At 34.1% G+C, this 72089-nt stretch overlaps 7 protein-coding genes across 12 annotated transcripts in view; 3 read left to right on the top strand and 4 right to left on the bottom strand.

The window, feature by feature from the left end:
* Positions 1-4465, top strand: part of LOC105176143 (rhomboid-like protein 14, mitochondrial) — a 5276-nt gene extending 811 nt beyond the window's left edge. The window contains exons 2-3 of one of the 2 annotated variants that reach the window (XR_002288227.1): positions 668-3547; positions 4181-4465. Coding sequence is in view for 1 of the 2 variants with exons in the window: in XM_011098857.2 (XP_011097159.1) it covers positions 668-1438 (771 nt within the window). In the remaining variant the exon portion in view is untranslated. Of the gene's footprint in view, positions 1-667 lie in introns of both variants that reach the window. The other variant, XM_011098857.2, reaches the window with a different exon arrangement.
* On the top strand, positions 9368-11077 carry LOC105176188 (zinc finger CCCH domain-containing protein 14-like). Of its 2 annotated transcripts, none has more exons than XM_020698660.1 (2): positions 9368-10119; positions 10423-11077. In XM_020698660.1, the coding sequence occupies exons 1-2, from the start codon at positions 9487-9489 to the stop codon at positions 10729-10731; spliced, it is 942 nt and encodes a 313-aa protein (XP_020554319.1). In that variant the 5' UTR covers positions 9368-9486; the 3' UTR covers positions 10732-11077. The 2 variants fall into 2 exon arrangements, with proteins under 2 accessions (XP_020554319.1, XP_011097220.1); XM_011098918.2 differs by having other exon boundaries at positions 9381-10119; positions 10426-11072.
* On the bottom strand, positions 32837-35967 carry LOC105176142 (protein DETOXIFICATION 1-like). The gene is made up of 7 exons (XM_011098855.2): positions 35395-35967; positions 34754-35298; positions 34542-34628; positions 34390-34446; positions 34054-34292; positions 33748-33953; positions 32837-33069 (listed from the first exon to the last, which is right to left on the bottom strand). The coding sequence occupies exons 1-7, from the start codon at positions 35638-35640 to the stop codon at positions 33013-33015; spliced, it is 1437 nt and encodes a 478-aa protein (XP_011097157.1). The 5' UTR covers positions 35641-35967; the 3' UTR covers positions 32837-33012.
* On the bottom strand, positions 38523-41767 carry LOC105176141 (protein DETOXIFICATION 1-like). Its single transcript, XM_011098854.2, is given in 8 exon segments — positions 38523-38705; positions 39655-39860; positions 39961-40199; positions 40298-40354; positions 40437-40523; positions 40650-40958; positions 40960-41189; positions 41286-41767. Coding segments are annotated over 8 exon segments (1431 nt in total). The 5' UTR covers positions 41532-41767; the 3' UTR covers positions 38523-38648.
* Positions 45949-60816, bottom strand: LOC105176186 (putative disease resistance protein RGA1). 4 transcript variants are annotated; one of them, XM_011098917.2, is made up of 2 exons: positions 57267-60816; positions 45949-46293 (listed from the first exon to the last, which is right to left on the bottom strand). In XM_011098917.2, exon 1 carries the CDS (start codon positions 60677-60679, stop codon positions 57281-57283), a length of 3399 nt encoding a protein of 1132 aa, XP_011097219.1. In that variant the 5' UTR covers positions 60680-60816; the 3' UTR covers positions 45949-46293; positions 57267-57280. The 4 variants fall into 4 exon arrangements, with proteins under 4 accessions (XP_011097219.1, XP_020554320.1, XP_020554321.1 ...); XM_020698661.1 differs by lacking the exon at positions 45949-46293 and adding an exon at positions 48672-50041; XM_020698662.1 differs by lacking the exon at positions 45949-46293 and adding an exon at positions 48672-50037.
* LOC105176140 (2-hydroxyacyl-CoA lyase) lies at positions 63371-67186 on the bottom strand. Its single transcript, XM_011098853.2, has 2 exons — positions 65441-67186; positions 63371-64129 (listed from the first exon to the last, which is right to left on the bottom strand). The coding sequence occupies exons 1-2, from the start codon at positions 66848-66850 to the stop codon at positions 63815-63817; spliced, it is 1725 nt and encodes a 574-aa protein (XP_011097155.1). The 5' UTR covers positions 66851-67186; the 3' UTR covers positions 63371-63814.
* LOC105176138 (probable serine/threonine-protein kinase DDB_G0271682) overlaps positions 71438-72089 on the top strand; it is an 8420-nt gene continuing 7768 nt past the window's right edge. The window contains exons 1-2 of the mRNA XM_011098851.2: positions 71438-71784; positions 72051-72089. The exon at positions 72051-72089 is cut by the window's right edge and continues 54 nt beyond it. Coding sequence (XP_011097153.1) covers positions 71533-71784; positions 72051-72089 — 291 coding nt within the window. The 5' untranslated portion in view covers positions 71438-71532. The remainder of the gene's footprint in view (positions 71785-72050) is intronic.

Below are 72089 nucleotides of genomic sequence, written 5' to 3'. Positions count from 1 at the left end.
TCCAGTAGCTCTTTCAAAATTGCCATAGTCTCTTCACACACTTTGTGTGTACTGTACTGTGACCCTCTATGTTACCTTCTGATGTGAAATCCTTTTCTGATCCCCTGTCAATCTGGTGTTGATTGAGATATGGCACAAATTACAAATATGCAAGAAGAGCATTATTCATAGCAGTGACTTAGTTGTAAAACGATGAGTTAGTGATTTCAAATTAAAATGCACAGCTTTTTAAAGTCCTTTCATGGTGCAAAGGTCAGTTGCCTGCACTAAGGCAAAAGTCAGCGCTTATGAGTATAGACCAAGCACATTGAGTGGCTATCTACTTGTTTCTTATAAGTTTCTGAACAGTTTGGAGATAAATATTTCTTCTATTTTAGAATGTGCTAATAAAAGCTCAATCTTGGGTTATTGGCAAAAGACAGAAGTTTCTTGTGGTAGGTTGTGTAAATAAGTTGCAGCAGTAATGGTGGAAAATGAATGCCTACATATGCATACAGATAGGCAGATAAACTGCACTTGAGCTTTTTGTTCTTGTTAGAAACATTGTCATCACTTACGATACTTGTGGATAGAAAGAGACTTGTAATGAAGTTAAGGATGAGATTTTATTTATTTGATTGTTCATGCTCTGCATATAATGACCTTGTTTTCCTCTTTGATGAAGCAGCACAAGGACCTGAAGCGTTTTATTTTATCAGCATTCTATCACATTGGTGAATCACATCTTGTCTACAATATGTTATCACTGTTATGGAAGGGGATACAATTGGAGAGTGCAATGGGAAGCATCGAATACGCCTCTATGGTTGCAGCTCTAGTAGGTATGTCTCAGGGTATCACGCTATTGCTAGCAAAAGTTCTTCTGCTCTTTGACTATGAGAGAGCTTATTACAATGAATATGCTGTGGGGTTTTCTGGTGTGCTTTTTGCCATGAAAGTAGTCCTCTATTCCCAGTCAGACAATTATGCATATGTGCAAGGATTTGTGGTGCCAGCACGTTATGCTGCCTGGGCTGAACTTATTCTCATTCAAATGTTTGTACCTGGTGTCTCATTTCTCGGTCATCTTGGGGGAATACTTGCTGGACTTTTGTATGTATATCTAAAAAGTTCGCATTCTGGTGCTAATCCGTTTACAAAGATAATTAGGGGACTTACGAGTTTGCTTGGTTGGCCTTTAAGATTTGCAAACCGAATGTTTCGACATTCAAGGAGCCGAGTTTTTGGTAGAGGTACTATTGGTGGGAGCGAGACAAGAAATCTATCTGGTGTGTGGAGATGTCGAGCATGTACATATGATAATATAGATTTGTTAAATGTTTGTGAAATGTGTGGGATGGACCAGAATGGCGATGCATTTTGGCCCTCTGATGGTGATACTGAGGCAATTCGCCTCCAGGAATTACGGCAGCGGAGAGTTCAGAGATTTGGCCAATGATATTTTGTGATATGCGAGTAAACAAGAAGAGTTGAAGGTTTGAAAAAGATTCTTGAAATGCTTCCGTTCCATTGGAGAGGATGAGAAGACCGGTGGCGTGTTGAAGTATTCTTGAAATGCATGAATTTTATAGCAAACTAAGTGATGAGCAGAAATCTCACCAGTGATCTGAAAGAACTGACATGTGCATGTATATTGATCTATGTTGAACTTTTAGGAGTCGATTTCAAGGTAATATATGTGCAGTCATGTGATTATGGTCTTCAACAAAATTGGCGGGCAACCCATATCAATCCGCCCACCCAAGCCACACCCCAATTGGCGAATTAAGAATGGGTTGGATCGGTCTTGGACTCCTAAAAAAAGATTGTATGGTTAATAACGGAGTTTGGTTTATATTTACGTAAATCATATAGATTGCGTTTGATCGCAATAATAATAAGAAGAAGAACACTAAAATGACCATACACTCACTGTCCGTAATCCTGGGAATGAGAATGTAGCTCAAGATACTAATATTTTTAACATTGTTGACGCCCCCAATTACAATCTCCAACCCATTCAACCTTGGACCTATTATCAACCAGTCCTCATAAACGAGCAGCAGCAGCATCACGAAGCTAACGAAAACCAAATTCTAAACTCCAACTTCCTGGTCTTGGTAAACGCAAGTTACCACCATCTTTCTATATGCTCTTCGAATTTGAGGAAGTTCAATTAAAGAGAACCACCAGGTTGACCTCGAACTTGATGGATGAAGATGTGAATGGGGATCTCTTAACGGCAGCGGCTGCCTCGCAGTCCCCCTGAGGATTATGACGTGCTTCATCTGGAATTACCAAGGTCTGGGGGGTCCATGAACAATTCGTCATTTAATGAGCTTGTGAAGCGCTATAACCCCCATTGGTCTTCCTTCTAGAAACTAAATGTCACAGTGAAAAGATCCGAATAGTAAAGAGACGTCTTGACATGTACGGTTTTGGAGAAGATTCAAGAGGGAAAGGCGGGGTCTCGCCCTATTGTGGAAAAAACGCATCTTCGTCAACTTATTGAGTTTTTGTGGTTCCCATATTGATGCTCGAATACAACAAGAGATGGCGAGGATTTTGGAGATTTCCGGGCTTCTATGGCGCGCCAGACACAAGCAACCGTTCAGCATCTTGGAATTTATTGAGACACTTGAGTAGGCTCTCTACACTATCGTGGGTTTGTGCCGGGGATTTCAACGCTATTCTAATGGATGCGAAAAGAGAATGGGTTGTCCCTACACCACAATGGCAGCTTCAAGCATTTCGGGAAGCTCTCAATGACAGTGAACTCTCTGATGTTAGCTTTGTAGGATTTTCGTTCACATGGGTTAATAATAGGGAAGCGCCTCATACAATTTGGAAGCGCCTGGATAGAGCCTGTATTAAAGCTGCTAGAAACTCAAAATGGCCGGACTCGTGAATCACAGCTTCAACGGGTTTACTTTGAATATTCGCCGATCCTCTTTGACCGCTATCCATCTGTCCGGAAGGGAAGGAAACAAGGTACACGGCCCTTACGTTTTGAAGTTTTATGGATTAAGTCCAAGACCTGTGAGCAAGTTATATCTAATCTATGGGGCAACTCCGAGGAAGAGGATCCAAATAAGTTTCTGATGAGAGAGCTCGAAAATTGTAAACTGGATCTTATTAATTGGAGCAGAACCGGGTTTGGAGAAGTCAGAGACAAGATTTCTAAGCTTGAAAAGGAAATTGATATTTTGCAAAAATTGAATGCTACGGATGTTGTTCGAACGCAATTGGCCTGGAGAATTATTTCGACTTCTGTCAGCAGAAGATGTTAAATAGAAATAAAGAGGAAAAGCGACTTGGTTAGCCGAAGGGGATAAAAACACAGCGTGTTTCCATGCTAAAGCCTCACAAAGAAAAAAGACTAACCAGAATGATCGGCTTAAAGATGAGAATGGGGTCTGGAGAGACGATGGTTTTGCCATCCAGGATATTATTCAATTTTTTACCTAGTCAAATCCTTCCGAAATTGAGATTAATAAAGTGATAAGGACTGTGTCACACTGTGTGACTGAAGAAATGAATCAGACTGGAGGATTACACTGCTGATGAGGTAAAACATTCCTTATCCCAAATGTTTCTTTTTAAATCCCTAGGCCCTGATGGCATGTCCCCCATTTTTTACCAGTGCTTTTGGAACATTGTGGGTCATGCTACGTTATCCTGTGTTCTCAACATGCTTAATAATCATAATGTTTCTCCTCAGTTAAACTTCACTCATATTGTTCTTATTCCGAAGTGTAAGAACCTAGGAACTGTCTCATAGTTTTGACCTATTAGCATGTGCAATATTGTCCTCAAGCTGGTCTCTGAAACAATCGCTAATAGGTTGAAACCGTTTCTTAACACTATCATATCCCCTTCTCAATCTGCATTCATACCCGGGCGACACATTACGGACAATGTGCTTTGTGGCTTTCGAGTTAAACCACTTTCTTAGAACTAGGAGAGGAGGTCGGGAAGGTCGTATAGCTATCAAATTAGATATAAAGGCATATGACAGAATTGAGGCGAAGGTCCTCGAGGGGGTGCTGGTTAAATTAGGATTTAATCATCTATTCATATCCTTAATTATGCTTTGTATGTCATCAGTTACCTATTCCTTTATGCTCAATGGATCACAGTTTGGCTATCTCCATCCAGAGAGGGGACCTTCTCTCCCCTTATTTATTTACTCTTTGTGCAGAGGCGCTTAGCTGTTTGTTTCAGAATAGAGAAGCTCGAGGGGGCATTCGGCGTGTGGCAGTGGCTCGAAATGCACCAAAGGTCTCCCATTTACTCTTTGCTGAAGACACCCTCATCTTCTGCCAAGCATCGATTGGGGCTATGAGAACAGTTCAAGATATACTCAAACTGTATGCAGTTGCTTCCGGCCAGCTGATTAATTTCGACAAATCGTCGGTCTTTTCCAGTCGTAACATTCCAGCTGAAGAGCGCAAAGAACTGACACATCTAGGAGTCCAAATTGACATAAGCCCTTCAAAATACCTTGGTTTCTATTTCTGGTGGGAAGAAATAAAAGGGATATCTTCAGTGGTAGCCTAGAAAGGATTTGGCAACGTGTGGGGGGTTGGAAGGAGAAACATTTGTCACAAGGAGGTAAGGATATTCTTGTTTAGTCTATTATTCAAGCTATCCCCTCCTATTGCATGAGCATGTTCAAGCTTCCAATTACTTTGTTGAAAGAGATTGAAAGTATATTGGCTAACTTCTTTTGGAATGATTCCAACAAGAATAAGATTCACTGGGTGGCTTGGGGAAAAATGAGTCAGAGTAAGAAGGATGGAGGAATGGGGTTTCCAGATCTCCAAGCGTTCAATGTAGTGATGCTAGCTAAACAAGATTGGAGGATTCTAAAACATCCAGACCTACCGATCAGCAAAATATTCCGAGCAAGGTACTTCCCATCGGGAGAGTTCTTGAGCGCGAGAAGGGTCTCCAATATGTTGTTCACATGGAGAAGCTTTCTTAAGTCTCGTGAAGTTATTAAGGCGGTGCGAGATGGATAAGGGTGCTGAGATAGGGGTCATTGCGCAGGATTACACAGGGAGATGTGTGGCCTGGCGAAAAGCTTTTCATGCAAACATTTTAGATCCAGAACACGGAGAGGGCTCTAGCTGCTCGTCTTTCAGTTTGGCTGGGGCTCTTGTATCGTGGAAGGAGACTGCCTATCGGTTATTCAAAAGATTTGTTCACTGGGAGCTGATTTTTCCATCATTAGTCCTATTATTCAAGATATCAAATCTATTATCCCTGTTTTGTGATTTGTTTCTTTTTCCTTTGTGCATAGGTCTACTAATGTGGCAGCTCACCACCTTGCACGACTTGAGTATTCTGTTCAGGAGAGAACTGATCCTCATCTGCTACTTGTTGAGACTTTGAGGGCTGATGCCCCACCGTGATTTATATATTTCTCTGATTCCCTTTCAAAAAAAAATGTTCTTGTAAAAAATTAGAAATATTGTTTGTTCTCAGTGAAATATTGCTGTACATTTTATAATTAATTAAGACAAAAAATATAATTTTAGTCCTGTAATTTAGGAGGGTGGCATTTTTGTCCTACATATTCGAAATCACATTCGATTACGTAATAAACTCACATTTAACCAGATAAGACATCTAATATAATCAATACTTTATATATATACCTCAAGCAAATAAATACTTCATCAAAATCTTGGTATAATATTTTTCACTATAACATATGAAAAATAGAAAAGTAGTGTTTCTAGTTATTACAATACTTAAGATATCCATTCAGTTACAGTTTAATATTCTTGTAAATATATAGTTAGAATTCGTGACTCAAAATGACACAACTAACCTATCTACAAGTCTGACAACTGGCTTACGTTCTAGCTAGATGAGTCATTGCGAGTTATCTCCTGAAAAAGTACGTAATAAAAAATGAGTTGACAACTCAGTAAATATAGCTAATTAGCCTACATATATATATATATATATATATATATACACACATATATGACACGTACAACAGAAGACTAATTTCAGGCAGTAACACCAATCAACCAATATTCATTTTGTAATTACAAAGTACTCAATGTCCATAGTCATGCAAAACCAATACGAGAATCGAACCTCAACCACGAAATAATATTTGATGTTACCGTTTATTTTCTGAGAACCCTAGTTAACCAAACTGGAATGCATCACCCAACGGTCTTTGCCGGCTATCATCATCATCATCTCAATCACAATACTTTTTTCTTTCTTTTTTTTTTTTTCCAATATCACAAAACATTATTCGTATTATATCCCATCACCAATCATATCACACAACACATAACTCATATAATATATCACATCATCTCCATTGATCAATGATAGCACACAGCTTGTCATTAACTATATCATCATAAGTCATTGCAGCATCATTAACTTCATCATTCCATTCCATTTAACAATTATTTTTCTCGTCAATAACTTTGTCATTTGATTTCATTCGCTAATCAATTATAAGGTCACATAATTATTTATCTAACTTCGCACAACAACACCACAGATAAATATATAATAGCAATTTCACAGATATCCAGATAATTTAGACAAATAGTCGATATACACGATCAAGTATATAAACAATCAATATATTATATCCATATATACATATATATGTAAACCCATCAATCAATATACTGCAATTTTAGTCCTTAAACTTGATTGGTTTGAGTTCAAAACAAATAAAACGTCAGATATGATATGATATACTCATCAGGAAGATGCATGTCTTAACAAACTAAAATTTGGTAGGAAAAGTTGTGCCAACAAATGAACAAACATGAAAAGGACTAATGAAAGGACAACAACGTACGTATATATATATATATATATATGCAAATTCATCAGACAACCATGCGAATGAATGTTTGTGTTTGCTACACCTAGGAATTAGTTAGAGTTGTAGTAATGAAGCAACTATATATATATATTATAAATATAATAGTCAACTAATTAATATTAATTATTAGAGAAAAGGACTTTGCTTGAAATTTGTTAAGAAAGCATATATATATATATATGGAGGGGGTGAATAGTAATTTATCTCTTATGATATTGAAAATAAGCACATCACACTTATGAAAAAAATATATATAGTAATTTATTTCCCTATACGTTTTAAAATAAAGCAATTTACCTCCTTATACAGAGAGATAAAATATTGCTTCATTTTAAAAATTATAGGAGGGGTAAATTATTGTATTTTGAAGAATATAAGAAATTAAATCGCTATTTGATTTTTCATAAAGGTATAACTTGCTTATTTGCAATATCACAAAAGAATTGCTTATATATTTCCCATATATATATCCACCTGATCTTATCATAATTTGGGATGACAGCACCCTCCTCACCTTACTACTCTTGCATGCTACGTTAATTTGCTCTTCTTCAACCGCTTTTATTTCATTTTTTTTATTATTATTGTGTCCGATTAAAATCCTTTCGATATGTTGTAAGCGTGTGCATAAAGTAATTGCATGTAATACGCATAATTTACGTAGTCTGCATAATTCTTTATATTAGGAATATATATAATTACAAGAGCACTCATTAATTTTTAATTTATATTAGAGCGCCCGTAAAATATAATTAAATTGTCATATATTATAAAGTTTCTACGTCTTATAAGATGTTTTAAAAGTTTAAAGATGTTAGTTATCTTGATTTAAAAGATAAGTTCTTAAAATGTTTGAATAAATAAAATGTTAAAATTTATCAGAAGTTAAGATGTTTGGCATAATGACTTCCTTATGTTGCAATAGTTACCGACAAAGCAACAAAACAATTAGAATTTTAAATCATTAGCTGCCGCTGCATATGGTCCCCGGGAGCATATAAAAAGTACGATGGTATGAGATGATAAGAAAAAAAAAATTAAAAAGAAACAATGGGTAATAAATATGGATAAATAGGGTGAGAGAGAAGCGTGAAATAGTGGGATGAGATGGGAAAAAATATAAATAATTATGAAATTATTAAAAAAATTTTAAAATTACAATTATGGCCATCTTTTTTTAAGGGGAAAAATGAATTAAAGGGTAAATTTGAGTATTTAGAAATTAACATAACAGACGATTTTCTTTTATAATAATAGAGATGTAAAAGTATTTCTACATCGGGCAAAAAGTACATCATCTCTACATGGACGGTAAAAATGAAATACTAATAAAATAGCAAGGGTGTTTGAAGCCGTTAGATATTAAAATCAAAGAACTTAAAATAACTTACAAGAAAATTAACCTATTATTAAAGAAATTACAAGATCTTTAATATCTTATTTTGGGATATGACAAACATTTCAGGAAAAAAAAATGACTAGACAATTTTACGTACAAAGCTTATAAGCTCTCAAACATCTTATAAGAGAATTTGAAAAGTTTATTATCTCAACCATACAACCTTATTATCTTTTCCAGAGTTGGTTTTGATAATAGCTAAAGAGTATCAGATACATAATAATTTAATTTGTTGAGTTAAGGAAAAGTTATCTATACTCATTTGAATTGAACTAAGTCAATTGCTAAAAGCAAAATAGTTCGTTGGGTTTAGAAAAGTGAGAAAGGGAGAGTATTAAAATAAAAAGTAAATTATAAAGGACTCTGTTTCAATTTATCACAGTTAAAAATATTTATTTTATTATTTGAAAAGGTTATAAATATTTTTTTTTTAAATTAACGATTGTCTAATGAATACCTCCTTACGATGGGCTGTTATTAGAGGATATTTGTTAACAACCATTACTTAGGAGGGTATTTATAATTTTTTTAAATAATAAAAAAATATTTATAATTATGATAAAAAAAATTTCCTTCGTCAGAATTTACCATCAAACGAGCCAACAATTACTTCACAATGTACAGAATCAAAACTTATGTGATTCGATTCCCAAAAGTTTTTTTTATGTTCACAATTGCTTAAAATTGATATTTCAGTAGAATAATAAAATTATATTAATTATAATAAGCGATCACCCGTCAATTACATTAGTATTTTAAATTATTATAAAAAATATAATTTTAAGATATAATATTCAGTGAAATTGTCAACACTGAAGTGTTGAATTTGAATGTATTAACAATTTGCTTGCACTGGATTTTTTTTCACAGTATATTACGATTTACAACTCACATGGACTGAATAACTGCAACTAACCGCATAGTTGGCACTGTAGGCGGGTCGCTGTCCCACCCTTTCTTGTTAGGCTTTTCTTTGTAACGGTTTCAGATCTAGTAGGCGGTCCCCCACCACTAGCATGTTTCTCCCGCGAAATATTAAAGGCCAAGCAATTCATACTGTTCCATCAATCACATCAGATCTGCCTATTCCCACCCTGATTAGCGGTTCGGATTGTTCTTAGTTGGTTGTCTGCTCTACACCCTGGGACACCCGATACTTCTTTCCCATTGTTTATATTCCTGTTGCCTGTTGTTTTATTGTTTTAGCACGCAGTTAGTGGTGTTCTTCAGTGAAATGCAGAAGGCGAATATTTCATGCGGCGGCCTCGACGCCACCTCCGCCTCCGCGGCGTCGCCGATGCATTTCTCTCATAGCAATCCATTTCTTTTCCCTACGTCGCCGACTTATGTGAACTCCGTTCCGTCTTTCTACTCCTCTCTCTTTCAGAACTACTCCTCGGACTCTCCCTCCGACACCGCGTCCTTCGACGGCGGAGACACCGATCGCCGCCTCCATGACGCGAGCTGCATCCTCGAGTACCAGCAGCTCTACAACCGTTACAAACTCTGCCTCGCTCAGCTCCACGATTCCATTGAGGAGCTTGACGCCCTCCGTCGTGAGAATGAATCTCTTCGCCTCTCCAACGCGGATCTCTCACACCGTGTCGCCTTACTGTACTCGCGCGATCGTCTTTTCTCTGAGTTCAACCGACTCAATGTTGCCAGTCCGTCAGCCGCCGCTTCGCGTGCCGCTTATCCGACTGCAACTCAGCCTCTTACTGAGCACAATCGCGTCGAGCGGAGGAGCGCCGAGCGGGTCCCCATTCCGAAGAGCATTTCTGTGCGCTCCAGTGGTTATCTGAAGATAACTCAACCCGGTAGGGATGCAACCTGTCATAAAGCAGTGTCTCAAACCCCTGCTGCATTGGTGAGTCAATTTGATCGCTGACAAATTGTTGAAACTAGTTGACGATATTTCTATTAATTGATAGAAATACTAAGTCGTTTTTAATGAATGAAAGATAAAATGCAGATTATATTCTCTAATTCAATTAGAATACTTTCATATACTAACTTCTTTATTAAAGGTCTAATTACCTTGACGTGATTATTGAATCCTAAAATCTGCTTATTTATTTCGTGGTTACTTTTACGCTTACGACTTACGTCCTAATTCTTGTTGCGTTTTGTCTGACTTCTGTACTGGCTTTTGATCATGTTAACACGGAAGCAGCAAAGAGTGTGTATACCAGGGTCCAAAAAGGAAGAAGAAGCACTGGAATTCGATGTCTACAACCAAGGAATGTTCAAAACTGAGCTCTGCAACAAGTGGGAGGAGACAGGGGCGTGTCCTTACGGGAAGAACTGCCAGTACGCACATGGAATCAAAGAACTACGGCCGGTGATCAGGCACCCACGCTATAAGACTGAGGTTTGCCGCATGGTTCTGGCCGGAGACATCTGCCCATATGGTCACCGCTGCCACTTCCGCCACTCTCTCACCGAGCAGGAGCGGCTCATGGCGGCGCCACCTCGTTGATAATTGATGATTCCGCGTTGGGGAGTAATAATTAGTATTCAGAGGTTTTTCCCTCTCTCTCCCTTCTTCCCCTTCTTTTTGCGCCCCTTTCTAGTCATTTTGGGGGAATTAAACTGAGTTTGTAAAGCAATTGATCCCAGTTATTGTTGCATGGTTTTTGACATGAATATAATTCGATATTGTTTAGTTCTATAGGGTAGTTAATAATGGATGTAAATGGGTGACCGTTAATGATGAGATAGTGATGTGGATGCAACACATAAAGTTTTCAATCCAAGGTAATAGGATTATACTAACCAATGCTTGTGCGACTCAAGATGGAGCTTGGGATTTAATGGACAAATTGTAGTGACGCAATTTAAATCATAGCATATTGGATTTTTATTTTGAGAGTTTACTATATATTATATCGACTATATAATTCTTTCTTAATTAAAATGAATGACATAATATTTAGAATAAATTATAATAAAAACTCATGATATTAAGTCTAAAATATGCAAACACTATCTAGTCTTTTAACAGTACAAGTATACCCCCTAAGGTGTATCACGATGGCATATCACCTCAAGTGTTAGTACTTGTAAAATTATATTCCTAAATATATAAGTAGTGTACCTATAAATATAATATACAACCTCAAAGGACATACTTATAATTCGAAAAAGATATCAGACGATTGTGTAAGTAGACTTAATTTTAAAAGTATTAATACAATTCATTATAGTATTTATACACACGGTGAGCATATATTGAATAAAATAAAAAAAATCTAATCCCAAATCATATTACAATTGAAGCGAGTTACAGTATTTGCTTCAAAAAGTATCTTGCGAGACGGACAAGATTAAGCAAATGTCAAGTGCTATTACATTTTACATGTTATTAATCATGTTTGTTTGTATGAATATAAATTACATTGCAAATATTATTTATTTATCATATAATTATGTAGATGCGACCAAACTCAACTCAAATCAGAATTTTCCTTTCTGATGCTGCTTCTTTAACATCATGTTAGCTGGTATTAGAAAATCTATTACAAAATAAAATTAAAAATAAGTTGTAATAAAGGAAAATTTTAGTCTGGACCTGATTTAGTCGAATTTAAATCAATCATATGAGAAGTATAATACATTTGTCATGTAATTGGTGTATAGTAACCAATTTGTAAATGGTTTAATTCGACGAAATCTAATTCGAGCTAAAATTTTCTACAATGAAAATATTAAATAAAATGTCAACTAAATAAATAAGATGTAATGACAGAATCTGTCTGAGACTATTTACGTGGAAAATTTTGAATTGGAAAGAATTTCAAAGGCCAAATATTATAAAATTCCCCTATGTTGTTTTTTTTTTTTAAAGGGACCCCTTTATGACTCAAAACTCACCTGTTTTTTTAAACATTGCTCATTTACCGCTTTTTATTTTTTTTAATTCAGATTTACCGCTCTCCGTTAATGTAACTAAAGGTCTTAATTTTTTGACGAAATAATCATTACGTCCTAATTTATTACATATTATTTTTTTATTTTAATGACTAGTGTTGGATTTTTTTAATGTATAAAATTATAAAATCTAATCAATTAAATTCAACGGTTAAATATTACATTCATTAAAAAATTAAGGATCTAACTTTAACTAATTTTAAATATATATTATATGTATAATTATAAAAATAAAATTAGTATTTACAACAATAAATTTAATAAAATTACCCCTCCACCCACCCCCAGCCTTCCCCACCATAACCCCTCCTCCTTCCTCCCTCCCCCAGCCGCCAACTTCCCGACGCCCCCTTGATCACCACCCAGCACGGTGCCCCAGCCTTGCCCTGGTAGACACAATTGTCATCCAAGGCAAATTTAGACAACTATTTCAAATATATTTGTATTTTTAACAAAATAAAAAAAAAGATTTTAAATTTTTAATGTAAAAATAATTAAAATAAATTTATATTTTATTTTTAATACTTTTAATATTTATTTAGATTTAAATATTATTTACAGTAAATAATGTATTTATTTAAATATATATAAACTACATAATATATAATTTAAATAATATAATGATTTAAATATATTTAAACTACATAATAAATTCAATAATATAATAATTATAATTGATTAACATTTATATTGATATAGATATTAAATCTGAAAAAATAAATTTTAGTAATTTAGTTTTTATATTGTGATATTTAAATAAATATATTTAGGAAGGATGAAAATGCAAAAAGGACCACTAAAACCAAGATTAAAACAAATAAATTTGAGCATGACTGCAAACATAATACAGGTGCATTTTATTAATTAAAGGAAAAAAGGAAAAAACAAGGAAAAAAAAATACTAAAAATGCACTATCCGTGCGTGTATTCCACCTTCCATTAATTTCTAACGGGAGGGGGTTTCCACAGCATCTATTTAAATAAGGAAAGCTTTTAGCCTGTTTTAAGAACACAAATAATTTTTTCACTATTTTGCAAAAACATGAGTAAAATGGAGATTAGGCAATTTCATTATGACGACTCTACATCGAAAAAATTTCTAATCACTCAATATCAAAAGTATTCGAATTCCACAAAGTATATATAAATATATATATTCTCCGACCATATCCTGCCATAAATTTTTGTAATATATTTTTTTTTGTCTTCTTAACTTTATACTTTCAATTTTTTACCCATTTTCTTTTATAAAAATACAATTACATTTCAAAAATATATATCTATTTTTACTTTCTCTCTTTATATACCCTAACTAAACATCATTTTTTATACATTTTTTTAATTTCTATTTTTCTTATGAAATAATTTTTCACCCATAATAAGCTCTCAGAAACTCTTCAAAATTATCCTAAGTGTTAATCTGACTGATCTAAATTAAATTTTTTATCTGATCTTTTCCCTTATTGGGTAAGATTTAAGTATGGTTTTGGTCAGCAGTTGTCGGCAACCACCGTTTGGTGTTTGTTATTACCCAACTCAATTTTTTCAAGCGCACGTCACAAAAGAGGCAGACTTGATGTCCATCATCCTATTCCTATGTACAAGGATAATACAAACATATCGTTCAAAGACAACTATTTTATTTAATTGGAGACTATATATGTTTTTATGTAATTAACTAGTTGTGACCCCATGGCTATGTACCATATGTTAGTCTAGATCAAACTATATTTGGGATTATTGGAAAGAATTAGGTGATTTAATTATATACAAGATATCTTATTATTTTTTTGTACGTATTTTACATTGATTGCGGAAGAAAAACTTATGTGGTTTATAGTCTTCATCAAGGCTTCCTCATTCTAAAAGGCGTATTTTCAAGAATAAATCAGTGAAACTCGTGAAGTTGGAGGAAATAACATGTTTCTCATTATGACGCATTGGTTAAGAAGTTTTTAACTAAAAGCACGATTAATATATCAATAATTTGATGTGTATCGAGGTCTAGTGGCACCACGATGGTCGAAGGATTTTTATGAAAATTTAAGATTTGTTTGAGGAATAACTTGCAAGATAACTATTAGCACTCTGATACTTAAGTTAGTAAATGATTTACAAGAAATAAAGTAGGAAAACTTGAATAAACGTGAGATAATGCTAAAATAACTGATGTAGAGTGCCTGAGCATGAAATTGGGAGTTGAAATGCAAGTGTATAGTGTTAAAGAACAACAGGGTGCTTGTTTCCTTGCAGTTCGAGAGAGAAAATGTGTTGAATGGAAATCAGTTACCCGTTGATTGATCTTAGGTCTCTATTTATAAGAAATTTGAAAGAGATCCCCAAGTTAGTTATGTGTAAATGGGATATCAACAGAATTCTTAAGATGTTAGCTTTAAAATGATAATACATGTCCATGATTTAGAGTTATCTCCTAGGGGACATGATTGTTTGAAAAAGTCGTGCCGGATCAGCGACGAATGTAAGAAAATTAGTTACTTGTTGTTTCCAACAATCCAGCTGAGCATGGGGTTCTAGCTAGCACCCTTTTAGTGTAATGTGGTCCTTGACGTGAAGAATTTAGTTGAACTAACGGTCTTATTATTTGGTGCTTGGCTTGTTGATTGAGCCTGATTTACGAACTCTGTCTCATTGGTATGGGCGTAAAAAAAAAACTAGTAGGCCTTATTGTCTGGAAGTGTATAGGCCAGGAGGATTTAAGCCTGTTGGACTGGATAAATGGGAGCCCAACTTCTTGGCTTGTGCTTGGGCCGCATTTGGATTATGAGTTTGAAAAAATTTGATGGGGGCATCAAATTTCATAACAAATAGAACAACAAAGACCATAAATCGCAAACTCCGACATAAGTAGATCATCATCGACATACGTGGGGCTCAAACGATCAAGCTTGAAGCATTTTTACAATGAAAAGTTTTGAAACCCTAACCTTACCATCCAAACAAAGGCCTCATTGAGCGATATAACTTAAGTGGTAACTACTTTGTTAAAAACCAATGAGATCTAACTCAATTGGTGAAGTTGAGGCTCCATGATTTTAGAAGTCATAGGTTCAAACCTCACTACGAGTTGTTGTCTACTGTAATAGTAGGTGTTATTGAGCAAAATATAATTATTTTAGTAATTTTTATTAGATAATGATGATCAATTTATTTAATTAATAATAGTTCATCGCTCTTATCTCAAAAACTACTTTATTAAAATAAACTTGAATTTCCTTGGATAAAAGTATCTAATCAAATCTAAAAATAAAACCTAAAATTTTAGATGAAAGAATTGATGTTAATTTTTTATACTTAAAAAGATTATCCAACTTTAAGCACGCAAGAATTAGATAGTACCTCCAAAAATATCCAATCCAATATAAATGAGCCCACTTGCACGAATAAAATTAAAACCCTATCGGCTCCAATATGACTGCAATTTTATAGCATGTAATTATTTCATGTCCATCAGACAAATTCTTTCATTTTGAGTAGTATTTGGGTGAATTTGTAAATTTTTTTAAATATTTTACGACATGTTTGAAAGCTTTTAAGCTTCAAAGAATCGTTTGACAGATTTTTTTAAAGAGCTTATAAGATAAATAAAAAAAGAATATTCTTATTATTTTATCTATAATCCATTGGTACTCTTTACATAATATTACTATTGATATTATATAGATTTAAAATATTATAAATTATTTGACTAAAAATAGTCAGTGCATTTAACAACGAAAGTATCAATGATATATCTATTTTGATATTCGTTATAAATGTATATGTATATCATTTTGAAACAAAAATTTAGGTAACAATTCGTCAATGTTTTCATTTTTGTAAAAGGATTATTTATTAATTTTTATTTGGAGTCAAACTAATATGTAATATTTATGAATTTTTTTTAAAAAAAATTTGGTACGAATTTTTTCAAGAAATAACTACTTGATCCTAATAGTATAATGTAATTGTTTTTTTTTCTTTATTATTATTTTACTAATATAAATAGCGTATTATTCCAAACATCCTAACGTCTTACATATAAGATGTGAAAATATTTTATAAGTTTGAATATTTATTTTATCTAAATGCTTATAAATTTATTTTAAAATAAGATTTAATATATGATGAACTCGTAAGACATTTTGTATATTCTTTGATCTTTATACAGTTTTCTATTCTTAATTTTTAGGAGTTTCTACAAACACTATACATAGCTAAATATTACTTTTTTGATTAAATTAAGGGATAAAGACTTCTTTTGTTATAATGTGAAGTTTTATACCAATCCAAAATTCGGTTTTAAGTATTTATTGTTTTTAATATTAATTGTATTTATGAACACATTATGAAAAAATTTAATTTGAACGATATATAACTTAAAAATCATGATAAATCAATACTATTAACAACAGTTAAATAAGCAAAAATTTAAATTTTACTACGAATCAATATTCGTCATGATTTTAGCCATAGCCAAAATATTTGTCGTGTTTTGACCATGGGGCTAGTGTTTTGACTATATTTGCAAAAACACCGGTCAATGGTTGTTACAAGATCATGATTGATTTGTATTTGTCATGATATTTTTTGTTAAAAATAATTAATCATAATAAAAAATTATATTTTTCTAATAATAATTAATATTGATACATCTGATAAATCGATTCAATAGTAATTATTTTATTACTAACCATGCATTCGGTAAGCCACGTATATATATAGTTGTAACAAATAGGTTAATTTATGTGGTCGCATGATTAATACGTGAAAAATAAAAAAGGGTAAATTACATTTTGTCATTTGAACTATGTTCGTTTTTATATTTTTGTCAATTTTTTTTTGTTAATTTATGACTGTTTCTTTGTTTATTTTTGTGTTCGAGAAACATTACATGTTGTGTAATGTAAAAAGTATCACATCGTACAACCTTTAAATATTACATCTGCACTGCATGTGATACTTTTTGTATAAAAATCTTGGTTGAAAAATAATTATAAATGACAAAATACAAAGAGAAAAAATAATTATAAATGATAAGTGTAAAATTTCGTAAAGTTGATATAAAAAAATAGATGTTAAAGATCATTTAAATGGTAAAATATAATTAATCCAATAAAAAATATATAAAAAAATTCGATTGAATAATTGCAGTTATCTTGATATCCATCACGTACAATGACCTTCACCATACTCTGGACAAAGATTCCATTTCTGACATTTTATCTGAAAGTTGTTATTATACTTTAACTCATATTCCAGTTGAAGAATTTGAAATTATCAATAATTTTTCTAAAAACAAATTGTTTGAATAATTTTATATACAAAAGATTTTAAATCTTTATCATATTTTAAACTATATCTTGTTGAATATTAATATATTTAAAATTTATTAGAGTTATTTAAAATCTTTTGTCGAAATCTTTCTCTCAAATTCAAATCCATGAATGTACACGTAACCTTAATAAATAATATTTCAACCAAATTAATAAGACGTGTTAGAGCTCAGTGACATGACAAATATTCTTAAAATATGTTCTCAAATAGGACAATTCAATAATTCGAGCACAAAATTTCTTTATGGGAGATTTCGTGTTAAAACGCTAGATTGTGCATGTGTGTTGAAAAACATGTCCGTTTGTATTTTCATTTTCAATTCCAGTTTCTGAAATATAATTAAAGTGAATATATATTTGTTGATAAAATACTTTCACTCAAAATATATTAATTTGGCACTATAATTTAATATAAAATACAATTTCATTGGAACATTCTTAAAATATATATATCTATATCAAGAAAGAAACAATGTTAAAATTTGATTCCCTTTGGGAAGATATGGTAATAAATAAGATTTGACAGTATATTGCAAGTACAGCGTAAGTCATAAGTGAGAGCTCGCGAAATACTTTTTTAGTTTCATAAAATAAGAATATAATTATTTCGATACTATAATTATGATAGGTATTGCTTTTAGTCCCATAAAAACTCATAATCATGTATTTTTAGTCCCAAAAAGTCATGTCCGTTGTGATTTTGCAACTAAAAAGACATTGTTTGAAACTAAAAAGGCGTTATAATTTTAAGACTAAAAAATTTAAAATCACATTTTTTAGAATTAAAAAGATAAAATTTTAAATTTTATGAGACTAAAAACGTTATATGTTATGGTTATGGTACCAAAAATAATTCTGCCTTTATTTTATTAGACCAACTGAACATTTTGCCCTGCTTATTATTGTCCAATCAAATGTCACCAGCACTTTTTAAGACCGGACAGGCTAAAGTACTTACATGGATTGGGTGTCCAAACATAAAGAAGATCAGCTGCTTTATTTGAGAACATGGGCTTACTTGTCGAAACTTAAATGTAACACGACCTCCCGTTGATGGTCCCTTTATTTTTCTTTCTCAATATTCTATTTTTAAAAATAGAGATTATTGCGCTGTATTTGTCTGAAAGTTTAATGTAATTATATCATAAATTTTTAATGAATTGGTAAATTAGTACTTTTAAGGTTTTTTATCGTCTAACAAATAGATCGGTCCTATAATTATAATTCACTAAATTTGATAATGTTAGGAAAATAAAATGAATAAAAATCTATATTTATCCGCGATTGACTTATGATTAATTTATTGCAGTTCAAATAAATCTTTTTTCTGACCAAAACTACAATTATAAAGGTGAAGATGTACTTGTTAGTATGGATTAGTGAGTGAAGATGTATAACAGTACTTTGCTCAGAAAAGAGTTTGTTTAAATTGTAATAAGTTATTAATAAGTCAATTCAGGGTGAAATATAAGTTTTTATTAATTTTTTTGCTAGTATTGGCAAAATTTAGCAAATTTTGACTAATAGATAGATCTATTTGTTAGACGAAAATATTTCTCAGATGCATTAGATATAGTTTCTCAAACTATAAAAGATTTATGCAAATTACACTAAATTTCAGGAGAAAATAGAATAATTATCTCTAAAAATATGACATTATGTTTGGTTTCGGTTTTGGTATGTTTGGCCTTCAATGTTTCGGCCATTTTTGTCTCATTTTTAGCTGTTTTGTAACGGTGAGTGGGGGATATGTTAAATATATAATATTTTCTTCGATGAGGTTTGTATTTAATTTTTAAATACAAATACATTTCATTTTAACCATTTAATATTTTGTACGTAATTTTTTTCTACATCATTGCAATAATTAGAAAATTAAAAAATACAAAATAATATATCAATTCTACGCGGTTATATATATTTTAACAACTAAATAAATTATATATATATATTCATACATATATATAAATATATATAAAAGAGACATGATTTGATAATAAATAGTACTTTTTGTCCCCACTAACCAACATCAAACATAACTGAAAATAAAAAATAAATTATAATAATTCATACAAAATTATATAAATATCCACACATCTAGTAAAAATTTAAATTGATGATCTCAAACTTGTTCATGAGATTTCAATTTTAACTGATAAGCTAAAATATATTTAGTAAGATTTAATATAAATATTATATATATTGTCAAGTTGCTGAGGTTCCTTCTTACGGGTAGCCTATGGTTGGTGAGTACTCTTGTCCAATAATTTCAGTCATCAATGACTGCAGATAAGCATATACTCTGATCCAAGAAAAGATATATGTTCAAAATAGTTATTCCTACCCTTTCAATATAAATAAAATAAATAGTTATTTCTACGTAAGCCCAATTAATAATTAAGAATAATATAAGCTACAAAGAATGTTTTTATCCTTATGCCCAAAATTCTTTCCGGACTTTTGGTCCTTCCGACTGAAATTACTGGGTATATATGTAACGATGTGTGTGTATCGTAACGTATATGTAATAATGTTTGTAAAAATAATACAAGCAATGTATAATATGTAATATCTAACTAATATATACCAAATATTTATTGTATTTCTATATATATATAGGATTAGTTATATCTAAACTTCCTCTGAAAAGTTATGCGGAATTATATTTTTTTTAAATTATTTTTTAAAATTACACTTACATCCCTTCTGAAAATTCACCGTTTATATATTACCCACTTTAATTTGTTATGATTTGGATGAAAATAATAATGTACTATTTAGTGTCCTTGTTCTAAAATCTTTTCAAAAGAGTACTTTCTTAAACATAGGCGTAACTATACATATTATATATTCATATGTGAGTGTATATATATATATATATATCGAAACATATCTACAGTAACATTAAAAGAAAAAAATACTTTTCACTCACCACAGTTGCGTGTGTCACCACTATACTTTTTTTTGGTCGATAATTTCTTTAAGTTGGTTTTTTTTCTTTTTTCTTTTAATTATATAATATGTTATATTGTATATTTATTCTTCTTCATAGTTTATACTAATATAAAATAAAAAGACACTTTCACTCACAAACGGGAATTTGTGACACTATTACATCATTTTCTTGTCATGCACTAATACCCTAAAATTAGAGTTTTTTTTTCCTGAAAATGTATATTCTAAACTATAAAAAATAATTTGTTATACATAAAGATGGCGTCCTACGACAATTAATATATTTTAAAATATATGAAATTATCTCGCAAATGACGTTCCCCTGTTTCAGAAAATTTGCAAGAGACTTGCTATATTTATTTCAGACATGAATTTGAATAAGTCGCAATCTGAATATGTGGATGTGTCCTGTCTTGTGCAGTGTGTAGGACAAACATAACCTGACATTTCCTTTTTATTGGGCAAAACAGTTGCAATTGTCCAAAAATGGAAAGTGATAAATGAAGCAATTAACTGTGCGTTAAAAATTGACAAGACACTTCGAAAACTACCCATTTTTCCCCAAAAGTGAAAAAAGAAAAACGCTAACTGTAGTAGTTTCAACATTTTATTGTAACAAAATTATCCTCAAGTTATTTTATCATAGGAAAAGTATTATTTTAGTTCATTAAGTATGCCTAATTTTAATTTTAGTCCGATAATTATGTCCATTTTTGTTTAGGTCTAGTAACTTACGAAATACTTACTTTTAGTCCTTTTCCAGATTTTCGGATAATTTTACCCCTATACAACTTTTGAAAGGCAGTTTTAGTCCATATGCACTTATATGGGTAAAATTGTCCAAAAATATACCAGAGGACTAAAAGTAAGCAATTTCGTAAGTTACTGGATTTAAAAAAAATGGTTATAGTTATCGAACTAAAATTAAAATTAGGCATATTTAACGGACTAAAATAATACTTTTCCCTTTCATTATTGATAATCGGATAGAATTCTTTTATTACAAATTATATTGCATCAATGATAAAATTTGATTGTAATAACATTAATGAATAGAGACTTATTGAAAAATAGACATCATTTAGTTAATTAAACATCAACACAATCTCAACATTAATATATGTGTTTATTCTCATACTTAACTGATCTTTTTAATAATAAATCAAAATTAGTTTATAAAATTCTTTCAAAAGAAGACTGTTTAAGAGTTTCAATACCTCAATGATAAGTGCATCCAACCAAAAAATAAATAAGCCAATCAAATTTCTACACAATTAATTTGTTACAAGATAATTTTAAATACTTTAAAAGTATTAATTTATTAGAGCACATTAAAATTTAAAATAAATAGCATCAGAATAATATATAAAACATCGTGCTAATATAAACTTCAAAACTAAATATATGTGTATATATGAAAGAATAAATATCACAAAATTTTAAATAATAAGAATATCAGGACTGGCCTCAACATGGATTAATATTTTTTATCCTTTTATGTGTTAATTTTTAAAATAAATTGTATATGATACGTACTAAAGAATAGATGAATAGAAATAAAAGTGTATAAAAGTTACTCTTATTTATTTTTTAAAAATATAATAGAGGTAAAATAATAAATAATATTTTAAGTATTTATAGTGGAGTTGGGAATTATAATATGTGGTAAGGTATATATATATACTTATGGTGTATTTTGGGTATCCAAATTACTTTTGTACCTATATAATAATTTGATTTATATTACAAGTGTGTATTCATGATATATCTGTATTTGTTGTCTTGCCAAATCATGAATAATAACTTGCATTAAAAATAATATTTGGGTATTTATAGTGGAGTTGAGAATTTTAGGGTGTAGAAAGGCATATATATTTATGGCATATTTTAGGTATAAAAATTATTTTTATATCCCTAATAATAATTTAACATTACAAGTATATGCATCATAGATGTGGCTGCGACTCGATCGGTGCCCCATTGTGCGAGTTATTGTTCGCTCAAACTTTGTATGGGCCTCACGATTTTATCCTAAAAAGGCATTGAAAAATTGCAATTTACATCCCATAACTTATCTCATTTGTGATTTTGTCCTATTATTTTACAACTTAATAAGTTTAGTCTCATAAGTCCCAAAAAATTACAATTTACCTCCTTTACCCATTTCTGTTAAATTGTTAATAGAAGGAGCATGTGCGTTGCACGTGCAGTGCTCATTCTGTTAACAATTTAATGAAAATAGGTAATAGGACGTAAATTGCAACTTTTTTTGACTTGTCGAACTAAATCTGTTGAGTCATAAAACAGATGAGTACGTTATGAGATGTAAATGGGCCTAAAATAGCAAATGAGTACGTTATCAGATGTAAATTGTAATTTTTTGCCTTTTGCCATTTACTTTCTCTTATATCTTAAATCTTTCTTTCTTTTAATCAACAAATCAGATCGATATGAATAATTACTCTAATCAACAAATAAAATCATAATGGAGGCTAATGGAATGAACTCGTTGTTAGATGAACGTTAAAAGAGGCATATTTATAAGTTTTTTAAATAATAAGAAGATATTTTTAATTAATAAATTTCAAGAGATGTGATTGTATTTTACCCTTTTTAATGGGCTAAAACAACTAACATCCTATTTAATTTAATACAAGTAACTTTTTTTATGGGTTAAACCAACTAACTCATTGCAACTATTTTAAAAAATAACGATATAAAAACATAAACAAACAAAAATAATTATTTTGTTAAAAACAAAATTTTATTTAGAGAGGGAAGAATAGAGACAACAAATATTTTGGTATGACTTAGGTGGACATGTACATTACTTGAAATTGACTCAACTTTTGAAACACTAATAAATCTTATGATTTGGAAGTAGGTAAGGAGGAGTACACGAACAACAACTAGCATGTGAAATTGGGTTCGCTTGGGCATGAGCCATATAAATATTTTGTGTACAAGGTCACAACTCCGTTTTCCATTTTTCATTTGTCATCTGTCGAAAATATTGCTACGTCCCATAAGTTATCCATTTGTGATTTTAGTCTTATTATTTTAAGACACAGCAAATTTTAGTCCAACAAGTTCAAAAAAATTATAATTTATATCCCATTATCAATTTCTGTTAAATTATTCATGGAAGGAGCATTGCACACGCTCTGCATGTGCTCCTTTCGTTAATAATTTAATAAAAATGGGTAATGTGACGTAAATTATAATTTTTTTTTGAATTTAGGGGACCAAAATTGACAAAGGGGTAAGTTATGGGACCTAAATTACAATTTTTCTGGTGGCTCGCAAAGGAGATGAGGCCTTTGGGATTATAAGCCACCCAAACTCTTCGTTTGCAATTAATATGGAACGCTAGCCTACATCCTCAGCTCCCCAGATGAGAAGCTTGGGAGGGACACATGATCTCGTTCTCATAGACGACGCCAAATGATGTGCTTGCGACTCGATTAGTACCCAATTTTGCGCTAGGTATTGTCAACTGGATTTCAATATATGAGCCTTATGATTTTATCCTAAAAATGCGCCTAACAAGAGACGAGGTCTTAGCTCAGCCAATCCCGTAGCGAGATATTGTTCGCTTTGGCTTGGTCCCGTAGGGAGAAACACCTTAGTGTATTAAAACGTCTTGCTAAAGAGAGGAGGCTTTGAGGCTTATGAAATACATAACACAAAGGGGCACCCATCAAGTCGCAAGACACATTATGTGGGGATGTCTGTTGGAATGTGGCCATGTGCTTATTTCAAGCCCCTCATCTGGGTGCTGATGATGTAGGCAAGCGCCCCATATTGATTGCAGACCAAAAACTTGAGTGACTTATAAGCCCCAAAACCTTATAATTTCTCTAGCAAGGCATTTTTTTTATGAAAAAATCGTGAAGCTCATATGAAGTTAGAACAAGTACCTCACACAACGGGGTACTGATCAAGTCACAAGCCACAAACTAATTTATTATGATACACCATCCCCCACAGACTAGGGCTGAAAAGATGACTAACATATAAGTTTTTGTTAAAAAACTCAAGTGGATCCATTGTATATTTCTTTTCAATGAATAGTTCATAGCTGAATTTTATGACCCATTCATTGGGTCTTAAGGCAATGCTCGTGTCCAACAGGTTCTAAACATGAGAAATTGTATTAGAGCTAATTGCCAAGTACAATCGAAAATTTAGTGTTATGGTGGACAAATTACTACATGTACAAGAGTCAACTCTTGAACCTATAGGAAAAAAAGTGATATATATGCGCGGGATCCACCTCTTGAACCTGTAGAAGCTACCTCTAGAATCCGATGACAATCAATCATGGGCTATGTCACGTTAAGACAAGGATGCCGCGTTACCCCATCTCATATGAATAACCTACATGAATTTCATAATTTCATTAGCAAAACAAATTCTTTGCAAAGTGAATGAAATTCATTGTTAATTAACGCTAGCAATAAATTTAGCAAGAAAATTAAATATTTAATAACGGAAATATTCCGTTAGTAAATTTTGGGGGAACTTCATATTCTTTCTAAAGCCAACTACGAAGTGTTGCAACATTAACATTGCTTTCTAGAAAACATTTTGTTTTCGATGGTAATTTTGAAATAATTATAAGAACTTAAAATTTTTATTCTTTGTTAAATTTGTTGCTACTCACCAACACGTCTACTACTCTTTATATAATTTTTTTAGCTATTGGCATAATTTTTTATAGTAATTCTTTTCTAATGAGTTATTTATATCCAAATTTCATGAGACACTCAATTAGTTCGGAGACAATTCTCCAGTTCTACGGACTCACGGGCCCGGGTCGTGACATTTATAACAAAAAATCTGAAGGTGATGATGACTATAGGATTTCCATTGGGGAACATTTGAATGGAATATAACTAACCTATAGCCCAATTACCATGAAATATTTAGATGATGGAATATTGCTATATACTTTGGAAAAGGAGTGATCCATTTTTTTGAGAATGTTGCTTTAATGTTGCATAGATTCCTAAAGCAGTAGATAAAACCCTAATGTAAATTTAGGGGGTGAAGACAGGTGGAGGATATGAGTGCCCACCGCCCCATTGTGTGGTAGTTTCGGGATAAAGCAACAGATATGAAAAATCCTTATTGATAAGGCATTTGCGATGGGGATTCTTCTTCTCCATGCTTCTGGGCCACTTGCAGTTTTCCCAATTATGCCTAATGTATCTAAATCCCATGCGTGCACCCAATCTCTCCTCATTCAATATTTTAATTAATTTCCATGTTCAGAAATTTCCAGCATATATACTGATTCCTTTTCCAGGTCCAAATCTGCCTGTTGTCACAATCATCCAGGTCCAAAATATCCACCCATGGAAGCTGCTGCTGCTACAAACAAAACAAAAACTATATAGAAATATATACATATATATGAGTATATAGGTCACATGAAAATGCCTTCTCAGACTAAAGCACGCAACCTATGAGTAGTGCATTAATGTAGATCTTTTGGCTCTTTTTCAGATTTGGAGATAGTTGTTGCATTTGCGACAGTTTTGAAATGGAATTTAATTAGAGTTATATTAGGACACGGATTTTGAGACGGTAATATACTTGCAATTTTAACACAGGAAGTTGAGAGAGAAGACAAGGCTGTTGCATACCATGATCAAACTCACAACAGATAACCCGTCCCAATGTTGTCGGAGTTTGTAATGGGTTCAAACATGTTTCCTACGGTTGCCAACCTCAAATGTCATCCGTCTCTAATTCATTTAAACTTGTCATAAATCTGTCGCGATTTGCAATTCCGACACAAACAAGATAAATATTACAGCGAGATAGTGACGGATTGCGACGGAACAATCTCCCACCAAATTTATGGCCATTTTGCTACAGGTTTGATCACAAGAAAAATATCATTTTTCATTGTAGTCAATTATTATGGTCAAAAGCAAGAAAATAAAAACATGGCGATGTAAATTAACAACTGCTTGCAACGATTGTTAGCCATTGTTTCTGTAAGTGGGATCGATGTATTAGCTATAGCTAAAACCATAACAAATATTTTGGTAAAAATCGTGACAAATTTGATCAACACTAGTAAAATTTTAAGTTTTCTCAATGATTAACACTAATAAAATTAACAAATAGTATTGATTTATCGTAATTTTTAAATTGTAGTTATTTATAATATAGTTTTTAAAATTATATTATAACATATCAAAATTATACTCACTATATATGTATATATATATAGAATTGTAATGATAATCTTAAAATTAAAATTTTAATACTTTGTCACTAATTTTATTTTCTTTTCTAACACCATTTTCTTGTAGATGTGTAGTTTAATTAATGAATAGCTAAAAGAACGAGGGTAAATACATTTTTTATCCCTATAGTTACCTACTTATTCTGTTTTTTATCCCCAAAATTTGACTCACGATTTTATTCCCCAATCTTCACATTTTTTTGTCGATTTTATTAATTTGGATGCTTAATTTGAGGAATAATTACACTCTCATCTCCTATGACTTGGCGTAATAATACGTAGATTTGTTGTGGTTTGAAAAAATTATATTTAGCTAGTATTTCTATAAGTTTGCATCCATATAGCAAATAGGTCCATCCGTTAATCAAAATTAACTGATTCTTTGATATTATAAAAAAATTAAATAAAAATTGATATTTATCTCAATTGATTTATTACTGACTTATTGAAAAGAAGAAGTTAGGGTTTTAGTGGTTCATCCTGTTAGCTTGCTCTCATATGAATCCAGTGTTTTGTCTCTCTTATTCTCTCTCAAAGATCTGCAATCTCCGACCTTAAATTCACATGACCCTCTACCAAATCATCCACCAAAATCCACATATTGCACACACCAGTTTCCAGAATTAATCGGAGAAATCTAGGGTTTAATTAGAAGTTCTAAGATTTTGAACGAAATTGTTGTGAATTGTTGAATTAGAAAGCGAGATCAAGAACCAAACATACCCTTGATTTCCCTGGAGCATGCGACAGGTAAGTGAGGTCTATTTGGGAGGGGAATTCTCTCGCTTTCCCACCTTATTGCTGACAATTAGCGTCTATATATGTCAAGTATGCCCTACTTCGGCCAAAATGTTTTTCTTAATCCCAAAAAATAAGAGCATAATTTTTTTTTGGCACCACAACTTTGGTAAGTGACGCTTTTAGCTTCGTAAAACTGAAAATTACCTTTTTTTAATCCCAAAAAAATATAATTCTGGATTTTTTAGTCACAAAATTATGCCTTTTTAGTCCCAAACAGCGCTCTTTTAGTCCCAAAATCACAGTGCGCACGAATTTTTGGGACTAAAAATGGGTGATTATGAGTTTTGTAGGACTAAAAGCAATACATGTCATAGTTATGGTATCAAAACATATTCTATCCTTATTTTATGGGATTAAAGAAATATTTTGCTCCCCATATTTCATCGTATTTTTTGACTGATTTTCAATGTGTTGATTGTGTTAGTGAAGAAAGCGGACTACAAATTGAATAAATGAGTGCAAGCTTCTATAAACAAAGTGTACAAAATGGAATTAATAACTTGGCAACGAGTTCAATTTTGGAGAGAACAATCAGCAGCTTGCCTTCCCTGCCAAAATTGATTACATACCTCTCACATGATTACTTTCCATCAAATATGACAACCAAACTTAATGGCTCTAAAAAAAAAATTACTATTGGCTACAATATTAGATTATGACTAAAAATTGTTGTAAAATAACTATTATTAACTACGGTAAATAAAATCGACGCAAAAAATCAGCATTTTCATTGTGAAAAAATAATTTACCAATGCAAACCAAGACCAACAACCATTGTGTGACCGTGATCAATAACTATTTGTTACGACTATTTGCTATTGACCATGACAATTAACTGTAATTAAATATTATAATTCTTTTAGTACGATAGGGCAAAAACTATTAAAAAATGTGAAGATTGAAAAGCTAAATTGGTGGGCAAGTTTTGGGAACTCGAAGCGAATAAGTGGCAAAATATAAAGACCAAAAGTACGTACGACAATTCCTAAAAAATCATTTGAACTAAATTATTAATAGTTTGATGAGGGGTAAAATGTAATGAAAGCTGTTAAACATTTGGAAGAGTGGAATATGTGGTCTTACCCATACATACGTCAATCTCAAAAATTACAAGCTTCCAGCTCCACAAATAATTAAGTTGATTCTGTCCCGCACCCAAATACTTGTAAGGTTCTTATTCTCAACTCTACTGCCGGGAATTTCAACCTTTTCTCTTGGATGCATACAGCAGATTCATGTATTATTATATTTGCCGCGCCCACAAATCTAATCTACCCATGTCTGTTTCAATGAGCGGATGCATCACCTTTTTCTTCCCATATCGTCAAAATTAACCCTTTTCATCATGTCAAATCTACCATACTTATAGAATTTTACAGCGCTAATAAAAGCCAAATTGCAGCTTCATTGGGGTTTGATTGATTCATACACATCCATTGCCAAAAAGAACAATGGGGGTGTAAGCTAAAAGCGCAGTTTTACACTATAAATAGAGGTGCTGCAAGAACCTCAACATCATACCAACTTATGCTCTCAAATCCTAGTTAGTTCTACTGTCTCCTCTCCTTTTCTACTATATCGTCTTCCGTTGATTTGCACCAAACAGTTGATCCAGTTGACCCGGTCCCGATTTCTGCAAAAGCTTCAGTTATTGTCACATACATGTTACTCAATTGTTTTCTGCTGATTACTGTTTGAGATTATTGTCTGAGTGGTGATTATAATAAACGTTTGTGTACGTGTGTTTCTCTCTGTGTGTATGTGTGGTATTCCTTGTCTTTGTTGTCTTATGTTGACTGAGATTATAGGGTGAGGTTGTACAGGTGATGGTTGACAGAAGAGAGAGAGCACAGATGATGAGTATACAAATTATCAGGAGTAGTGTGGACATGTATCTCAATCTTTGTGCTCTCTCTTCTTCTGTCATCACCTTGCTGCCCTTCATCCTATATATTCTCAGTTCCTGTCACCATCCGGACACATATATATCTTAGCCAAGAACAGCCATTGCATTGCTTAATTCTTTCTTTCGCCTGGAGTCGTTTTCTGCAAGTTTTGGATTTGCATTGATCTTCCGAATGTTACTTATTACACTCTTTTTCCATTTGAAATGATCCAAACTATTATAAGTACATATATAGATGACTGTTTAATTGTGTGTTAGGGGTGGAGAGTGGGGGGAGTGTTGTTGACAGAAGATAGAGAGCACAGATGATGAAGTGCCATCAAGTTTGCATCTCACTCCTTTGTGCTCTCTATTCTTCTGTCATCACTCCCTTTAAGTTGCTCCTAATTAATCCTAGAGTTCATCTTGTATTTGCAAAGACAACATTATATATATATAGTAGTAGAAGTGAGTTTGATAGAATGCAATTCAATCAAAGTACAATAAATTAAATAATAATTTGTTATGTAGTTTCTATATAATATATAGTAATAGGCAAAATAACAATCTTGGTCCTTTAACTTTAGTTTTTTATTACTTTCGGTTCTATAACTTACTCCATTTACATATTTTTTTTTACGAATTTAGTTCTGAACATCTTACATTTGTTTGTTTTTTACAAGTATAGTCTTGTATTGGCAAATTTGGTCCTCTTCATACAGTAATAGATCTCATTTATGGTCCTGTAACTATGAGTTGTCAGGATCAAAATTGTCAATACATGACTAAATTTGTCAAAAAAAGACCAAATGTGAAATGTCTAAAAAGAATAAGTCACAGGACCAAAAAATATACTAATAACCTAAAATTACAAGACGAAAAATATAATTTAACCTAATATATATTTTAAAGGTAATCAATCACATATATTGGATAGTTTGTGAAGTCTTCATATTCACAAGTGCTTTTGTGATCACCACCTCCCAAAATTGAAGCAGCGCCAAGGAAAAACAATTGTCTTATTGGTTTTTGTTATCTTCTTGTCTCCTGCAGATATGGTATTGTGCTTTGGCCCCTTGTGCCTGTTGGCTGCTTTATATTGCAACATGCAATTGCTTTTCCACATCTTTTTAAACCGGATGAATGGTGGAGGTTGTATGTTTTCTGTCTTTCTTGCCTCATCTACATAGCTGATCATATGTATTTTTCACCCGAAACACTTAATTTTTTCTGTAGAATATGGATAGGTTTATGTTTTCGTGCGGAAAGTAGATCATCTGTTACTAACATTTACAAATTTGTTGATAACAACAAAAAGTTGATTGGAAATTCACATCTATCATCTGATTGACCTATCGATTTATTGTAAGTCAAATAAATATTTTCGAACCAAACTATCTATATATATATAAGGTGAAGATGTTTGTACCTCTTCAGATGCATTAGGGTTTGGTCAGAAATTTAAGATTTATAAACAAATAAGTTACTTGGCACTATCAAAATTTAAAATTAATAGCATATGAGGAAGATGTAAGTACTATTTCAAACTTCAAAAATAAAAAAATAATAAAGAATAAATATTAAAAAATTTCAGATAAAAATTCTCAATTGTTATTCAATTAGAAGTCCTGTTGAAAATTTTAAAATGACTAACTTATGGTCCATTGAATTTATTATAATATTAATATCATATAATGGTTTTTATATTGTACTTTTACTCTCTTTTTTCTCTTTTTTTCATAATATAATGGAGGTTAAACAATACTAATAGTGCAATTTAAGTTTGAATTGCAATGACAATGTATGTTATCTAAAAAAAAAATAGTACTAATTTGATCAAAGTAAATAAATACTATGAGAAATAAATATACCATGTAAACACTGCCCTAAACAAATAATATCGTATATAAGAATGCATTTATACTACAAAAAGAAGAAAAGGGTATTGCCAGCTTTTTTAATTGGAACGATATTTGTAGCAACTTTGAAACAGAAAATAATTGTTGATGTCACGTTTTGCCAGAAAAAATTTGTAAGTTTGGAACGGCAAAATAGTTACAAAGACTGTTTCTAAATATACATATTCGTAAAGCCGTTACAAAAACTTGACCGTTACAATCTGGAATGGGTTTTGAAAATGTTATTAAAATTTGGAACGGATTCTCTTTTTTTGAAAGTTCACCGTTCCAAAATCTGGTTTAAAGGCCATTCCAAATATAATTCGTCGTGCCCATTGCAAACTCCGATATAAAATTTTTACTGCTACAAATTGGTTTTTGGAACGGCAGTTTTGACGTTGTAACGGTCACTGAAAAAATAGAACTTTCGTTCCAAGAATCGAATATAAAGCCGTTATAAAATATTATACATTTGAAAGGTCCACAAGCTGTTCCAATTATCTAATATTTTGTGAAATATTTAAATTTATAATATTTTATGAATAAGTTCTTAAAAAATAAAAATTAATATTTGAAACGGCAAAAATGTTTTTAAAAAAAAATATTATAAGAGCCGTTCCAAAATTTACAATATTTGGCGAATCTATTTTGGCAATGGCTCAAAATGTGGAGGAAAATTGAAATTTTGGAATGGCCGTTATATAAAGTCGTTCTAAATACCGCTCCTATTCGTTTTGCGAAAATTCTAAAAATTTTTTGGGGGAAATTAATTTTTTGGTGGGAATGTTAAATTTTGGAACAGTAGACAAATAAATTTTTATGTCCAATTGAATGGTGACAACTGTAAAATAATATATTAATTATTAATTATAATTTTTTTTCTATTTATATTTAGAATTTACTAAATTAATTCCAAGTTTAAATAGTTAATTTAATTGATATATTACATATATTTGGCCGTCAAACGAATGGCTGACAAGTGCCAAATTAAAGTGTTTCGACTAATCAAATCATGTTTCTTAGTCAAAGATTCAAGACAATCAGAAGGCTTTATGTGGAGCAACTGCATATGCTCTCCAATCAAATGAAGATAAATAATTTGATATTTATCTTTTTAAAAAATACGAATATTAAAGAGATTAAATTAACCAATCATGACTTGCCAAATATTTGATATATTTATCTCTTTAAATTAAATTATAAAAAGATAATATAAAAGGTCAAATGCATCACAATTCTACCTATTTGACACAGAGATAGAGAACGAAGACTGAAGTGAGCGAAAAAGGACAAATAATTCTCTTACACAGTTCCTCAAATTCGAGAATATTCAAAGACGTTCAAGGCGGAGATTGAGTTGTTCGTCGAAGGTGCGCCACAAATTACAGTTTTTAATTCGGGATTACAGGCGTTAAATCTTCAAATTAATGTCATAAATGTATATTTCAAATGTATTCTCAAAAAGATCCAAGTTGCAAATTCACTTCCAAATACTCAAATCCAAAGTCAAGATTATTGCATTTACTTCAAAATTATTGGCATAAGCCGTCGCATTAACGTTATAAAAATTTAAACCAAATGTATCAATCAAGTTATTTTTACAGGTTGAGAAAAGAAATAATAAAAATGGAGAACCTATTTCAGCTCCTATCATGGACCAGCCTATACCTTCCAACTTCTCTTAAATTTTTTTTCTTTAGTCATTTGCTTCGGATGATCCGCCCTCAGTTATCCTTTCCCTCGCTCTTGTTGCCTGCACAGATAAATAACAAAATCTCATCTTCAGTTTTATTAAAATTAGATTTGGTTGAACTCAAATATTATATAAAGGAAATTAGAATTGCTATTAGATTTGTTATAATTTGTTTGAAAACTAATAAATATTCTTGAAATAGAAAATAATTATGTAACTTTAGGCGGTGACATGAAAATTACTATTTTATTTATTTTTATTTCTTTTCTAAAAAAATATTTGAAAAATGTAGAAAAAAAATTCTAAAAAAACGTTTCAAAATTTTAGAAATTCTAAAAACGTTATAAAATTATAATTCATAATTCAAAAATGATATTTTTATCAGTCCATCATAAAAATTTGAGGAAAACCTAATGAATGATAACGGAATGAGCTCGTTGTTAGATGACGATTGTATTTCTAGTTTTCTAAACAACGAAAAAGTATTTATAATTTTGTCAAATTTTATGAAAGTGGCGGTAATTTACCTAATCATATAATGAACGTAATATACTTACCGTATAATCAATCATACTTCGAGGAAATATGATTAATTTGGTATAATTAAATCTGATTCGGATAAAATTAATTTGAGGAAAGAAATTATTGTGTTATTTTCTAATTACTTGAATTCTCACAAGATTGATAGTATTCTTTCACCCCTTTCATTAGCAAGTAATATCAGGCCAGGAAATGAACCTGCTTTTGCCAATCTGTGCAGCCTGTTATGACTGATAGAATGGCTGATTGTAAGATCGAACCAATAACTATTCCAATCCAAAATCCCTTTGCTTTTAAGTGCTCAACGAAGCCAAGCAGTAGAGCCACTGGAATTCCCACGAGGTAAAATGCCCCTAAGTTCACATAAGCACCAATATGTTGCCACCCACTCCCTCTTGCAACTCCTGTTGCACATCAGCAAAGCAAAACGCACACAATTTGCTCAAACAAAACTGAAAACTCGGCAGATGAAATAAGGCATGGAAACGCATGCGTTGAACGAACCGGAGATAGCTGCTTGTAGGCTGTCTGTGACCGTGGAGGCGCATATAAGAGGAGTCATTACAGCGACGTAATTCACGACTTGCTTCTCGTTGCTATAAGCCCGGCCCAATATGTGACGACAGGAGAACAGGACTATGCTTGTGCTGATAGTTTCTATGATGGAAAGAAAGATGACGGCCAAAACTGCCCTCCGGGCCTTGTGTGGGTTTCCAGCGCCTAGTTCGTTTGATACTCGAGTGCTGCACGTTAATGAAATGAGCCACGCATACGCGAGTGCCGCAAGAGGTATTAAAACAGTTATGTTGATTGTAAATTATGGAGAAGGGAAAAACAGACCTTGCTGCAGCTCCAAACCCATATGAAATAGTTAAGTGCAGTGTCGAAATTGTTAGGCTGATGAGTGAAAAATAAGGTTTAAGATCATATCTCTAGTTATAAAATCATTTTTAACAATGAAGCATATAGTTAAAATCAAGAATTTCGCATACCATATTGCTAGCACCGATGTTTCAAGTTCTGGATTTGGCAAAAGACCAGAGAGCAGAACAAGTATCTCTAGCGACCACCATTTAAGGCTACGGTCATAAACACATACCCGGAAATACAACTTTAGGGAGCATAATGACCATTAGAAAGGAAGAAAACAAACGAAAAGGAAAAAAATAAGGATAGAACGAGATCAAAGAAGTGAAAATACTACCAAACCATGACTGCAGATGGAAGCGCCAAGCGAAAGAACGGACGCATAGCACGGAAAGCATCAACCGAGAATACCAATCTTGTATATTTGCAAGATGTAGAGAATTTGATATATAACACCAGCACAATCACATATAACCAATTGGATATAGAAGTAGCTACGGCTGCACCGGTGCTTCCCATGTGCAACCTATATATGAGAGCCCAACTTGTTGGAACGTGGCAACATAGCACAACAAAGGAGCTCAGGAGCATAGGCAAAATCAAGCTCTGAGTCTGCAAGTATCGTATAAGAGGCTTCGAAATTGCACCCCCGAATAGTGCAGGAATGAGCCACAAAGAGTACTTTTGTGCTTCAAGGGCGACCAAAGGATCTTGTCTCATCAACACAAGCAGTTTCTCCATGAACAACCACAGAACACACACAGGGATGCAAACCAGAGCTAGTGAAAATATCGCGCTATATGTATAGATTCTGAGCTTGTCGTATTGCTTCGCTCCATAAGCCTGCCCACAAAGTGTTTCCAGGCCGCAAACCAGCCCTGACTATCAAAACCACAGAAGGAAACAGGGGAAAAGGTTATAGAAACAATAACACCAAATTCAGTTCTTTTTTATGAGCTAATGGCGAAAATGACTTACAAGAAGACTGAAGCCGGTGACGTTAGTTAAAGAAGTAGCGATGGCGACACTCGACAGCGTCAGCTGACCGAGGTGTCCCACCATAATTACTGATACAACTTGCAGCAGATACTGCAAAACTGAGACAGTTACCATTGGTGCTGCTATGTAACTCACCCTCTTCAGCTCTTGCACCAAATCACCCCATTTTGTGTTCCATGTTTCTGCTTCTCTCTCAGTCGACTCCCTTCCGAAATCTTCTTCCATTGTTATCAATCTACTCTACGCAGAATAGCAAGAAGCTTAGCTCATCTGGGCTGCAGTCTTTACTTATAAAACAGGTTGCTGAGAGAATTTAACTGGCAATTTGCTGCACAAAGTGGGCTACTAATATCTGATCAAGATTGTGCCTAATGCCTATGTATGGATTCGGTTTGCGTTAAGCGTCTATATTGTAAACACTCATTGAGGGCATGTGCTTACATTTACTCTATATTAAATACTTTTCGTGTTACTCATATATAAAGAAGTTTGAAGGAGTCAAGTTGGAGGAGATAAAAAAGAGAGGGAGAAGCAATAGATGTAGAGGAGGAAGAAAAAAGATGGCCAAGTTTTTTGTCATTTTTTGTATTACATGGGGTGAATGCGCAATTTACCCTCATCCGATATTGAAAACCAACGAATTACTTCCCATTAAAAAATAAATAGTAATTTATCCCCATGTGTTTAAGGTACATTGTTTCATTTTTTAAAACATAGGATAATAAATTGCTACATTTTTAAAAACACAGGACAGTAAATTGCTATATTATTTTTCATAAGGGATATTATTCTATTTTCCATAACACAAATAGATAATTTGCAATTTACCCTATTTTATATGGTTAATTTAGTCAATGTATTGTACTTTTGTCTTATATTTACGGATTAAATGCAACAGAAAGTATAATTGGTGAAAAAAAATTCTGAAAAAAAAACAAAAAACAAAAAAAATTACGACTTCTTCTAAAGTTTGGCATAATTACGAATACCCCTTGTTATTTAAAAAATTATAAATACCTCTGTTATGTTTGATGAAATTATGTAATTTTTATGTAGAAGTATAAAATTATCGACTTTGCCTTTGTATTTTTTTTTTAAAAAAATAAAAGTTTGTAAAATAAATCCAATGGGATGGATGAAAAAATTTGAAAAATTATAAAAAGAAAAATTCACTTAGTCTATAAAAATATTCAGAAAAGTTTTAAAAAATAAATAAAATTATAATTCTTAATCCACAAGGGTATTTTGGTCAGTTCACTATTAAAAATGAAAGGAAACCTAACAAAAATTAATGAATTGGGCTAATTGTTAGATAACTATTAAAATCAAGGGGTATTAACAATTTTTCAAACAACAAGAAATAATATAATTATGTCAAATTTCACGAGAGATCGTGTAATTTATAAAAAATGAAAAAAAAAAAGACAACACGATCTCTAAATTTAGAAAAGAAAACAAGAAAAGATATACTGATCCGAAGCAAGAGGCAATGGCTTCTTTTCCAAAAGTTTAGGGTTCAAGTTGTTATTTTTATTTATTTATTTCCTAAGAAAGTCTATGCCTATTAGTATTTTCACATATTTGGTCGTATATTTTGGTTACCAAAGAGTATATAATCCATCTTATCTTTCCTTTTCCTGAAGAACTCAACTATGTTTGTACTCTTCATTCACAGAGATTTGTATTTTTTGTCTGACCAACTCAGTCTGCTCATCAAGCTTTAAGTGCATCCCACAGATTATCTGATAATAATATATTGTATTATTATACAAATAAATCAAGAATTGAGCTAAACCATACAAATTATTAGTAATCTTGGAAGAACGTATCTTGCACAGTCTACGGGTTACCACAATTATGTTTTCACTTATGTGCTTGTTTCTTCTTCCTGTTGATAAGACAAAATCTAGTCAATTATGTCAGGCCCAACGCTGTTGGATGTCAGAATTTCTCCAGGTCCATCAAATTTATTTTAATATTTAACTATAGACGATTTATTGAAAAAGTATATTTGATAGATATTTGAATTGCCCGTTGTACTCTTTTTTTAATAACCATTGACTTTTAATTATTAAAAAGGAGTGGTATTAATTTCAAATAATTTAAAATATAATTTATTTATATATAATTATATATATACCATACATACATCATATAATATATATGTAGACGCAGGCAGACCGTCGCTTATATGGGCGGTAAATTAGACTTTATAAAATGATGTTAGAAAGTGTTAAAAAAAAAATGTACTCGTATTTTAGGCTTGTGACATGCACTCTTCATTATTTTTTAAAGAAAAGCGGGTATTTTGCTGTCTTTTTTAAAATACAAGGATGTTTGCCTATAAAAATAATATAAGGAGATTTCACGCTATTTTTACGAAACACATGTTGTGTTATGCAATTTATCCTAATTTTTAATTTCTAAACAATCTGTATTATTATTATTTTTTTTTTCTGTGTGTCGTCACACGAAGACTACATAAAATATCGTGCTTCTCATATTTCACAAAGGAAACAACGTGCGTCAACACTTTTCTGTTTAAGGTTCTTCTAAGACATGTCGGGAAAATGGTAATGCTTATAATTTCTATTCAGAATATTTGTGCCCGTGCTTTTAGTGCTGATCTCAACCATTTCAAGAAAACAGAATCTAATGAGGAAAAATTGGGTTCCGGAGAATTTTTTTTGTCCCCAAAAATCATGTTAATTTGTTCAAAAAATGTACCATCTATTCTAAATTCTTGATAGTGTAATTTGTCAAAAGATTAAAGATCATTATTCTCTCGCACACTTCAAATATGATGTATCAATAATTAATAGCGAAGCTAAGAACTGTCGAGCCTTACATATTGGCCGACAAGGATTGGACTTGGCCTATCATTAAAAAAAAAAGAAGTAAAACTCATCTTAATTTGTATACGAATAATTGCTCTTATTTATTATGAATTTATGTACTGCGATTTTGACCAATTTGCTTCTTTTGTTAGTTTGTAATTTATTTTCATTTATGAGATAAAATAAATTTTAGTTTCTTCGAATCAGTTTTTAATTATTTATTATATCATTATATGCACACAATGACAACGTATCACAACGGACAATAGAGACTGAAAAAAGCACACTACAATCAACATCAAATTATTTTTACAGGTCGAGAAAAGAAAAAGAGAAAAATGGAGGGCCTACTCTTAGACCATATCCTACCTTCAAGTTTTTTTAAATTGTTTTTCTTTAATCATTTGCTTCTGATGATCCGCCCCCAGATATCCTTTCCCTCGCTTTAATAGCCTGCACGAATAAATAATAACATCTCACCTTCTGACGGGTCGGGTCAAATTTAAACATGATGTGGTTGAGGTTTTTATAAAGGGATAAAACTGAAAATTTTACCTACTGTATAATTATACATCAGGCGAAACATAGTTTTCGAAGGAGATCTTTTTTGCAAGAAGAAATGGTCGCTATCAATGAATAGTGGTTGGCTTAAAAAATTAATATTTTTAATATTTATAGTAAGGTTCGAAGTTATATTGTGTGGTGGGTTGCATTTGTTTAACATGTGCCTCATATATGTTAAATTATTTTTTTATAAGCTCCTACATCTTAGAAAATATTTTAGGAGCTTGTAAGATTTTAGATATTATTTTAAAAATAAAATCCTAAAGTGTTTGGTAAAATAAAATATTAAAGCTTATAAAATGTTATGGTTGTTTGCCATAATAAGATGTTTTTTATTGGTAAAATAACCAAAATAAATGAAGATGGTACCATTAGAATCAAATAAGTTGTTAATTTTGACATATTTTGTATTTAAATATTTTTAAAATACTTTCATAATTGTAAACATTATATTAACTCCAAATAAAAATTTAATAGATAATCTTTTTAAAATAATAAACAATGACAAATTATTACATAAATTTTGAATAAAAATCATATATATATATATACATATACATTCATTCTAGTCGAATATGAATATAAATATATAATTGAATATTCTCATTGTTAGCGCAATAACTATTTTGAGTCATATAATTTATGATTTTTTAAATTTAAATTTTCTCAGTAAATAAAATATCCATAGCAATCTTATTTTTGTTTTACTGTAAACTTATAAGCTCACGAATATCTTATAAATTTAGATTAAAGAAGTTATTGTGTTGATCATCTCACAAGATTGGTAGTGTTATTGTACCCCTTCCATTAGCAAGTAATATCAAGCAAGGAAATGAACCTGCTTTTGCCAATCTGTGAAGCCTGTTATGACTGATAGAATGGCTGATTGCAAGATGGAACCAATCACTATTCCAATCCAAAATCCCTTTGCTTTTAAGTGAACAACGAAGCCAAGCAGTACAGCCACTGGAATTCCCACTAGGTAAAATGCCCCTAAGTTCACATAAGCACCAATATGTTGCCACCCACTCCCTCTTGCAATTCCTGATGCATATCAGCAAAGCAAAACACAAACACTTTGCTCAAACAAAACTGAAAATTCGGCAGATGAAATAAGGTAGGGAAACGTATGTGTTTTACGAACCGGAGATAGCTGCTTGTAGGCTGTCTGTGACCGTGGAGGCGCATATAAGAGGAGTCATTACAGCGACGTAATTCACGACTTGCTTCTCGTTGCTATAAGCCCGGCCCAAAATGTGACGACAGGAGAACAGGACTATGCTTGTGCTGATAAGTTCTGTGATTGAAAGAAACATGACGGCCAAAACTGCTGTCCGGGCCTTGTGTGGGTTTCCAGCGCCAAGTTCGTTTGATACCCGAGTGCTGCACGTTAACGAAATGAGCCACGTAGACATGAGTGCCCCGAGGGGTATTGAAATAGTTATTGCTGATTGTAAGTTATGGAGAAGGGAAAAACAGACCTTGCTGCAGCTCCGAGCCCGTATGAAATAGTAAAGTGCAGTGTGGAAATTGTTAGGCTGATGATTGACAAATAAGGTTCTGGTTATAAAATCATTTTTAATGATGAACTATATAGTTAAAATCAAGAACTTGGCATACCATATTGATAGCACTGATGTTTCAAGTTCTGGATTTGGTAAAAGACCAGAGAGCAGAACAAGTACCTCGAGCGACCACCATTTCAGGCTACCATCACAATACACATACACAGAAAGACAAATTTAGGGAGCATAACGGACCGGTAGAAAGCAAGAAGTAAGACTAAAAGGAAAAGATAAGGATGGAAAGTGATCAAAGAAGTGAAAAGACTACCAAACCATGACTGCAGATGGAAGCGCCAAGCGGAAGAACCGCCGCATAGCACGAAAAGCATCAACGGAGAATGCCAATCTTGTATGTTTGCAAGATGAAGAGAATTTGATATATAACGCCAGCACAATCACATATATCCAATTTGATATACAGGTAGCTATTGCTGCACCCTTGCTTCCCATGTGCGACATATATATGAGAGCCCAACTCGTCAGAACGTGGCAACATAGCACAACAAACGAGCTTACGAGCATAGGCAAAATCAAGCTCTGAGTCTGCAAGTATCGTACTAGAGGCTTTGAAATTGCAGAATAGTGCAGGAATGAGCCACAAAGAGTACTTTTGTGCTTCAAGCGCGACCGAAAGGTCTTGTCTCATCAACACAAGCAGTTTCTCCATGAACAGCCACAGAACACACACAGGGATGCAAACCAGAGCTAGTGAAAATATTGCGCTGTATGTATAGATTCCGAGCTTGTAGTATTGCTTCGCTCCATAAGCCTGCCCGCAAAGCGTTTCCAGGCCGCCAGCCAGCCCCGACTACCAAAACCACAGAAGGAAACAGGGGAAAAGGTTACAGAAACAATACCACCAAATTCAATTCTTTTTGATGAGCTAATGGCGAAAACGACTTACAAGAAGACTGAAGCCGGTGATGTTAGTTAAAGAAGTAGCAATGGCAACACTCGACAGGGTGAGCTGACCGAGGTGTCCCACCATAATTACTGATACAACTTGCAGCAGATACTGCAAAACTGAGACAGTTATCATCGGTGCTGCGATGTAACTCACCTTCTTCAGCTCTTGCACCAAATCAGGCAATTTTGTGTTCCATGTGGCTGCTTCTCTGTCCGTCAACTCCCTCCCGGGATCTTCTTGCATCGTTTTCTACCACTCTACAGAAAATAGCAAGCTTATCTTAATTGTGGTTGAATATCATCGACTGCGCTGGGCTGCAGCGTTTTTACTTATAAAACAGGTTGACGAGAAACTTTATCTGGAAATTCGCTGAACAAAGTGGGCTAGTAATATATCAAGATTGTGTAGATTATATAACCAATTGAGCCTATTAATGGCTACGAAAGGCTTCAATTTAAAGAACTCAATTACGTTCTTTTGTATTTGTTTGGCTGACCAGCTCATACCTACTTACCAAGATTATGTTCCATCCGACAGATTCTCCTGACAATAGACTTATCTATATATATATATATATACAGATCAATAGCAATAACAAAAGAAACTTTTCTTGGACAATGGGCCTCCCGTCCCTCGTAAAATAATAGTAATCTCAATCTTAATCTGCACTTGTGCTATAGTTAAGAAAAATTGGCGAAATTATAGAATAGGAGTTTCAATATATTTAGATTCATGTTTTATGTGATCTTTAAAATAATTTTAAAATTTGAAAATTCGACATATTTAGTCCAATATTTTACGAAATTCTTAAAATTATTTCAAAATTGAGAAAACCCAATAGATTTGGTCCCATAAATCTCATAAAGCAGGTAACCAAATTGTGTCGAGTTTTCTCAATTTTGGGACTATTTTAAAAATTTCAAAAAGTAGAACACTGGATTGTTTGTTTTTATTCTGAAACCCCAATTTCCAATTGTCAAACTATTTGAGATAGTAATCTTGTTTGTTTTGGCCATTGTGAATGGGAAATACAGTTCCAAACAATAGTGAAATGTCATTTTCAATATAATTATTCCTATTTTTGGTACCAATAAATTATGCCCCGTCCCACTTCCACATCGCATTTATTATTATGAATCCATAAAAGTGATCGAATAGCTTCTTCTTCTCTCTTATAACCCAAGTCCCAACTAGATGACCAAAGTCTTCCTATAGCTGTACGCTTTACTGAACTTATCCAAGTCAAAGAATTCACCCCGTCTGCGTTCGCCACCTGGAACTACTTTGCACCTCGGCGATGGTGGCGCCTCCTTCTCCGAGGACTTTTAAGGCTTGTTTATACTCATCTACAGAAATCTTTCCATGGACTCTGGCGTCAAATTTTTCAACAAGCAGGATTGTGTAAGATCTGCAAAAAGGGATTTCAGAGAGACCAAAATTGACAATTACACTAAAGAGGACACAATCTGCTATGAAAACTTAGGCAAAAGAGCAAATAGGAAGCTGTAAGAAAGAAAGAGTGAGAGAGAGATAGATTACGGGTGGGGGAGGGGCTGTCCTGTAATGAGAAGAGTAAATACATGACAAGATATTATATTTTTCATGGTAAGTCGGAACGAGGAGGAGAGAGAAAGTATAGGTAAGTCGGAGGGTGTTTTGTAATAAGAAGAGTAAGTGCATGACAAGACATAATGTATTGTCATGTGTACTTTTGAAGAAAAGAGTTACATATATATCTATATATATATATAGAGAGAGAGAGAGAGAGTAGGGGTAAGTTGGGGGATGTTTTGTAATGAGAAGAGTAAATACATGACAAGGCATTATGTCTTGTCATGTATATTTTTGAAAAAAATAATTTATTTTAAAATATAAATTTTAAAAAATTATATCTACACAATATCTATATATTTACTATTACAAAATTTAAATTCGAACAAATTCTAAATTCTCACGTCTATAAATCTGTGTTGAAGATATACAATCCAAACATATTTTTAATTTCTCACACAAAAATCAATAAAAAATTTATATCTCATTAAAAATGATGAAAAATAAAATATAAACAAACCCCAAACTCATGTGATCGAATTTACTTAATTTTAAGACTATTTTGAAAATTACGTAATCACAAAACTAAAAAGTATTGAATCGTCAATCTTATGGAACTAAAAGAATAACTTTACCTAACAAAATTAGTGTTCTTGTCCTTTGATATATGGTAAGCTTTTGGACAAACAGTTTACCATTTTACCACAATTATGATTTCCTTGGATGCTTCTTCCTTTTTCCCATTGATAAAGAAAGATCCCAAATATAGGTTTAATGCGTTATTTTGTTATTAGTATCTAATTTCTGACCTTATACCATTCTAATGTATAGATTATTTTCTATATTAGTCCTTTGAGTTAATTTCTAGGAAAAATTTGTTCCATATAGATAAGGGTGATTAAAAAAAATTTAAAACCATTGCAACCAAATCAAAATAAATTATTTTTTATAATTTATTTTTCAAATCATAATTCTAAATTTATAGTAAAATCGCACTGCACTATTAGTTTGATTTTAATTTAGAATTTAAAAAAAAATATCAAAAATATTTTTTGTATGTACATAACCGATCCTTGGTCTTTATCGGATTAAGTGTTTCTATATTGCTTAAAAGTCTTTGTGGCACTGTGATTAAAAGCCTTTGTGACATTTTCTGGTAGTTCAGTGGTTAAAAGTCTTTATGGCTTGCCTTGGTGGCTCTGTGAATAAGTAACCGTGACATTCTGGGATTGTTGGCCTTTGGCCTTAGTGGCCTTTTGGATCTTGGCTGTCGGAGCCTATTTTACGGTTTTTGTTATATGCATTCTTTGTCATCAGTTCTGCCATTCTTAGGTTTAAGTTTGGTTTTATTTTTTATATTTGTAAGCTTGTAATAAATCTGTATAAGTGTTTCTTCGACCCGTAGAAATCTGTAATCATTTGATTCTATTTGTATATTCTCTGGAGCTGGTGACTGATCCATACCCAACAGTTTTAATATCTTATTTTTGTTATAAGTACTCAAACTGCGAAACTGCATGAAATTGTACAATACCACACCTTTAATTGTAATTTAAAAGGGCAATTTGAAAAACTATTTCATAAAATTGCTAATTGCAATTCGATTTGAAATTTTTTTAAAAAAATTGAAAAAATAACTTTAAAAATCGAAAAAACACCGTAAGCACCCCTACATATTGAGTACTTTAAGTTAATTCTTGATGGAAAATTAAAAGCAAAATTGTTAACATGGTGTGGAATTTACAAATAAAATAATTGAGCAAAGCAGTTAAGCTCATTTAATTTCATAAAATAGAGTACTAATTAAGATACAACTATGATATTTTTTCACATATTTAAATTGCATCATGAATTCGAGTTTTGTGAATATATATATATATATATATAGTCTTCTTTAATAGTGAAATATTGTTTGTTTGTTTGTTCTGAATTTATTGATTGATTTTGAAATAATATGTATTGAATATTATAATATATTGATTGATTTAAAAATATTGACGTATATTTTTTATTGATTTATAAATTTCATTTCTCCTTTCTTCCAAATCCAAATCCCTTTGGAATCCTTAAAATCAGAAATGATTCTGAACGCCAGAATCGAAATCTGATTCCATCCCCATTTTCTTTCCAACAGATTCAAATTTTTTAAAGTTAGATATCAATAATTTAAAATATTTAATTTTACGCAATTAAATAAAAAGTACGGTCTCACCCCAAAATAAAGACTATTCTTCTTATTATTCTCCGCAGGATGCGGATTATTGAACGGTGGATGCTATAATTTCCAAACCAAATGTCGATCTCCTTCTATATTTGCACGACAAAAGAAAATCGGGATTTGTATGATCGTAAATTGCATCACATATAAAATTTGTTATAATGATAAATATTTTTTTATTTTATTAAAAATTATAATTATTCCACCGGAAAAATGTGAAAGTACAATAATACCTTCCGATTATATAAGGATAATTACACTTACACCCCCACACATGTTGTCTTTTTGTACAAACTACTCATGTCTTTTAAAAATTTACAGAAACCACCATTTACAGCCTTTTTTGAGTAAATGAAAAACCCATATGTTATTGGGGGAGGACGGCGTATTTGAGAATTTCATGGACACAAAAATTCACATAGAAAATTCTGCAATTGTGTAGACATTGTAGGTGGGTATGACTGTTTGTGTAGAAGATCTAGTATTCTTATACCTAAGTTGTGAAGAAAAGTGAACAGCATGAAGAAAAATTCGAAAAGCCTCAAGGAGTTATTACAATATTGCAATGATGAGTGAAAATGTTGTCTTATGTATTGATAATGTCTTGAATATTTATCTTTTAGTCATTTGGATTGAGACATCTTCTCGCTTCCTACACTCCTTCAGCATACAATATACCGTGATTATTTCTTCAAGTTTTTCATTTCAGGTTTAATTTTAGGTGGATTGGATTTTAGGTTTTTCATTTGGGGGGATTTGGGGCAAATTAGGGCAAGGTAAAGGAAATTATCGTTTCTTCAAGTCAACGATAGAATGCATGTGATGAACACATGCGATTTTTTGCTCCAAAAAACAGTCTTTAATGACATTCTTAATTCACGTGACTTTTCTGTAAAAAAAAATGGATGAAAAAGTCACATGAGACTAATAGTGAGAATTTTCTCAAAATGTATCAAATACAATGTGAGAAAAATATAACAAATTAGACTAAATAAAAAAACAAACCTATTATTTGGGATCAGAAATACGTTCCCCTAAATCTGTGACGTCGACGTCTTTCATGGGAGCAGGAAGGACTCGGATTCCACCCTAACTTGACCTGGTTGCCACATATCTTGGGACTCCCCAGCTATAGACCTTCTTTTGTACGGCACACTTTTGTGGGCTGGGGGGTTGCTCATCGGCCCCGTAGAGCTCGTACAGAGCTGGGTCTTTGTCCTAGTTCTTCATCTGGGCCTTTTGAACGTGTACAATTTTAATGGTAACAAAATATTTAGTGGTAAAATTTTGAGTTTTAAAACAGAAACTGACTAGCTACCTCAAAGCCATTAATAGTAATATTTAATGGGACGAATTTAAGTGAAACGTGGAAGTGGATACATTATCATTGAATATGACCTTTATATATATATGATGCCTCCTAAATCTTTCATAAATTAAGTTTACGTCAGTCCAGTTGGCATATCAGTAGGAATTAGGCCTACAGGTTTATCTCCTACTCTACTGAATTAGTAGGCTAAAAGATAAGTTCATTTCAGCCGAACACGTCATCATATAGTTGGACAAACACATCATATTTGCTAACACATTAAGACATGTTATTATAAAATAGCGTCAGATAGCTCCTAGTAAATTGATAGCAAACGAGTGGGGAATCCACAAAATAAGATCACTGGATTTTTAAGCAGGCCTGGCAAGCTTACTCAACCTAGTATATTTTAGTCAATTTAAGTCCAAATCATGCACGAATTTTTTTTGATTTCTTATCTGATTCAAAGATATTTCAAATGGTATAGACTCTCTATAAAAAAACCTCTCATATCCTGCTCTATACATACTTATAAACAGAGGCCTTGTGTAGTCATTTGGGAACATAACTCTCACTATCAAGCTCTCACTTATCCTCTCAACTCTCTCTTAATTTTATGTTGTTTCAAGCTGTCTTTTGTGCACTCCATTGAATATATACCCTTTATCATTATTCTACCCATTATTATCACTTTAATTCAAGTTCTCTTTACTCTAGTAAAATCATTATTGACTTAAGCATCAGAGTGCTAACCTTTATCTTGCAGGATTAGTTTCCGTTGATCTTAGAATTTTTCTTAAAGATCCTTCGACCTTGTGGTGTTGCCGAAAATCCAGTATGCATCATTGGCGCCTTCTGTGTGAACAAATGAGCTTTGAAATGAGAAGTGGGCAACTAAGACAATAGAGGTGAGAATGAATCCTATAAGGGAAACATTCCTTCCCTATTGTAGCTAGCTCTACCGTTCCACCTCCAAATCTAACTAAAGGAGCTGTCAGCTCTCCCACTCCAGATATAACCTTACGAGCAGCCCATGCTTTTGCTCCAACTCCATCTCTCGACATGACAGCTGCGTCTATAGCTATGAACCCTCTTTTCTATGAACAACTTCGTCATTTCATAATGGAGACCATCAACTCGACCCTCTACGGTTCTCAGGCTAGTGGAGTAGGACCCTCTTCTCAGCTAGAAAAAGGAGGAACACCAGGATATCAAGGCGAATGCCCATCAGGGTCGATCCACACCTGCTGACTCCGCACGCTAGGAAACAACCACCATTCAGCCTCCTGGAATCTAGCAATCACTAAGGAAAGAGCACCAACAAGTGACGAATAGACCATGCCCACTGAACGTGGCATTCCTTTCAGCAAGGACAACATGGAAAAAGAGCTCTCTGCTCATTCTCGAGCACCTTCGCATTTACTTGTTTAAGATGGTACAACGTATCCAGTTGAGCATGTTCAAGTTTGAAAATCTAGCTTTGTTGTATATGTATACTGATAGCATTAAATGTCGTGTTTTTTCTTACTACACTAACGAATTATGCCCAGTGATGGTTCGACCAGCTTCTAGTTGGATCAATTAGATCTTTTGCAGAGTTTAGCTCCCTCTTCCAGCACTAGTTTACTAGCAGTAAGAAGTACTGAAAATCGACTATTAGTTTTTTTGGGGTCAAGCAGGAGGAGAATGACACTCTAAGGGCTTACGTCTAGTGTTTCAACACGGTCATCCTTGAGGTCCCAACAACTCACTAGAAGGTATTGGTCAGTGCGTAAACCCATTGACATTGTAGAGACCCTCTCTTTGAGTCTCTAGCTAAAATACGAATCATTGACTTCTTAGACATACTGGCTCGAGCTGAGAAGTACATGAATCTCGAGGAAGCTAGGCTAGTGAAAAAGAACAACCACGATAAGCGAAAGGAAAGAAATATGCCCTCCTCTCGCAGGAGCAAGGGGAGAGTCCCGAGGACGTTTCAACCCCGACACAAAGAACGAGCACTACACTCCGCTTATCACCAGTCCAACTAGAATTCTCATGTCAATTGGTTGCCCAACTCCCCAAATCTAACTCTTTTTGCAAGTATTACATGGAGTATGGGCATGGCACGAATTGGTGCCGCCAGTTGAGGCAGAAAATAGAAAAGTTTATCCAAGCAGGCTACCTAAAGGACTATGTGGACAAAAAAAAAATAGGTATGAGCAGAAGAAAGAAAGCTCTTCTCACCCAGATCCGGCAGGAGAAAGGAGCAGGCAAAAGTCCCCTCTAAGAAGGAACGCAAGAAGAAGGAAACTCTAATTGATGAGCTGAGCCAGGAAAAAAGCCCTATTAAGGGTGTGATCCATATGATAGAGATGGGTCTATCGATAGGGACTCTGGACGAACTAGACGGGCCCATGCTCGGGCTACTAGAGCCATTATGAAAAATTGATTACCTCACAATGATGCACTTGTTATTTCTGCTACCTTAGCTAACCACACTTTTCCATGTACTTTTGTGGACTCTAGCAGCTCTGCATATTCTTTTTCTACAAAGTCTACCAGTAGATGGAGCTGGGCGATATCTCGTTGGAGCCGGTGGATACCTAGTTGTATGCTTTGCAGTTGAGGTAGTGCAACCTTTAGGCCAGATCTCGCCTCCTCCCTCCTTAGGAACAAAACCCTCCAAAAAGACCAAGATGGTCCGTTTCCTTATCGTGGACATGCCATCAGCCTACAACGTTGTCCTAGGCCGACATGCTTTTAACGCTTTCCAAGCGGTTGTTCCCACATACCACATGAAGTTAAAATTTTCGACTGGAGCCGCGGTAGGAGAAGTTATGGGTTACCAATATGTAGCCCAAAAATACTATGTAGAATCAATAAAGAGAGGCAGCAAGAAGGATATAGATGTAGATCCTCCTAGCAGTTAGAAGGGCAAGAGGCCCATCCGGTATGATGAACAAGGAAATATAGTTCCTGGTCGTGTACAGCCAGTTGAACAATTGTTAAGAATCCAGCTGACACCCGGAAAGCCATAAAGCCACCAGGATCTATTCCCAACTAAGTCCTAGTTTAGCAAGACATTAATTAACTAGTTTTTTTCTTACAAGAAAATATGGACGTTTTTTAATGGTCAGCTCACGACCATCACTACAAAAGAAAGAATCGACAACCGGAAGAACTGCCCTATAACGCAAAAAACATCAATCGAGAATGATAATCTTGTATATTTGCAAGATGTAAAGAATTTGATATAAAATGCAAGCAAGATCACATAGAACCAAATGGATAAACAGATAGCTGACGCTGGTGTTTCCCATGTGCAACCTATATGCGAGAGCCAATGTGGTGGGAAAGTGGAAGCATAGCACGATGAAGGAGCTTAGTATCATAGGAGAAATCAAGCTTTGTGTCTCCTAGTAAAGTATAAGAGGCTCCGAAACTGTGGCCGCATATAGTGCAGGAATGAGCCAAATAGAGTACTTTTGGGCTTCAAGCGAGACCGAACGGTTTTGTCTCAGCAACACAAGTGGTTTCTCCACGAACAACCATAGAACACGCACCAGCATGCGCGCAAACCAGAACTAGTGAAATATGGGGCTATATCTGTAGATTCCGAGCTTTCAGTATTGCAAGCCAAAGAGAGTACTTTTGTGCTTCACAAAGCGTTTCCAGGCCGTTAGCCAGCCCTGACTACCAAAACGACGGAAGGAAACAAGGTGAGAAGAGATAGAAACAATAGCAGCAAATTCAATCCTCGTTTATGATACGAATCCAAAAACACAGTTGGTTTTCATTCAGAAAAGAAGAATGCTAAAGGCATATAAAGGACTCGGCAGGCTGAAGCTGGCTACGTTAGTTAAAGAAGAAGCAATAGCGACGCACAAAGATACAACTTGTAGCAGATACTGCAAAACTAAGACTATCTCCACCGGTGCTGCTATGTACGTAACTCACCTTCTTCAGCTCTTGCACTATCCGACAACTCCTCCATTGTTATCTATTTACTCTGCCGAAGATAGCAATTAGGATTGTTCATTTCCTCGTAATTAACTTTTATATTTATCTTGGTATCTACCACAAACAGTAGATAACAAATGACAAGCTTATGATTGTCACTATAAATATACGTTAAAATAAAATATTTTTTATATTATCACAATATAATTATTAGTGATAAGCATTACACATACAGTTGTTTGTATAATTTGTTTGGTACTAAGTCATTATTATAGTATACATATATCACCTATTGTTTTAATTAGTAACAATCTAATTCATGCACGATTTTGTCCTAATTTTCGCTAGTAACATTTTTAACAAAATAATTGTTACTATTAGAACTACTAAATTTATTATTATGATAAGTGATAATTTTACTGTTATTACTAAAAATATATATTAATTGACAATAATTTTTATCTTGTCACTATACAATTATTAGTGATAAAAAACGTGTACAAAATTAGTGACAATAAATAATAGTTGTTACTATATTATGTTGTCACTAAATCGTCATTATACATGTGTCACTAATTATATTTAGAGACAACGTTGTGCATATTTTTTGTCACTAATTTGTGCTATACAAAATAATAGTGTAATGTGGATATCAGAAATAATCCTAACAACTATTACAAAGATTTTGGAGTACACAACTCCTTAATAGTTACAGGCCAAAATTACAGATGAATGAATAATCAGTAAGATAAAATAGCAGAAAACGGTTTAAATGAATCGGCTCAGAAACTTGCCAGAACCAAGTAAAGGGAATATCGGTCACTATGAGTACCGTTCCCGCACGTCGCCGACCCACGGCAACACCACTTAACCAGAGATCACAACCACACTCCAAAAACACTCGATTTTGTTATCTCACGTCGGTCACAAAGACTGTTTCTCAGCAATTTCACAAAGAGTATAACACAAGGAGGTATTTCACTGTTTTTCACCGGTGCCACACAAAGGAAGGAGATACCCCTTTAAATAGGGACTAGAGAAGAGCCTTAGAAGGTAAGCCAAGGTGACTTTCCTATCACCATTGTATTGGTGAAGGAAAGTCACCATTCTTGTTGGTGAGAAGATGGAAGGAAATCAGGCGGATTTCCAAAGAGAAGAATCAGCGGCGCAAGAAGAAATGAAAGACAGAATCAGAGAGAGAGAGATAGGTTAGGGCAGCTTATAAGTGGGTATGAAGTGGGTCGGGTCATGGGTAGGGTCGTGGGCTTCCAGGTGGGTCGGTCCGTGGGCTTTGGGCCATATCTTACAACATTCTCCACCTTGGACCAAAGCTCCTTCAAGGAACATGGTCTGGAGATTAATGGTTCTGGCATTATCATCATAGCCTTGAGGGGTTTCACCCCAGTGTACCTGCAAGGATAAAGTAGCACAGTTAGTCGGGGGCTAGGTTTAAAATTTTTAGACAGTTATGAAATTTCTCAATAGGAAGACACTTGGTGCCCATATCAGCTGGATTATCTTCAGATCTTACCTTCTCTAATTTGATGACCTCCTTACTCACAATGTCACGAATAAAATGAAATCTTACGTCAATGTGTTTAGTCCTATCGTGAAAAACGGGGTTTTTGCACAGTTGAATAGAAGATTGACTGTCGGAAAAAATAGTGAGACGATTTTTAAGAAAACCAATTTCTTTTGCAAGACCCTCAAGCCAGATAGCTTCTTTGAAAGCTTCAGTAGTAGCGATATATTCGGCTTCAGTTGTTGATAGTGCAACAATATGTTGTAGTTGGGATTTCCAACTAATGCATGATCCACATAAGGTGTAAATATATGATGTTGTGGATTTCCTACTATCCCTCTCATTAGCATAATTTGAATCCACGTAACCAATAAGATCGACAGAATCAGAAAATTTGGAGAAGTTTATACCTATGTTATCGGTACCACGTAGGTACCTAAGGAGCCATTTTAATGCCTCCCAATGGAGAGGTCCCGGATTTGACATGTACCTGCTTAAGCAACTTATAGCATATGCAATATCAGGTCTAGTACATACCATAAGGAACATTATAGACCCAATCACGTTAGAGTAGGGAACCTTACTCATTTTCTCCTTTTCGGAAGTGGTTTTAGGACATTGGTCTTTTGATAATTGGAAATGGGCAGCTAAGGGAACGGATGTAGGCTTAGAGTTTTCCATAGAAAATCTTTTCAAAACAGAATGGATGTAGGATTTTTGATTTAAAAAGATGGAAAAACGTTTTCTGTTTCTGAAAATATCCATGCCGAGAATTTTCTTTGCATCTCCAAGATTTTTCATCTCAAAATTTTTGGAAAGATCTTTTTGTAAAGATTCGATGAGATTTATGCTAGGACTGGAAATGAGCATGTCGTCAACATATAGCACGAGAAAAATAGGCACTTCATTCAAAAACTTGAAATAGAGGCAATGGTCATAGTCACTCCTTTTAAAATTTAGTGAAAGCATGAACATGTCAAACTTCTTGTTCCATTGTCTAGGTGACTGTTTTAAACCATATAAGGATTTCTTTAACAAGCAAACATGATTTGGTTTGTTTTTTTCAATAAAACCAACAGGTTGTCGCATGTATATGCATTCATCAAGATCACCATGCAAGAAGGCAGTTTTAACATCCATTTGTTTCAATTCCCAATCAAAGTGAGCAGTAAGGGCAAGGATAACACGAACAGTAGTATATTTCACAACAGGCGAAAAAATCTCGTTGTAATCTATCCCTTCCTTTTGTGTGAACCCTTTGGCTACTAATCTAGCTTTATATTTTAAAGGGTTTTCTTGTTTGATTTTAAAAATCCATTTGCAATCCACTAAAGAGCAATTTTGTGGTTTAGGTACTAGGTCCCAAGTGTGGTTGTCTTTAAGAGACTTCATTTCCTCAATCATGGCACTAAGCCATTCTTTTGACTTAAGGGCTTCGTCTACATTCGTAGGTTCAGGGTTTTCTATGTTGAGTGCTACTTGGAAGTCACTTAGTCTAGAGGGAATCCTCCGTTCTCTTCTACCCCTATCTCGAGCTAGTTGGTAATTTTCTAACGTGGGGTTTTCTAGATGGTTTTGGTCTATGCTTTGTTCATCACTATGTTCATTACTAGGTTGTTCTTCACTAACAATCTCTCCCTCTTCTTGGTTATCCTCCACCTTATTAAAAGTTATCTCATTTTGTTCCTTTTCAGTTTTAGACAAACAGGGCATTTCATTCTCATTAAAAGTCACGTTTCTACTGATAATGACCTTAAAGCCAGGTTGCTCACGATCCCACAACCTATACCCCTTAATACCATCAGGATAACCAATAAATACACATTTAATAGAACGGGGTTCAAGTTTATCAACATTCTGATGAACAAAAGCAGAACAGCCAAATGTACGTAAGAGAGAGATATCAGGTTTTCTACCACTCCAAACAGTTTCCGGAGACTTACCCAACAAAGGTACAGATGGAGACAAATTTATCAGATATGCGGCAGTCAAAACAGCTTCACCCCAAAAAGATTTTTGTAAACCCGAACTAATCAGTAAACATCTCACTTTTTCAAGCAGCGTACGATTCATACGTTCAGCAACACCATTTTGCTGTGGGGTGTAGGGATTGGTCTTATGTCTCTTAATACCAAATTTATCACAAAGATCATCAAAGTTTTTATTACAAAACTCAAGACCATTATCGGTACGCAAAGATTTGAGCCTTTTTCCAGTTTGGTTTTCGACAAGAGTTTTCCATTTTTCAAATTTTTCGAAAACCTCTGACTTGTGTTTTAGCAAAAAAACGAACACTTTTCTAGAGAAATTGTCAACGATAGAAAGGAAATACCGATTTCCACCATGGGTGGGTTCCTTAGAAGGACCCCAAACGTCAGCATGAACATAATCCAAAATACTAGAAGACATAGAGGGGTTAGGGGAGGGTGAAGCAGGAAAGTGAACACGGTGTTGTTTGCCCATCACACATTCATCACAAAATGGCAATTTGTCAATTTTGTCACATAAGATGCCTTCTTTATTCAGAAATTCAAGTCCCTTTTGACTAATATGCCCAAGTCGTTTGTGCCAAAGAGAAGACTTATCATGCATGTTCACGGATGCAGCAATAGAGTTGTATGTGACAGAACATAAGTATAGATTGTGCCTTTTTTCAGCTTTGAAAACAATGAGAGACCCTTTCATGATTTTCATAATACCCTTTCCCCATCTACCCTCTAATCCTTCATCTTCTAATGCAGCACATGATATGAGATTATGACTAAGTTCAGGAACATATCTAACATGCTTGAGAGTGATATTATAGCCATTATCGAAAAACAGAGAAACATCACCGATGCCTTTGATAGCACAACGTTTTTCATTTGCCATAGATACAAAACCAAAATCACCTAGTTTGAGGTTTGAGAAAATGTTTTTGAAAGGGCTAATATGGAATGTACAACCGGAATCAACAAGCCATTCATATATACTCATGGGATGCACAGAATTCACATCAGAGACAGTAAACACGTCTCCACATTCATCAACAATATTATTCACTCTCTCTTTTTCATCCGTGTTGTTATCTCTATTATCACGATTATCCCTTCTAGGTTTTCTGCAGTCTTTTATATAGTGTCCTTTAATACCACAGTTATAACATCTCCTCTCTCTGATCTTATCATCTCTAAAAGAGTTATCCCTAGTTCTGGATTTGCTCCTATTGTTATTCTTATTACGGCTTTTGTTCCTACTGTTGTATCTAAAGTTGGGGTTCCTAGATTTAGGTCTACCTCTCACAGAGTTTACCTCATGTAGATTGTTACTAGGTCTATTTGCTTTTAAATCAATCTCCTTGCTTTTCAATCCATTAACAACGGTGTCAATATTGACGCTATCTCTACCATACTTAATGGCGGCTTTCACATCAGAATATGAATCAGGTATAGCATTCAAAAGCACAATAGGGGAATACTCATCAATGTTTTTATCACCAGTTAATTTAATATCTTGAACTAATTTAGTGAAATCATCCAAATTTTCGTCAATGTTCTTAGACAAATCCAGTTTGTATTTAAAAAATTTTTCAAGCAAAAACATTTTACTGGGCAGCGAAGTATCAGTATAAAGTTCCTCCAGTTTTTTCCATAAATCTCTTGCAGTGTTTTGTTTTCCAACCTTTCTTAAAACGTTATCAGATAAATTAAGAATGATGGAGGAATAGGCATATTCATCATTTTCTAAAACCTTTTCTTCAGAAATAGCATCAGTGTACTTTCCATCTATTGCTTTAAAAACCTTTTGTTGTATCAAAATGCCTTTCATTTTTTGCTGCCAAATTGAAAAATCACCCTTTCCATCAAATGGTTGCAAATTGTAACCGGCCATTTTAAAAAATTTTTAAACAGGTTTTATAAGAAAATGAGTTTTGCAGCGGAGTAAGCAAGTGAGCACAGTTTAACAAAAGTCACAGAATCAGGAAAGACAGATTATGAGCAATTATCAGTTTCTCCAAACCCGATATTAAAACAGTTAAGTCACAAATGCAAAGCGGATCACGAGATACTCAAGAACCCAGAATCACAGAGTATAACAGAGATTTTATCACAGTGAATATATATATCACAGTCACAAAGAATTGCAGTTTATAAGTTCACCAAGAACATGCATACAGTGATTATCACAGAAAATTCCGAAATCCGCAGTTTAAAGACAAGTCAACAACCACAAGTCCGAGGCCTTTCCAGCCTAATACCCAATCCAGATACCCGACGACCTCACGGGTCCGGCCAGGAGGATATTTAGGGGGATAAGCACCTCAGAAGATAAATGAAGTAAATAGACAGAAATAATTTGCAGAAATGTAACGAGAGAGTTCAAGGGTTACCGTTCACTGCTGGCCTTTCGGATCAGAGGTGGCTCTGATACCACTGTAATGTGGATATCAGAAATAATCCTAACAACTATTACAAAGATTTTGGAGTACACAACTCCTTAATAGTTACAGGCCAAAATTACAGATGAATGAATAATCAGTAAGATAAAATAGCAGAAAACGGTTTAAATGAATCGGCTCAGAAACTTGCCAGAACCAAGTAAAGGGAATATCGGTCACTATGAGTACCGTTCCCGCACGTCGCCGACCCACGGCAACACCACTTAACCAGAGATCACAACCACACTCCAAAAACACTCGATTTTGTTATCTCACGTCGGTCACAAAGACTGTTTCTCAGCAATTTCACAAAGAGTATAACACAAGGAGGTATTTCACTGTTTTTCACCGGTGCCACACAAAGGAAGGAGATACCCCTTTAAATAGGGACTAGAGAAGAGCCTTAGAAGGTAAGCCAAGGTGACTTTCCTATCACCATTGTATTGGTGAAGGAAAGTCACCATTCTTGTTGGTGAGAAGATGGAAGGAAATCAGGCGGATTTCCAAAGAGAAGAATCAGCGGCGCAAGAAGAAATGAAAGACAGAATCAGAGAGAGAGAGATAGGTTAGGGCAGCTTATAAGTGGGTATGAAGTGGGTCGGGTCATGGGTAGGGTCGTGGGCTTCCAGGTGGGTCGGTCCGTGGGCTTTGGGCCATATCTTACAACAAATAGTATTTATAAAAAATCATGAAATTCATTATTGTGACAAAACAAACATTCGTGTCACTATATATATATAATTAATGATAATATTAAAATTATGACTTGATTTTTTCTTTTTTTTCCCCACTAATTTTCTATTTTTTTGTAGTGAGAAGGGAAATATTATAAATAAAAAAACTTACTTGAGATAGTTTTCATAATAGGGTCAATTTAATCCGTCGTGTGATTAGTAATTAATCACACAACAAATGTAATATACTTGTTCTATAATTGACTTAATTCTAGCAAGAATTTTTCCTTGTACATTCATGGTTGTCTAATTAAATCAGGTGGTGAAAGTGGAAACAAATCTAACCTTATTGTCATGAGTTATTGATCCAACCACTGGATGACTTGCTCATTGATACGTACACGGGGGATATGTGATATTTTTGGCCAGTCCGCTCCATTTGGTTTTTTGCACCTCATCTCCAATTGCGGGCATTCACTTATCACCAACCTCCTCAGTGATTTGATACTCTTGAAGCCATCAGGCAAGGACTTCAAATTCTTACAATTTTCAATCTCCAATCGTGACAGTGACTTGAGACTCCCCAGCCAGTCATGTGGTAACGAGCATAATCCATGACAATACGTTATTCTCAACTTCCTCAGAGCAGTGAATAGTTGCATGCTTTCTGGCAAATGATCCATCTCCGGGAGCCCATTTAGCGTCAAGTTCTGCAGGGTCGTGGCCGTTCTGATCGGCCCTGACAATGGCTTCAGCTTCTTGCAGTTTACGAAGGATAGTGATATAAGGGAAGACAAGTCTTCCAATATAACTGCTGGAAATGATATAAGACCATCACACCCCTTGACTTCTAGTTCTTCCAGAGAATTAAGGTTCTTGAGCTCCTCCGGCAGAGATTCAAGATTAGAGCAACCGTAAAGACTCAAGGTTTTTAGAGCAGATAGATCATCCAGCACATTTGATATAGTCCTGATCATTGATGAACCAATCTCCAGATTCTGGAGATTCTGTAGGAAGCCTCCTGGAAAAACAGGCAATTCTGCAAACCCGAGCAGATTGAGTGATGTAAGTGAAGTAAGAACAGTTAGGAACCCAAGAAGCGCTGCGCTGCTTTCAAATATTATCAAACTTCTGAGACTTGGTAGAAATGGCAAGTTAGACAGCTTAGGACACCACCAAATATCTAAATCTTTTAAGCGAGGAAAACTCTCGACTGAATTCCCTATCTTCCATTCCTCCAAGTTGGGCATTTCGGAGATTCTTAGTTCTTCCAATGCAGGGAACACACATTCTCCATCTCCATGAAACTCAGCATTCAAACACTTCACAGAATCCATCCTATATAGTTTTAGATTTGTAAGTGAGGGTAGTTTCCCCAGCAACGGAAGGTGTTCACATCTTCGACAGTCTTCCAAAGTAACTTCCTTCAGATTTTTTAATTCTAAAGTTGACATCCAATTTGGAAACCGGGAACCTTGATATGACTGAATATAGATCCTCTCAAGATTCTGATGAGGTTGCAGACCTTGTAGAACTTCTTCATATTTTTCTGTGTCGTTGTTTTTTATCTCATTTGTCCACAATAAACTCAAAGAAGTCAAATTACTCTTGGCTATCAAGTTGGCTCTTTTGGCATCTTCCGCACTGCTCACGTTTTCTAGCCCTTTTATGCTTAAGCTCCCTCCAAGGTTCAATTCCTTCAGTTGGTCTATTTGGTGAGATGCGCCTTGTCCAACAATGAAAATGCTTAATTCATGCAGGTGAATAAGATCTCCCAGTCCGGGCGGTGTACAAATAAGTGAAAGATGGGATTCCATTTCAAGAAACCAAAGATTTCTCATCACTTTCAAACCTTTTGGCAACTCAAGAAGTGTAAATGAATTCATAAGCTTCAATGTCTGAAGGTTATGGAGACGGGTCAGGGATTCAGGTAACTTTTTTATATTATCACACGACATTGTCAGGTACCTAAGATGTTCTAACTTGCAAACTAAATTTGGGACTATTTTTATGTGGTCAAAAAGGGACACATGCAGAGCTCTTAAACACTCTTGCTTTGAGATGAGGGAAGATATACCTTCTTTCCAATCAAGTGGAACTCTACAAGGTACTACCAGTGACCGTAAAGAGCCACTAATTCCAGATTTTAGCTTACTGCCCTTAATTGTGGAAGAAGACCATGAGTTAAAAAATAAATGACGAACTGTTGTAGGAACCTTTATCTCCTTGTCATGCTCCAGGATATAGGTTTCTTGTCCCATGACAAATACTGCTAAATCGTACATCAAATCATGCATTTTACATGTCACCTCACCCCTGTAATCTGTCCTCACAATTTGCAAAAATGAACGACAAACCAATTCGTTGAAGATCCAATGACCAGTGAGGTTCAAGTCACTTTGACCTTGTGAGGAAACAAATCCATTTGCCATCCAAAGTTGGACAAGATCTTTCTTCTCCATCACATAATCCTTGGGAAATAAGCAACAGTAGGCAAAACATTGCCTCATTGCCGGCGCTAAATTGTAGTAACTCAGCCTCAAAGCTGGTAAAATACCGTTTTCATCATCTGATAGCTGCCAGATTTCACTTTCCTTGATTGCTAACCATTCACTTTCAAGACTTTTAAACTGCATCAGGCTCCCTAAAGCCTTAATAGCCAACGGCACACCACCACATTTTTTCACTATTGCCTTACCTATGGTCTCAAGATTTTTCTTTGCATCTCCGTTGGTAAATGCTCTTTGCCTAAACAAGGACCAAGAATCTTCTTTCGATAAATATCCAATCTGGTGTACACCGATAGTAGCCATCATTAAAGCAACTTTCTCAATCCGGGTCGTTACAATTAGAATGCTGCCCCTCGACCCGCATCTTAATACTTCTCTCAGTCTATCCCACAGCTCATGCTTTTCATTCCAAACATCATCCAGAACCAACAAAAACAATTTTCCCCTCAACCTCTCTTGAAGATGTCGCTGCAAAGGATCCAACTCAGAAATATTGCACACCCCTCCATCTATAGATTCTATAATTGCTTTGACTACTCTCTGCATGCTAAAATCATCAGATACGCACACCCAAATTCGCAATTCAAAACATGCTTCCGTCCTGGCATCATTATATATCAATTGCACAAGTGTGGTTTTCCCTAAACCCCCCATCCCCCATACTGCATACACAGAAAGATCATCTTGATCACGCACGGCGTCAAGCATCTTCTCCACTATCATTTCTTTTTCCTCATTCCTTCCATAAATATACAATTCGTTCACTAGTGAGCTAGTCTGTCTACTGTCAAATGACTCTCCAAATCGATTTTCCACAACACCATCTCCTAGATGGAAATCAAATCTTTCTTTTGCTAAGGCATCTAGTTTTCCTCTTATATTTCTTACTTGGTTAACCATTTTCAAACGGAACAGCAGTGGATTTCTCTTTGAAAGAAATGAGTTTAGCTTATGCTGCATACCTCTTTCAGAATCCGCTCTTCGTTTGAGGCCCTCAATGGCTACACGATCAAGTACATTTTCAGCATCATATGCAGCATGTTTCAGCTTCAGTAGCCAGCTCTGTAGCACCTGGCTCTTCCTTTGCTTGATTTCAGCATCTTGCAGCACAAGTTGGACTGCGCAGAGTATGCTTTCAAGACTTTCAAGCTCATTCTTCAAGCCCCAAAGAGCACCAATCTCTTGGAGTGCTGCAGAGCTCAAGATTCCAAGAACTGTTTCAACAACAGCAGAAACGATTCCATCCATAGTTTCAGATGAGAGGAAAATGTATGATCAGTAGCAAACTATGAAGGACTGAGTCAATGTTGATGGTTTAAAGCAAAGTCAACGACCATTTCTTCCATATGGACCCAAATATTCCTACACAAGTCTTTGGGGAAAGATGGCAGAAGGTTAGGTTGAGGACAGACTAATGAATTCAATATGCAGATATTTTAACTGCCCATTCTATCAATTTTCCAAAATTTTCACAATATATTATTTGAAATATGTGCACAATCGATTTAAAATTTTTTAAAAAATATTATTATTTTAAAAATGTATTAATTAAATTAATAAAATATTAAAAAGTATAAAAAGTCAAAGAAGAGAAACAAAAATAAAAAGTTGAGAAAAGAAAAAAGAAATTAACTAAATATTCAAAAAATAAAAATTAACATACTAATAAATTGAATACACGGGTGCTCTTCAATTATGTAAAAATATAGATATATATAGGGCTAAATTCATTTTAACCCCATGTGATATCAAAAAAAATATCAAAAAGCCCCCTATGAAAATTAAAATATAAAAAATCACCCATTATCAAAAAAAATATCAAAAATCCCCCTATAAAAATTAAAATATAGAAAATCACCCATTTTATATGAACAATGATTCACACTAGGATCTATTTTTTAGGAATAATGACTAAAATACCCCTCTATATATATGAGGAAAAATTGTATATTTATATAATATAATACATAAATTTTAATTAAAATATTCTTATAATATATCTATAATATATAAAATTAAAAGTTTATATGAAAAAAAATATTTTTTTTGTCCGTTAAATATGCGCAATATTGATTTTAATACCAGTAATTATGCCTATTTTTTTATTATTAAATTTCAAAATTAATGAAATTTAGTCCTTTGGTGACCCAAAATTTTGATTTTAATAGAAAATAACATGACATGACAGTTAAATATTTTTTTGGGGGTCTTTAGTCCTACGTGGCTTTAGAAAATGAGTTAGATGACACATTGGATACAATTTGTATTATATATACTATTATAATTTATAAAAAAAATATTATTTAAAAAATAATAATCACCCCCCACCCCCTGCTGAGGGACCGCCGGCCCTTGTTAGTGTCATCCAAACCAGAAATAGGTCATGTCGCCCAGATGCGATGGGCAACGGCGACGCCCTTGCTATGATAGGCGATCACCGTCGCCCTGGGGTGAGGAGGGTAGAGCCTCCTCTACAGTTGCGCTCGCCACGGCTGTCATTTTTTTTTAAAATATAATTTTAATTAATTTAATTAAGTAATTAAAAAGTATTATATTAATATAATTATATGGTTACATATAAAATATATTTTATCATCAATAAAGTATTTATATATTATTTTAAGACTTATTAAATAATATATTGTATATTATATAATATTACATTTTGAGAGATATAAGGGCAAAATTATCAAAAAAAAAAAAAATACTTTTGAACCCATATTCGCAGTCAGCGCGTGTGTACCACCAACTCTACCTTCGGGGGATAGGGGGTTGAATTTTTTTTTCATACCACAATAGGTGTAATTGATACTTTATTTTTTTCAAATAATTTATTTTTAACGAATCCCAATATTATAGGGAATTTCATTGTATTTTTTCCTATATATATATACTTCACCTACTTTCTCAAAAAGAAATTTATACTCTATATAAAAATACCAACTGAATCATAAACGCTAATCTTGAAGATCTTATATTCACATTCAAGAGTATATATGAATTCCTTTATGTAACATCTCCAAAGTTTAATATATAATTATGAAATTAATTGATAAATATTTATAAAATTTAGTTAATTAATAAATAAATTATTAAATTTTGATTATATAAAAATTTGAATGGAGTAAATTAAAATTTTATAAAATATTTGAAAGCGAATTATATATAAAAACAAAAAAAAGAGACGTAATGAATATACTTAAAATAATAAAATAATAATAGTGATAGTAGTAGTAGTAATAATAAGAAGATGAAGACAAAGAAGAAAGTGAGGATGGGCGATTAAACCGTCCCCCCTCAATTAAGACACACAAAGACATGCACATCCACAAAAGAAAAAATTCGGCCGTCGGGCGAACAGGTAAGGGAAAATTATATTTTAAATTAGTATTAATTTATATTATTATTTATTTAATTAGTGTCTTTACAAAATTTATTTATACTAATTGGTTTAATGTTTAATTGAAAGGTTTTATGATTTTGATTAATTATAAGTCTGAATTAAATTAGAGATGCTATAATTAATGATTTAATTACTTAATTTACTCGATTTAATTATTTCTATAGTTGAATTGTAAATGGAATTGACCAATCAAATAATTAATTATGGGTAGACGTTGAATTAGTTTCTTTTATAATGAGAAATTAATAAAAAATAAATAAGAATATTAGAAAACCAAGGATTATGATGTATGAGAAGAATATGATGGTTGGTGATAGACAGCAAGAAAAACTAAGGGGCAGAGTCTTTTTCAGTGAGCATCTTTTCCTCAAAAGGGCTCCAATGAAGAGTAGTGAATGAAAGCTTGTTTGGTCAATAACAGGAAAGTGAGGTTGAGTATAGAGACTAATGGATATGAATTTGATACCAATTCCAATATGTAAGAGAGAAATTATAATATGAATAGACAATCATAAACTTATTAATCTCAAATGACATGACCAAATAAGACTTATTGTATTGAACTGGAAACAGAAGTACTCGGGTATTCTCCAACATCACTACATAGTATGCCAAGATTTGATTTCATAAGGCCAGTAGATCGTGCTCGAATCGCCATGATTTAGTTCTGATACAGAAGAATGGAATGTCTCACCAACCTAATAGGAAGAAGATTTCAAGCTAAAGCAGGCAAGCACTATAGCTGCATTAGTTTCGTAACATTCCTAATCCGGGAATTGAGACACTAGTATGGTCGGTTAAACAATATAGACATACGTCTAGAGAACTCGGCATGAAGTTCTTAATTATGTACAAAGGGCACTCAGTTAAAGAACCCTGCGCAACTTTCAAACTACTAAAACACATATTGAATATGCCAATGGGAGAACTGTCAACCTAAACGTGTGATTTCACCAGCGCACAAGGATATTTGCACTACCTCAGTTTTTGTGCTGCAATCTCCCGCTTTCTGCACCAGCATATGGATCGATTGTGACATTTATGACGGTAGGCTTCCTTGCAGTAAAAGCTTGCACAAGGGCAGATTTTAGCTCATCAGGAGTCCCAGCAAGATAACCTTTTCCTCCAAAAGCTTCAAGAAGAAGATGATAAGCTGCACCAGGAACAAAAGATGTAGGTGCAGGATCATCCTTGTAAGGCCCGGTGATTTCTTCTGGGTTTCTCCTGTCACCACCGTAGACTCCACCATTGTTGAAGACTATGACCACCACTGGCAACTGATAGCGAACAAGTGTCTACAAAAGCAATGAATTAATAAGTTAACTTTTGCTTAGTACTGAATATAATGAATCACATAATACCGTCCAAAATATTAAGTAAAATATAGTGAACCTCATTGAAACCATTCATGCTCCTATCGCATGAAACTGATAAGTTGCCTAGTGGTGCAGAAACTTGTCCTAAAAGGACATAGATGATCCTAACAATGTGCGACACATAAAGATAAACATAACTTTAGGACTTATACGCAAGGGTGAGACAAATTCTTTTTGGAGTACTATAGCAGCCACCACTAATGATTCACAAAACAACCTTCTTAGCAAAGTATTGAAGATTTCAAACTTTACTATGTCTAGTTCAGCAATGTGCTTGTTGTATACAGGCTTATGGTTCCTTCATTGTTGCTCAGTTTTGCTTAAGCAGAAGAGAAAGGCAAAATCCTTGCTGCCAGAGTACAACGACTTGAACAATAGACAATTTAGCAGTGACCGCCAAGAGTTAAGCTTACCGTCAATTGCTACAATGAGATTCTGGTAACAGGCAAATTTACCCAACCGCCACCATAATTGGCATCTATGCCATAGGTACACTAGGTCAAGCAACAAATTGCAGGAACCTAGGGAGGACCAAAACCATTTCCCCCAACAAGTTTCAAGATTCAAGTCAACAAATAACTAAGAAATATAGATTACTGTCATCAGATGGCAATTGTGGCACTACCTTCCTAGTGAGATTTTTAGTTATCCAAAAGAAAAGGGGGAAAAGCCTTGTTACAAGTATGCTAAGATCCCAAACAGTCAATGGTCTAACAGGGTCCTCAGGAGGTTGGGCTTCATGTTGATGGCAATAATGAGAATTAGAATGAGCATACACGCTCCTTCTAGACCAAACTTGGTAATTGTGTTACAGGTACAGCCAATGAGATAAACTTGTCGAAACCATGACCGGAAGAATGGTATTTCTCTGAATATTTATCAAGACTCCATCCAAAGTGGGGTAGATAAGAGAGATATTTCTACAAGTAACTACCAAAAGAAGACTTCACACAATTTATATGTATTATCCAGGTCTGGACTGGAAGCGGACACGCAGGGGAAGAAAGACGCCAGTACAGATGGAATAATGACGAAAAGTTAATGTCTGTTTTCAGCTTCCACAACAAGCAGCATCGCAGGTGGGAGCAGTGACGCTTAAGACAAGCAATACGTTTAAAATTATGAGCTAACCAGGTTACTAGATATTCATGTTCTCCAATTCAGTTAAGCATCAGCAAAAATTAAACAACCACTGCAACAAATTCCACACTTAGATCAAGGAAAGCATACCTCAACTTCCATGGCGCTGAATCCAAATCCAGAGTCCCCTTCAACAGCCACAACTAGCCGATCAGGTGATGCTACAGAAGCAGCAATGCAATATCCAAGACCGACCCCCATCGTCCCCCAAGTCCCTGCATCCAATCTAGTCCTCGGCTCTGTTTGAACCAGTACCGCTCTCCCTATATCCATAGTGTTAGCTCCTTCAGAGACTACTATAGGTGCAGGACTGCCAACCCCCAAAATTGCATCACGTATGATCCTCATTGGTGTCATAAAATTAAACGGCACCACATCCTTCACTAACTGAACCTCCATTTTTGCTACATTTTCCTTAGTCTTATTCTTTATCGCCTCAACCCAAGGGTGAGTTCTCCCCAGACAAAAGGGGTCATCCTTAATCTCCTTGTGTATCATCCCCACCACATCTTTGGCATCTCCCACTATCCCCAAACATGGATTTCTGAGCTTAATCTCTTCCTTGCATATATCAACAAGTATAAATTTCACATCTTTGGACCATTTAGGTGGCTCTCCAAAATGCAGCAACCAGTTAAGCCTGGCGCCAACAACCAAAGCCACATCACATTTCCCAATCGCCAATGACCTTGCAGCTGTAGCCGCGAGCTCATGTGTATCCGGCAGCAACCCTTTCCCCATTGGAGTGGGCAAGAAAGGGATTCCTGTACTCTCCACTAATTTGGTTAATTCATTTTCAGCTCTAGCGTAAGCTGCCCCCTTTCCAAACACAATCAAAGGTCTCTGTGCTGTTCTCAGCAACTCCACGGCCTTTTGAATTTCCGAATAATTAATCCTGGGCTTCTCGATCAAATCTTTGTTTCTAGAATTTAGGGCTTCAGTTATCAATCTTTCAGCCTCGGATTTATCAACAGTCTGATGAAGAACGTCGGAGGGGACGTCCAAATACGTCCCACCAGGCCGACCAGCTACGGCCCAATCAATGACACTGAAGACGGATGCGGGAATTTTAGTTATATCAGTAGCCTTGGCGGAGAATTTGGAGAAGGGTTTGACAGCGGCAAGTTGATCGAGCTCCTGGAAGTCCCCACGGCCGGTGAAGCTCTGTTCGGAGGAGCCAGAGATCATGACCATAGGCCAAGCATTCGCCGTGGCGTTGGATAATCCAGCCAGTCCGTGGACGCATCCCGGGCCAGACACGGTAAGGAGTACCCCGGGCCGGCGCGTGAGGTAGCCGTAGGCGGAGGCGGCGTAGCCCGCAGACTGCTCGTTGTGGAAGGCAATAAATCGGATGCCGAGGGCTACGGCGCGATTGGCCAGTGAAGTAACAGGAATACCCACCACACCGAACATCTTGTCGACGCCGGCGCGTGCCAGGCACATGGCCACCAGACTGTTGCCGTCAACCATCAGTGGGGTTTTGTGGCCGGCGTCCGCCATTGATGTGGACTGAATTAGTAGAACAACAAGAACTCAGAAACAGGAGAAGAAAGAACGGTGAATTCAACACAAACAGAGGGAAGAGGAGTATGGTAGGAGTAGGCAGCAGCGCGATTTGGCTCTTTAATAGTTTTCGACAAGAACGATGGTAGGTGATAATGGGGGAAAAGCACCTGCCCTGAATGAGAATGGGCGAGAGAAGATATAGAATTGGTTGGGTCTAGCAAAGCGTGCCCCGAACACGAACTGGCGGCTGCACACCTGTGAAAGCCAATTTGGCTTCTAACTCCTCGCTGGGCTTTCCTCAAAGTTTGATTCAAGGCATGTTTACCTGAAATTTTTCATGTTCTTGAAAATGTGTTGGATTTTGAAAAAATATTTATCTTGTTCAGAAAGCTAATAGTTGTATGTTATTTCAAAATATTAGTTAATAATTGATTCCATACAATCATTAAAAAAAGTAATTTATTTACAGTAACTAGCTAGAGAAATGATGGAAATTAGCATATAAGTATGTGCAGTGTAAAATTTTATGACATGGCCACACAAAAGTAGTGTTAGGATAGTGTCTGGCGTACCCAGTGCGCGTCAATTGGGCGTTGGATGTTAGTTAGATAGTAAGTTTTAATAAAATGTTGCATAATGATTTTATTTGTATCACATTAATATTACATGGCATTTTTTATTCATATTTGTACTTATGAATACATGAAGTCCCTAAGTCATGTATGACTGTTGCGCATGGTCATGCATATAATAGTGATCATGGAAAATATGTCCAAGGTCTTGGCTTTAAATGCTTCAAACCAAAGATCAATGAATTAGGGATATTAAATATTCCGTAAAAGCTTGCTCACATGAGACAAGTTCTTTTGAAGGAAGCATCTCATTTCATAGACGTTAGTATGGAGATACAAATGTGTGACAGAGGGTGCTTGTTAGGTACAACTCCACTAAATGGCTTCATAGAAAATTCTTTATTGGAGTGACAATGCCGAATTAAGAATTTGCTGAAGCGATAGTGTAAGAGTAATTCTTGGACTTGAGGCACAATTTTGGTCTTATATTAGGTCCATTGGGTAGTGATCAAGGTTGATGTGGGATATTCTTACACCTTGTCTAAGACCTTCATTTAGTATGAGAGACCTCCAACGGTTCAAGTAAGGCCTTTAGGAAAGACACAAGTCAAAACATATGAAATCTTAGAAAACCCCAAAAATATCTAAATGTCCAAACCCAGATGAAGATATCTTGAGACCTTCGTGTAGAAAACAAAGTACGTGTAGTGTTCCGGCCACTTTTGACCCTAGACCACCTCCTGTTGTTATCTTGAGAATATGTATGTCCTATTGTACACCGTTCGATCAAATCATTGATCTAGGGTGCACGTGGAATTGTACAATCCAACCGACTTCTATAAATAATGGCTCTCTAGCATCAAGTACAATTTTTGCTACTCTAACTCTTAGAGCCTTGAAAAGCCATTGCCGAAACCCGTTCCAACCTGGCTCTAAGTCGGTGTTCATTTGTAGGCTCATCCCACATCTGCATTTGGAGTAGCGGAGACTTTTAACATCCAGATACACCATCCAAATACCTTGCGGTAATTTTTTGGCACAACAAAGGTGATCATAAAGGAACATTTTGGGTACAAGCCCATCTAATATGAAGATCAATAATTGGGACGTCAAGAATTCATCAACCTACCTTATTGAGTAGAAAATCTCTTATGCTCTTCACTATTTCTTGATTGATAAGTCCTGGCCAAGGCAACACGGAACTAGGCAAGAGTTTTCTAGGTTGATTGTCTTAATCAAGAAATGGAAGGAAGTGATGGATAGATTAGTTATTGAATCAATAAGGTTTCGACTCACTGGCCATGCCATGGACTTAATTAAAAAATAAATAATGAAATTATCTTACTTATATGACATTCATTGTCTAAAGGTTCGCCACCTATACTTCGAAATAGGTCTTCATGGATTGTTGGTAGATGCCAACCATGATTAATGAATTTTTAGAATTAAGGTGTTATTCCAAAATAATTTAATTGATATGATTTTTATTTTTATAGTGGCAACTTCAAATTAAATGTTTGATAACTTGAGCCTAACGTGATAAATTTCAAAAATTTAAAAATACATAAAAAAAAGTTAAATTAGTTAAGCTCAACTATAGAAAGAATAGATAAGATTTGTTTGAATTGAAATCATCAAAATATTATCAAATGAAAGTTGAACGTAAATTCAAATGAATAAAAAAAAATATGCCGAAGTTAAAACGTTTTTTCATACTTGACTTATTTTTTTTTTCCTTACTGTTCTTAAATATTTACAAAAATTTAAATTTGAAAATTTTTATTTTTTTTCCAACTTACCATGGAAAGGGTTCACAAAATTCAATGGGTAAAATCCAAACTGGATTTTGAGATATAATTTGAGTAAAACTCAATTAGTATTTTATAGATAGGGTCTGAATGGGTTGGAGATGAAAAGGAGGAAAAACAAGCGAGAGGAAGAAGGGAAGAAAGGATGGAAGAAAGGGGAAAGAAAAAAAAAATTGTTTTATTCATTTCCTAATTTATATTAATTTTATCTTAGTGTCAATGTAATATTAATTAATTAAATTTTGAGTAATTCAAATCATATGTCTAAAAACAACTCTTGTGGTCTAGAATTTACTAAAAGGATGCAACATAAGATGTTTTGTATTTTAAAACGATAAGTAGGGTAATTTTTGTAATTTATGGGTGCATCGACATTGGAGAATGAGCAAAATTTTGACTAATTTTTTTAAAATATCTTATAAATTTATATTTGATGTATATAAAATAAATTGGTCCAAATAGGTCTGAGCGATCTAAAAAGAAAAAAAAACGAGAGACCCGAAATATCCTAGGAGGCCTAAAAGGATCTGGCAGATGGCTCTGGCGAATGACCTCCAGTGAACAGATTGGCAAAGGGAGGAGGCTCAGGACATCTGCTTACTCGAACTATGATCAAAACCCAACAAAACATTCGACCCAAAAGGCCATGTGGCAGCCCACACTCCACCGTGGCATCCAGTTGGTCTAGGTATCAGTATCCACCTTGTAACGACATCAACACTAGCAATGAGGACATTCCTAACGGTTGGGACTCCTTGTAGACGAGGGAGGTTCCCTCAAAACCCTGGATTCCTTAGTCAGAAAGACTCCCTCGTGGTTAGGAGTCCTTACTAGTGAAGGATTCCCCTCAACTTAGAAATATACTTTCAACAGCAAGATTAATGTAGGATAAGAGCAGATTATGGCTTATCCAAACAATTATTATCCATTTTTTGTGAAAATGGAAGAAACGTGCAGAGTCCTATCGAAAGATGACACCTCCCCTATAAATACAGGTTTACTCCTATATATGGAGGACACCTTTTCCACTCTTTGGACGTACTCGTCACGTTTCTCACACTTCTCTTACTTAAATCACCTCTTTCACTCTCTAAACATTTTATAAGCACGTTTTCCCGTGTTTTTATACGTTTCACCGACTTTATTCACCATATCTCAATTTCTATTACATTTATTTACTTTTTGGCTTTATTCAATCTCAAATCTAATAATAACTTGGGCGTCGTAATGCTATTATCTTTTTGCAGGTCCCTCATTCAGGATTTGCATTCGTTTCGGCCCAAACCTTGAACAATTATCCAGATCCATTAAGTCCGTGCATTTTTTGAACACGTCAATATTATATGATTAAAAATAATATTGTATTAGCAAAGAAAATATTATAAATTCAAGATATTATAAATTAATACGACTATAAATATGTTGAATGGATGTAGATCTCACAGCTTACAGAGAACATCAAAATTCAGTCTAAAAAATTTGCTCTTAGATAATCTTTAAACTTGTTAGTAAAATCATCTTAGTACTTTATATTTGAATTTATCTTTTAAGTGTTTTGTAAAAAAAAAAAAAAAAGAAAGGAAAAAATTAAGTATATATTAGAGATACTACTCCTATTTTTTTAAAAAATACGGATACACTCACAGAAACGTCAATATATTTTTACTAATAGTTCCTACTTTTTAAAAAATTGTACAAACATTCTCGAAAACGTAACAATATTATTTCTTTTCTTTTTGTTGTTGTTATGAATAATTTCTGTAAATACATCAAAAATAAAAATAATTTATGTAAATAAATTATAAATTAGAAATGTAATATAATTATTTCTAAAAATAAAGAATAAAATTGAACTCGACTAATCGAGTACCCTAACCAATGTTACACTCGAATTCGAAACTGAGAGCGATTTTACAAAATCCAATTTATTTGGTACCCGACCCGACCCGATCCCCACTAATTTTGTTTGGGTTTGGTGGATTGGGCTCTGATAGAAGGATACTGGCATTGGGCTTCAAATCACAGGGTGGGCTCTGGGCTCAGTTGGGCCCATAACTACAATGGTCCTATTGTTATTCAGTAAGCAAAGAGCAAAACAAAGTAGCCGTTAAAGCTGAGACTTCCCGTCTTCGACATTACCGCCATTCTTGGCCTGTTCCAACCTCCAGCTCTCTCTCTCTCTATCCCCCCCCCCCCACACACATACACAGAAGAAAATAGGTTATCATACATTTTTCTCTTGCAAGAATCTCAGTACATTTGGTGTATCTCTGGCTTTTAGTGATCAAACAGAAAAATGTCAAGTCTGCTGCATCATCAGCGCGACGGATTTGACATGCAGATGATTGGGAATTTCTTGAGCTTTGCTTCGAGAGGGGATAGGGTTGGATTGAACGAGATGCTGAGGCAGGGAATGTCCCCCAACGTGCAGGACTACGATAACAGAACTGCGCTTCACCTCGCCGCCAGCGAAGGCCACGCCTCCATTGTCGAACTTCTTTTGGCTTACAACGCTAATGTCAACCTCCGAGATCGATGGCAAAGAACTGTAACGAAAGTTCTCTCGTTTTCTTTTTTTCCCCTGCTATTAGCGAAGAATTTGAAGTGCTAGTCTTTTTCTGCAGAAGTATGTTTCTTCTCATAGTTATTGTTGTTCTAGTATGCAAGGGCTTGAAGCCGTGATCTATATCTTGAAGGGTTATAGTAATAGTTTGTAGGCTGTTTAATTTCAATTTCAGCTGGCCACATTTAGATTTTTCAAGCTTACTGTCGGTGGTAGCTATATTTGGATAATTTTTTCTATTTCCCCATCAGCCATTGGCAGATGCGAAGCTGTACCAGCACCGTGATATC

This window comes from Sesamum indicum, linkage group LG13 (genome assembly GCF_000512975.1).
Source record: "Sesamum indicum cultivar Zhongzhi No. 13 linkage group LG13, S_indicum_v1.0, whole genome shotgun sequence".
In the NCBI taxonomy this organism is placed as follows: Eukaryota; Viridiplantae; Streptophyta; class Magnoliopsida; order Lamiales; family Pedaliaceae; genus Sesamum; species Sesamum indicum.
This window is presented reverse-complemented; position numbering and strand designations above follow the sequence as displayed.

Bases quoted from the DNA above. Each gene is read 5' to 3' on its own strand.
- LOC105176140 (XM_011098853.2), bottom strand. From the start codon at position 66,850: ATGGCGGACGCCGGCCACAAAACCCCACTGATGGTTGACGGCAACAGT. The intron at 64,130-65,440 runs GTATGCTTTCCT...TTGCTTTTGTAG, and splicing joins TCAGCGCCATGGAAGTTGAG to ACACTTGTTCGCTATCAGTT.
- LOC105176188 (XM_020698660.1), top strand. From the start codon at position 9,487: ATGCAGAAGGCGAATATTTCATGCGGCGGCCTCGACGCCACCTCCGCC. The intron at 10,120-10,422 runs GTGAGTCAATTT...TTAACACGGAAG, and splicing joins CTCAAACCCCTGCTGCATTG to CAGCAAAGAGTGTGTATACC.
- LOC105176186 (XM_011098917.2), bottom strand. From the start codon at position 60,679: ATGGATGGAATCGTTTCTGCTGTTGTTGAAACAGTTCTTGGAATCTTG.
- LOC105176142 (XM_011098855.2), bottom strand. From the start codon at position 35,640: ATGGAAGAAGATTTCGGAAGGGAGTCGACTGAGAGAGAAGCAGAAACA. The intron at 35,299-35,394 runs GTAAGTCATTTT...TGGTTTTGATAG, and splicing joins TCACCGGCTTCAGTCTTCTT to TCAGGGCTGGTTTGCGGCCT. The intron at 34,629-34,753 runs GTAGTATTTTCA...TTATGACCGTAG, and splicing joins CCATCTGCAGTCATGGTTTG to CCTTAAATGGTGGTCGCTAG.